Below are 72089 nucleotides of genomic sequence, written 5' to 3'. Positions count from 1 at the left end.
AAAAAAAAAAAAAAAGAAAAAAGAAAGGAAGAAAAAAAAAAAAAAAAGACCAGCGTTGCGAAAATCTGTAGCCTCGGGGGCTAGCCAGCAACCCCTTTCATTTCAAGCACTTATTGATTTGCTGTTGTCATCTTTGGCGACGCAGAAGGACACTTGAAAGAATTTCTGATGGGGCTCTGATCTGAGAAACGAGGTGACCCGACCGGGCTCTCACCAAATTCTTAATTACCACATCAACTGCCTTAAAAATAATAATAAAAAATACATTAAAAAAAAAAAAAAAAGAAAAAGGGAAAAAGAGGAAAAGAAAGGGGGGGAAAGGGAGGCGGGAGGGAGAAGAGTGGCGGGTGGTGGAGGCGGGGTGGGGAGGTGGATTATTTAACGGCACCAGAGTTTGCTTATCCGAACTTTTTTAACCACTCAGAAGCTCTTCATATCTCTTGCTCCCACCGCTGTAGCCGCAGTCCTGCACCCAGATGACCCGATCCCCTCCCGGCCCAGCCCCTGCTCCCCGCAGGCCCCAACTCTCGATCCACCCGGGCGGCGATCCAGCGAGGCCGCGGGCGCGGAGCAGCCGCGGGGCGCTGGGGAGGGGCCAGCTCGGTGAAACCGCGCTTCCTCCCGGCTGCCAAGGCTGCGCGCACCTCACGAAGCCCCCTTTCTTTTGCCCAGACCGAAAGCAGGTCTGGGGAGCAGCCCTCCGTGGGCCAGGGAGGTGAGCCTGGGAAGGAATTGCTAAAGAAAACACTTCAAATGCAGCAGATCTCAGAGAAGAAGGGGAGAGAGGTCAAGTCAAGGGGTGTGTGTGTGTGTGTGTGTGTGTGTGTGTGTGCATATGTGCATGTTACACTTGGCCAGACATGCAAGCCCGAGACTTGTCTGCAGCCAGCTGTTAGAGTGTCATCAAATCTAGATGTATACAAAACCGAAAATTCATATGAGGAAATCAACATGAAAAACATATTATTGAAGGCACTATGAGGCAAATAGTGTTTGGTGTTGCTTGTACACAGGCATACAATGCTGACAGATGACAGCATGCTCTTGGCTGAAAGAAATACACTGCCTTTGTCCCACATGGTGTACACACACATGCACATTCCTTCTTCCTATTCTGACTGCTGTTTCTGCAGGACAAAGCAAAACACTTCTTTTACGTACATAATTTTCTCCCCCCACTACTCCCCCATATGTGGCTGTTCTTTATTTTAGTATCAGAAGTATCAGAAAGCTGAGGGCTGGGATTAGCAGCTTTTTTGTCATCTGATTCTGTCCACCCACAGCAGTGGCCGGACACAGGCTGTGAAAGCCCAGCAGGCTGTTGCTTAGCTTAGCATTTTGTACTCCTGTTAGCTTTGAAGGGGCATTGTCCTTTTCAAGCAAATGCCGGTCCCACCAGATCACATCTGCCCATCAAGTGAGGCTGATGACATTCTTGTTTTCTCTGTCTGCCCCCCTTATCCATTTCCAGTGGGTCACCTGCTTGGGTATGCCAACCAGGACTATATAATTATACTTGAGTCTCATACTCTCTGTTGAGCCTCAGCTCCTAAAATTCTGGCTCATAGGATGGCACCACCCATCAGTAGAAATTAGACAGCCTAGCATTCATTTTCAAGCCTCATTTTATGGCTTCTGTCGTTTGTGACAGGAATTTTCGGCTCGTAGCTTTCTCACATCCTGCATCCAGTACAGTGTACTTAACACGTCTGTCTTCTTCCTACATGCCTGACACTTTTCAATGCTGCCATTGAACTTCCTTCTCAGCAGCATCATATTATAGCAAAGGGAATGAATGAAACCACCCTTTGTTATCTTACAGGAGCTGGATTCAAATTTGAAAGATTTGGGACTTTAGTAGACAAACCCTAGAAGAGGTGCCACTTGGATTTTTTTTTTACATGACTCTCTATGTTTCTTTGAAAATCTTTTCCAAAGCTTATGGAAACCCAGGATTTCTGTGTAGTTGCTTAATTTATTTTCATCCATATTTGGTAAAATTAGACCTTCTGGTAAGTGCTGCAGGTGTAGGCTGAAGACGATGTCACATTTTTCAAAAAACAGGTACTACACTACAACAGTGCTGCTAGTGTTGGAGTGTCACGATCTCCCCTCCACTTTCATCTGGAAAGCAGGCCAGGTGTCACACCTCCTGTCTGTCACAGCACGGAGGGACCCATCCCTCATGCCAGGAGTGCTGGCAGTGTTTGTGCTCACCCTCTTCAGGGAGCTTCTGTCAATGTTCATCAAGTGACTGCTTCTCCTGTGTCTCACTTGCCTCTGCTGCTGCCAGTCCATCTCTCAAACTGCAAAATGCTCCACTTGAAATGTGTGATCTCGGGCTGTAGCCTTTGAATATTTCTGAAGGAGACGGGGGAGGAATTATGCCAGAATCACCCTAAATTATCTGTATATTGTGGTTTTGTTACAAAACAGTACTCTTTCCTCCTTTGGGCACAACACAGTTGTGATGAAGCTTATTGAAGCAGATAAAGTAAATACACATTACTTGGACTTTTCTCTCCTCTCACACATGATTTCATGATCATTCAGTGTGATGATGTGCAATCGATCCATTCCTGGGTCTTGCTATCTTTGCTGAGCTACACGTGGCTGAAAAGGTAGATGCACACTGAAAATACTATCTGTGTCTGAGCTCACATCATTCCTTGCAGCAAACCTTTTTGTCTCCTTTCTACCTTCTCCCGGCTGTCCCTGCCCTGGTGTGAGTCTCCCACACCCTCAGTCCCTCACTGCAATTGCCGCCCCCAAGCATGGAAGGCCCTGGAGTGTGTCTTCTATCCTGGCTGATAGGATTTTTTGGGTAAGAATATTTAGGAAGGAGTGTTGTGTGTGCTTTGAAGTTCTGATATGAGTTTTTGGGATGCACAGTCAGGTTTTGGTAGGTGGCAGGACTGTAGCCCTGCCTGTCTTTGGAGATGGCTGGAGCTGGCTGGGACAGGCCCTGGCTGGCTCATGGCTGCCGGAGGGGCCGCTGCACAGCAGCCCCCCTGCAGCCACTGCTGTGCCTCCTCACCCATGGCTGGCACAGGTGCACACCCACCCAGGAGTCTGACCTCCTCCACCACAAAAAATGTTGAATACTTTCAGAAAAATGTTTGTTCTGATGGAATTTATGATGTGATCTGTTATTCAAATTTATGGTGAGCTTGATGTGGCAGGTTAGGTAAAAAGGCTCTTGATGACATTGTGGCAATCATGAAAAGCCATATTTTTAGGCATATTTGGACAGTGTACCAAAAGTGTTTGGAAACAGAATGTGAGGATAATAAAATAAAGAACAGAGTTGGAAATATTGCCAGGTTAAAAAACCCCACAAAGTCCAACACCTAAGCTATAAATAATTTTATAGGTACACTGTGGGAGTATTTTAGTATTCCCCAGGTAGAAGAAACTTTCACTTTGAGGTCAAACTTCAGACAATAAAAGGGAAAATTTTCTTAGTATTAATTTTGGGAAAAATCTTGACTTTGGAAATGAGTGTATTCAAATCACTCTAGCAGACAAGAAAACAGAAGAGAAGAGCTTGGTGACAGGTTTCTCCCCCACATTTTTCTGCTTTCAGGAATCTTATTTACCAGGAGAGCAGCATGTCTGCTGGTTCTGCCAGTATTGAACCATCCCACTGAACGCAGAGGCAGCTTGGTGCAGCAACAGGCAATCTTCTTCCCAGCTGCTTGGTTGTGTTGACAATGTCCTGAGGAGAGCATGCCACACAAACCAGTTCTCCATTCAGCTGGGTCATCCCTTCACCTTTGACTTTAACTAGGGATACTCCATTAACCCTCATGGAGCACATGTTTGTGGAGTGGCTCATGGTATCTATAGCCATTGATCTCAGGACTGAACTCTTTACACACCTGCTTATTTCAGTTTTTTCCCTGTCTACTCTCTACAGGCCTTATTTTGCAAGCTTTTACCATTCTGGGGAGGGTTTACTAATGCCACTGTTTCTGAGGATAAGAGTCATGCTGCCTTTCTCTGTTTAGCATCATACTATCTAAAAAAATGTATTCCCTGTGTAAACTTTAGGGAGAAAAGAAAGAGACCTTTTAAATTGGTAGCAGACTGGTGGAGGCTGAAGGAGATCTTTCTGCTGCTGATTTATCTGTCTCTGCCTGCTACTGCATAGCTATGGCACATTTTGGTTATTGTTTTCCCTCCTGAAAAGATTTTTCTTTCTGCCTTAGAGTGCTGAGAACACAAGGGGCCATGAAAACTTCGTGGCAATTACCTTCCCATGAAAGGAAAGCCCAAATTAAAGCAGGGAGGCTCAGAATACACTGCATTATAAGAACAGCCTAGAAGTTATTTCTGTCTTCTCAGATTTTAAAAGCTACTGAATATACCTGTGATTATAAGTGAGCTGTAGGTCAACAAAAATTGCTGTTAGTGCTTTCATTATAATCTCAATTGTTGGGAGTTTACTTAGCACAAACATTTGCTTTGTGGTGAAAGTATGGCATGTAAGCCTTTTGATCGCAAGCAGTAAAAAAACAAACCCACCAAATTTTTGCTTTGTTTTCATTCCCTCCAAATACACTTTATAAACTGCATTACAGCATTAGTGATCTGATGTTTGAGCTATAAAATATGGCAAGAACATAGACGACATTGACCACTCCCCCTTTGCTTGGTTTGGGCGAAAAATCTTTTTAAAAGGCACGATAAGATCTCTTTCAAGTGTGCTCAGTAGCAGACTGCACTCCTGCAAAAAGATGAGAAGCTCAAAATATGGGCTTTGCCTCATATGTAGCCCTGTGAGTGATAGGCAGAGACACTTCCTCTGTAGCTCTGAGAGCTGCAAGATGGCAGAGAAAGGCTCAAAATATGGTGAACACGAAGATTTTAAGATTCTTGGGGTAAGAGACCCACGGGCAAGGGACCCGTGAAAAGTCTTCAGCTAATTTTCTTTTTCTTTTTTCTTTTTTTCTTTTTTTCCCCCCAGTTAAAAAGGCTCTTCTCAGCAGAAAAGGAAAGCAGCCCACTTGTTGCTTCTCTAAGCAAAGAAAGATTTCCAAAGAAATCAGCAATGCAGTGCTGAACAGCTGGGCTCCTTCTTGGCACTTCACAGACAGGGGGGTGAGAGAAAAAGATTTCCAGATACTTAAGCAGGAGTTGCAGCTGCTGCTATGGCAGAAGTTTTCCTGTGAACAAGCAGGTAAGGATTCTTGTAGTGCCTTGGCAGGCTGAAGTCTCACAGTGGGCACAGAAATGGGCATGATGGGCAGCAGCATCACTGCCTGCCAAACTCTGTCCCTTACTGGTACCTGGAAAGGCCAGTCAGTGTCACTTCACATGCAGTGGAGGCTGCAGCTACTCAGACGGTGTCAAATGACAGCCTGTTTCTTTAGAAAATCTGTCTGTGGGCTTTCCTAACCTGCAGAAGCACTGTGAAACACACCACGTTTCACTTTTGGGCTGTTTACCACCCCTGCTGAGCTGTGGTATGAGCAATAAGTAATCCTGTATTTGCAGGCGATATGATAAAAAAGGAATATGATCAAAAGGAAGGCATCTTCGCAACATTTAGGCATTCCTGAAGGCTGCCTTTTTTTGTCCTTGGAAGGATGAGCTACAGAGTTGATTGTGATCTTCCAATTCCATCATTCTGCCAGAGGACCCACTTTTTTGAGAATTTTTGCTTGTTTCTCTGGTCTCTCTCTCCCCTACATCAGCTTTCAAGATTTTTGGTTGTCACATTTACTCATGTTTTCATTCTGGAAATGTTTACATACAATTTATACAAGGATTAGAATTCAGCCTTATGCATTTTCCCAGTGATACAGAAAAGTTGCTCTGATGCAGAACCTTACCTTGCCCTATATGTTACATATTACTGAAAAAGAGACTTTGTTTTAACATCTAAATTTTTAGGAGAGAAAAATATTTTGTCTTTCTCTTCCTCTAATAGGTCACAGGCTTATTAAAGGCTGACTCTTTTCCTAGAATGATGCTTCCACACAGAAAGTTGCTGCCTTCCCAGTTAAAATTTAGCATTATTACATGCAACCAAAAATATTGGCCTTAGGACAGGCAGTGCGAGTAAAACATAGAGTAGCAATCAACAGCACCATTTCCATAACTGCTAACAGGTGCTACCACTTTAAATACCAGCTCTGAGAGCACTATTTTTGCTGGCGTTGAAGGACCTTTGTCTTGGGAGGCTGAAGATTTAGAAAATCTTTGCTCAATCCCAATAATTAATTGTGGAGGGAGAGTTGGTTTCAGCAACCCCATCCACTTTCCTTCCACACTACCTGCCTCTCCCCTTCCTATCCTGAAGTTTAGAGTAAGTGTATTTATCAGAAAAATCTGATACTCCTGAATCTTTTGGTGGATTTGATGTCTGCTAGAATTTTTTTCTCTTACACTGAGGTAATGTTTAGTTACTCAGACTTCTAAACAATTCCTGATAATGAGCAGAGCTGAGGTTTAGGTTCATATCCAGAAAAAGTCTTTAAAGCTAAGTAGCTCAAGTTAAGAAGATATGCTGTGAATACCTTAAATCCAGAGAGCTGATGTTTTAGTCTAAATTCTCTGTTTCTCTGTAGCTCATTGTGTGGGTGGTCAAGTTAGTTTATGTCTTCTAGAAACTACATTGTACAAACTGGAAGGAACCAGCTTATCCTTGCTAACTCTTTTCTGTCTGGCTAACATAACAGAATGGCAGTTGGGAAGTGTGCACATGCTTAAGGAGTGGACTAGGTTGACCTGTGGTGCAGAGGATTTTAACTGTGGTTGATGTGGTTGATAAAAGCCTGTGGACTTCCTAGCAAATACTCTGACTAAGCATAAAAATTCTGTTTTTATATAGCCCCACACTTTTCTTTGGTCCTAGATTTGGCAATTTCTCTGTATATCTGAGTTATTGTTATCCTGGTTTGAGCTATCCTTTCCTTAGCTCTTTATCCGGCACAAGATTTTCAAGGGAAGGTGTGGACTGAGAGTGTTTGGATGTCTGTTTCTGCTCATTGGTACAACTTGTTGGTCTTGTTGGGTTTTTTACTCCTATGAAAGGAAGGCATATTAAGTCTCCTTTTCTTTCCTCCTCCTTCCTGGCTTTGTTATCCGTTTCTTTGATACTGTACTAAGTGTGTTCAGCTTGCTACATTTCTGACTTAATAATGTTAATATAATGAATATGTGTAAATGTGTACACAAGAGAGTTTTATAAGAAGTAACAGAAAAAGTTAGTTAGGTTTATCTTTCTTATTTTATTACTATCTTAAATATGTCAAACTCTTCATTGTTCTATTATTAAAGGTTAGACTGTCCTTTTTTTAGCAGTAACATAAGATATGCTATTTTTTAAAAAAGTGAAGCTGAATTTTAATGTATTAGGGAGCTTCATATTAGCAGTTTAGTATTTAAAAGATTATTAGCAAGCCTTGGATTTCTACATCATTGAATTGTCATATTATACAAAAGCTTTGTTTCAATTATGTAAAAATGGTTTTTTGAGATTAAAGTATGTCTGTATGTTTTTGCTGAATGGAAGAAACTGGTTGTACTGATTCAAAATAATGGGGTTTTTGTGTCTAGGCTGGAATACCAGTTGAGTATCAGGAGGCTGCTGCATCTTTGAGGGTTTGTAAAATGTACTTGCAATGTAGATGTTAGAATGTACCCTTCAGTTTTAAAATGTATGACCTGAGGTGAGGGAGAGAAATGTATTAAGAGTAGATTTTGAAGTGTCAAAATTAGTGCTCAGGTGCTTAACTTCTGATGGATCTGATAGAATCTGTAGATGTGCTAAATGCTTGGCATTCTTATCAGTGTCAATGAAATAAAGATACTGTGGAGTGAAAGGGTTATGAAACTTACTCTTCCTGATCATCTCATGATAACAATACTACTTTCTGTTTGGCCTAGCTGATTGTTACATGGGAAAGTGTTGAAATAAGAGTCTAATGTTTTCTCCTATCTGCAAAATAGAGATACCACATTTTTGGTAGTCTTCAGCTGTGAACCCTGTAACAAGTGAAGAGCACAAATGATTTAACTATAGTTAGAATGTGTTTGTTTTTTTTCCTGCCTTCCTTTTCACTCCTCCTCCCCAGCATGCACTTACCTTTTGTCCTCGTCCATAGGATTGCTATTAGGAGGAATAAATGGAATTTTGGTCTTCTGTTAATGTTTATGACCTGGCAGCATACTGACTTCTCTATCATTGTTTGAAATCTTAGATGGTTTCTGATGTACCAAGGCTATTTTAAGACTGAGATGCTTTGGTTCACGTGCAAATAGAAGCTGTCAACTGTTCAGCTGAACCAGGATACTTTCAGCTCCCCAGCTGAAGGCTGCCATATACTTTCAGCATGTCCTTGTCTGTCTGAAAAAGTCCACAGCTGGTTAGCTGAATGACATGGAAGGCCTTTTTTCTTTCATTATGCAGCTGGTGCTAACTAGTGACTCAGTAGTGGAAGAGTTTAAGAATTATGAGATTTGAGAAGGAACAAAATGTTAATTTAAGCCCCCTAGAAAGGCCAGATTTGAATGTTTCTTTAAATTGCAATTCAAAACCAGAGGAAGAACTCTTGTTTCCTTTTCTGAATTGAAAATTCTCTTTGAATTAAAAGTATGACAGTGAAGTGGCCCCTTTCTCCATCTCCTTAGTGTTTAAATACTTGATTTGACACTGTTTTAGGGATAGTTTTCTTTTAGAAATAGCTTAGAAATTGTTCTACTCCTCGTGAAAGGCAAGCTTTTTGTATAGGCTCAAAGAGGATTCCTAAAATTGCTAGTTGCCTGTGAAATGTTGTCTTTTAAAAATTATTTTTCTTTTTGAATGGGGTGTCCCAAGTAACATACTGATGGATGTTGTATTCCTGCTGAGTATTTTCTGTCATTTTACAAGCTTTTCTTAAAATTAAGCATCTGCTGGAAAGTAATGGTAGTTAAGGACTTAGTTTCTTGGCTAGGACAAAGTTTAGTTTCCTTCTGTGATGACACAGAACTAATAGCAAAAAGTAGACTAACGCTATTTTGAGTTTGTCTTACGTTTTTTCTAGACATATTGGACCAAATAGCTCAACTTAACAAATTATTCTATGTGCCTTAGTTTCAAATTTTTCAAGTAGAATCCAAGTTTTAGCATCAGGATTCAATTAAATGATAGTTTGATTTGACTGAAAAATTAATGGCCCGGAACTGAAACCTCGTAGTATTTTTTAAAGTTATTATTTTCAGTATTCCTGTTTTGAATAAAAGTCTGGACTCAGCCCAGTAACATAAAACTACATGTTCTCTCATCAGCTAAACATACATAATGATTAAATTTAACAGTGCTTGTTTTCTCATTGCTTCTTTTGGCTGCATAGGTATCTTTCTGCATTCATAAAATTAATTCCCTGGCCATAAGTGGCACTATACTGACTTGCTGTGAAAAGTTCCTTGCTACTGTCTGTTGTCTTTTTCAGGAAATGATAATTTGCCAAGTACAAATCATATTCAATAATTATATGTAATCTTCAATGACAGCTTGAACATTCAACTCCTGTTTACGCTTAAATCGGACATATTGATTTTTCATTTTAATGATAAACAGATTGGCATGTAATACATTTGACAATACATCTGCTTAAAATGTGTTAAGATTGCTGAATGAAAAAAAAGGGTTTGCAGTGCAGGCAAATGGAGGTACTCAAGCCAAAAACCAAATGAGAATGCATGCAGCTAGAGGTAATTCCCAACAAAAGAATGCAGTCCCTTTAATCTGGTATCATAGCAGGCATATTTATAATTGGCTTTTCTGGTTTGCTTTTAGTCTGTCTTCTGGCCAGAAGAGATTCTGCAGCCAAGAACACTGGGAGTATTTAAAAAAAAAATGTTGTGGCCTTACTTGAAAAATGTTTCTGGGTTTGAATTTTGATTTTTTTCTCATAGAATATACTACAAATAAAATGGATTTTGGCCTAACTACAGAGTTTAAGCCCTTGTTACCTCTGCATTTAGCCCTAAATAGTTTCATCTTTGGTGTTCTATACATCTGTGTATATGTACCTTAGTATGTTAGGAGAATATGTACTGACTATATTAAAAACACCTTCTACTAAACTGTTGCTTTTTGGATAAAGATTGAAGTTTCAGGAATACTCCAGTTTTGCTGACTGTTATGGCTTACTTATCCTGTTCAAGTTTCTTTAGAACTTAAGATATCTTAAATTTGAGTTGTTAAATTTTTTCTGTGGACTTGAGTATAAAACTGAGTACTTGACTTTATTATAAGCTATCTAAATGCTACCTAGAAGCCAGTTATCAAGTCTTAGTTTTAGTAGGCACTGTGGTGTAAATACTTGTTTCCAAGTATAGTATTCCTATCAGACACTGAGCACAACATAAAAACATAGAAATATATATTTACACATGTGTGCATGCTATGTGTACACTCAAAAGCAAATGACTGGTGAGTACTTGAAATGCTGTGGATAGAGCAGATTTAACTGTGATATTTGACCTACATGAATTGTAATGGTGGAATTGGTTGTGCATGCAGCAGTCTCAAGTGAAAATATACCAAAAGAATATCTAAGTATTTGTAGTAGAAACCTTATTGTTTGTAGTTTGCAAAGCATGGAATTGAGAGCTTTGGATAATCTTGATATTTGGACTTCCATGCTTCCTGTCACAGAACATCTTGAGGCTCTTCTTGATCAGTGAAGCCAGCACATGTTCTGTCCTGAGCATCTTTGTCCATAGTTTTTAAGGCTATTTCTTTCTTCAGACTTTCATAATTTGAAACTTGAAGACAAATGGTTCATAACCCTGTACCACAGAAGAAAATATTTTTTATTTTAAAATACAGCATGAAGTTTCAGAATAACAGTGGTTATTTTGCTGCTCAAAGTGGAATGACCTTGAATAGTTTGTCTTCATGGAGCTCTTCCTAGGCTATCTTTGGTGGGAGCACGTATATTTGTGTTCAGGCTTGGTTTTTAACATGAAGGTGATGCAATGATTCCTCTAAGGGTGCCATATTTCTGTGGTTAGTTTGTTGCTGGTGCTTATTCTATTTGAACCCCATGCTCTTTGTGACTTACTAATACTTTTCTGTACTTCCATGCTTTCTTTGATCTCACTTCCTTTGTTGCTTTTGTAAGTTCTGCTGTATTTAATCACACAAAGGATAAATCCATATTCAGGTAGTGTGGTCTTTGAGCATGGCCTGTCATGACTTTACTTCCATTTCTGAAGATTCGTAAGACTCTATAGATGCAGTATGTTCCTGCGTTTTACTCAGCTGCTACAGTGAAGTGCAGAAGTGAAGTATCCATGCTTGTCTGAAAAAAAAAAAAAAAGTAAGTTGTAAATTGAGTATTGATTAATTGTGGTTAGTTAATGGGGAAGGTGCAGAGGATACTTCAAGAAATGTAGAGATCTACAGACTGTTGCTTTTGCAACAGAGAGGCATTTTTCAATTAAAGAAAGAAATTCACACCTTAAAAAATGCAGGTGTTAAAAGAAAAGTAGGAGAAGCAGAGCTGCTCATTAGACTTGATTACATGCAGTATTTTGCTTCTCCCAAATAAATGTGCCTTTCCTGCCGGTCAGATGTCTGAGTTGGGATGGGGAGGATAAAACAGACAAACTTTCAGGCACATAAGCCTTTCTACATGCTGGATTAGATGCAGTACACAGTAACTACAGGTCCTGTAGACACATGGGTCTGGTGCAGTACACTTGTACAGCATTGGGATAGGCTTTTTCATGTAAAACATGCATTTAAGTGTATAAAACAACTGAGATGGTATCTTAAATTTGTTCTTAGTAAAATATGTCAGTTTATCTTAATTTTCTCATTAGTGAGATGTATGATAAATTACTGGAGACTTAGCTGCCGTGGCATTATTTATGTTAACTGATACAGCATAATAATGTGATGATGAAAAGGACCTGGGAGAGTAAGAGAGAAAGCAGAACTTGGATAGCTATCTATTGAAATGAAAGGAATCTTGACTGCCAACTAGGTTTTAAATGGTTCTCAATTGTAAAAGAAGCATTTTGATTATATTACTAAAAATTAACACACCCCACCTCCCAGAAGAACCCCAAACAAAGCCCTCAAAACCCTGCCAAACAACCTACTATAGCAAAACCTGGGGCTGTCATTACTTGACTTGACTGTAGACAGTTCAGTCACTGTTTTGGTTTAGATTTGCATCTAGTTCTGAATAGTAAAATTTAGAGTTGCTATTTCAGTTAGACATTCTTATTTTTTTATCCTTCTGTGACAACATGCTGATTTCTGAAAAAGGCTAGCAGCTCTTTGATGAGTTGATGCCTGGCTGTTGATACACAGCTCATGAAGGCAGGGATCTAAATGCCAACTGTGAATAGTAAAGAGTCTGTACATTCTATTAAAATACCTTTGCTAGCTGCAAATAAAAGGGTAGGAGATGATCCACCTGGCAATGTCCCAAGTACATCTCAGGTCATGGAAGCCTCCTGGCAGAGACAGAAGGACAGACAACTCATGTTATATGTGATTGTTGTTGAGGTGAGGGTTGAGGTATGTGTACATTATAATTGGGGGGACTGTTGCTGTTTAGACTACAGATCCAGAAACAGTGGAAAAAGATAATTTGGTTTATGACTTGTGTTTGACACACAGCAATGAGCAGGAATCTTCTTGGCAGACCCCCTGCTCCTCTTCAGAACCACAAAAATAATAGAAATGGGCTGTTGTAAAGGAAAGATGGATGTCTGTAAAGGGCACTTGAAACTGGCAAAAGTTAAACAAGACCAAATAGCTGAGCTGAGCCCTCCCTTCTCCTCCTGGTCTCCTGCTGATTTTAATATGATTTGCAACTTGAGTTGTTCCTATAGTCAGATTACATGTGGGCTTTTATAATTATCCCTGCTATTTCTTTTCTTTGTGGATTCTTTTGGTCACACTTGCATGCATTTTATCTCTTCAGTTATGTTGTAAACCCTGAATGGTGGGGTGTGGGAAAGATTAGCCTTCTCTCTGCTATGCCATGGGTCTAATCTCTGGAAGGTGGCTTTTCATTGTGCTTAAAACATACAATGGAGCAGGAATGAGCATGACTGTTTTTGGGTACCCATGCTCCTCTCAACCACGGCTGATTCTCTTCCTCCTAGACTTCCAGAGCCAGTGAAACCCTAATCCCAATCTAGCTGGCAGTCTCTTAGGGTGCCATATTGTGGAGTGGGCAAATGCTTCTCTGTTGTTTAATTTGTGGCTGGGCACAATGAAAGTAAAGTAGTGCCTGTTGCTGTGATGCTGGATTGGAGAGCTGCTGGACACTGGTGCATTTGAAATATGAGTCCAAACGTTGCTGCATGTATCTTTTTCTGCTCAAAGATGCCTGCCCCTGTGTCTTTTTGCTCCCACTGCCTAATTCAGCAGCTGTGAACTGCAGGCAGTAGCACATGTGCATTGGCTAAAATAACCAGTCAGCCTCTCCCTTTGCTCTTGCCAGAGTCTCATGTTGTTGAAAAGAGTTTTTAGGATCAGATCCGGCTTCTCAATTTACGTTATTCCTTTGCCCAAGCCCAGCAGGAAAGCCTCATCAGGGTGGCCTGTCCTCTTATTCTTTTCTAGATCAAGTTTAAAAAATAGTAATTTGGGGAATTTAGTACAGTAGCTGATTGGTTCTTATTTTAACTTTAAAGTAGTATTACATATCAGGAAAATGTCTCTTAGAAACAGACTTTGGGGTTTTTTTTTGGGGGGTAGGTTTTTTAAAGAGCTCATTTTAATTTTTACCCCTTTAAACATATTAAAATATTCTTTGAGTTTGTACATGCCTTTCACTTTATTGCAAGAAGCAAAGGCTTTTGTTCATGAGTTGCTCAGTGCAGACTTTCAGGGGAGGTAGGTAAAATGCAGGTTGTTTGCTATTCTCTTGAAACTGATCTCACGTATATGAATGATACAAATATGAACTTTGTAAACGCAAATATAATCTTTGTAGGGAGAGAGCCTGGACCCTATGCCCAGAGGAAAATGCACTCTCCTGTATATGTGGGCACTTGCTTGTATATTCTGGTCGAAACATCCTTCCAAGCTGCATCCTGAACCAAATTTTTGTGATTGAATTATAAGACCCTGAAAACTGTTTTTATAATGGATCTACTGAAAATTTAGGACCAGGCACAGCTATAATTTTATAGGCATTAGGCATCTGAAATAACTTTGTCCAAAGATTACACCTGGATTTGTCATCCGTTTTCTAAGAAATACTTGAACTGTGTTTTATGCACAAAAAAGACTTACTTCATAAGATAAGGAGCTCTGAGATTTACATTCCAATATTCAACAACACTTTAAAGTGCTTTTTTCATTCTCATAACAGAGCTGTCATAAACTATGTATTTGAAACATATCAAACTAAATTTATGAGAAAATTCTACATGGAATCTTGATTCTGCATATTTGAAGTGGAAAGTGTCCTATAAGGTTAGGTCAGCTTTTTACAAACCACATTCTATTAACAGAGAGTCTTGTAGCTTTGCTTGTTATTTAAGTAGTTGCCTTAAATTACATTTTCATATATGAATGCTTGATGTGCAAAGAAGATTCCCTGGGGCTGCATTTTGCACTCTGGGAGGAAACAAATGAAGAGTTGCTGTTTCATCAAACAGGCAAAACACTTGCAATATGTTTGGGTGCAGTGGAAGAAATTCTCCTGACAGGATGGAATGAAGGCAAGGCCTGTAGGGAGGTTGTATTCCAGCAAAAGGATGTGTGTCCAATTCCTGCATCAGCCAGCTGCTGATGTGCACTCCCTTGACATAAGGAACAGCAATGCATCACTGTCAGAATGTCATGCTGGCTTTTAGGGGTCAATCCTATGTTGCTTGGATGTCTTGTAGGGACCAGAATTCTGTCATATAGAGCAGTAAAAGGTTTTTTTCTTTTCAAATTTGACTTCAAGCAGTACTAGATGTACTATTTCTGAGGGTTAATCTGTTTTCTCTATAATGTGGGCAATATTTTTTTTCAGAAAAGATGTTAAAATGCTTCCCTTTGCTTGCTAAAAATGATATAGAATGAAGGGCATATTACCTGCCCCAGTTCTCTGAGCATGAACTTGGTAATGTGACTGAACCAGCTAAATAATCTCATTGGTCTGCACCCTCAAGGAGTGTCAGAAATCAGTGTCTTAAGTAGCTCAGAGAATCACAGTGTGGCCAAGGCAGGGTGGCTGGGGTTGTACCACCACAGAGTGTGACACAGACTGTGCACTAAATGTAGACACAAATGTTTCTGGCTGTGGTGGGATGTTCAGTATCTATTTTCAGACAGATGCTCTCACTACAGACTTAATTAAAAAGTGTCATTGTATGAACCTTACTTTTCAGTGCAAAGTTCAGTTCAATGTGTATGTGCTGTGGGGGACTTGGTTGGGGGGAAAATATGGGGTATCAATTCATGTCCAAATTTCATTTTATTTTCATTTCTCTTTAGTTGGGAAGTTGGGATAATATCGGTAGTTAAAACCCTCAATCATTAAGGCTACTGTTGAGTTAAATAGTGGTTGCAGAGATTTCCTGTGATCTGGAAAGGCTGCTGTTACAGGGGAAAACTCTCATTAGTTGAATATTTAAGTGAAGTGTGAGTTGAACCACACATAAATTTAGCAGTGTAAATTATTGTAGTGATAACATAATCCACTGAAGAGATCGACATTGCCATCATTCTTGTTGGTGCATAATCACTCACCAAATTAGGTAGAAATTGTAAGGACAGTTAGTTATATTGTTACTTCTCCCAGCAAACCAAATTTCAAAAAATGCAAACTGGCTGAAGGTGTTACCAACCTGTCTGTGGGGGGGTTAGCAAGTGAGTAGAAAGGAGGGGGAAAATTGGTAACTCTCAATGGGTGTGTATATTCATGTATATACTGAATATAAAAACCCTGAATTTAAAAACTCCCTTGTTAATTTTTTCTCCCTTTTTAACAATAAAAATGTTATTGACCTTGTAATACTTACCATATCAAGTTTATACAAAAAAATCCATTTATTTAAAGGCCAAAATTTGTATATTTAATTATCTTTTATATGCACATTTTAGGAGTTCCTGATCCTTTTTGACTTTACCAGTTTAATAGGTTTCAGATGTAAATAATCTTGTTGACTACTGGGCCGATGAATTGTTTCACACCTGCTTTCCTCTGCTTTTTTGTTTCTTTTTTCTTCTTTTCTTTTTTTTTCTTCTTTCTTTTGGTGGGTAGAATTGTCTGGGGAAAACTGCAGATCAGGTGATGCTGAAACCTGAACAGCAAGTGTCAGATAAAAATGATGGGAAAGGCTTGCAAAAGTGGCAGAAGCCCAATGGATATTGCAGTTAGATATGTGAGAGCTTTTGGAAGAAGCTATGTGTGGTTGATCACTTCAGAAAAATATCTATCCAGAGAGGTACATAGATTCAAGTATAGAAAGCATGGAGTATATCTCAAATAATGGATGGGCTTCATTTATTAATTTAAATGACTTCATAAATGAAGTCATATTAATTAGCAAAAATGGCAGCAGGGTGGTGCTGGTGGTGGTAATGTTATGTCTAATTGCTCCGCCAAAAACCCAGAATGTGAATCATATTTATAAGGGGATCCCAAGAAAGGTACTTGTTGGATTGTTTAGATGTTTGAATTCATAGTCTGTTATTTATCTGCTGTAGGCTCAAATGGTGAATAATGGGGATACTATATATGGGGATACCTGGAGGTGCTGGCAAGACTTCTTTATTCTGTTTGTGAATTGTTTCATTTCCTGAAGGATACAAACTGATAATTTCTTATCACTTATTTAGGCATCTCTAAATAACTGCAGGAAATCATTCTGCAAGTCATAACATTATGATATATTTTTTAAAAACATCTGAAAATATTTCTGAATAGGCCTAAGCCACTGAAGTCTTTGAAGTTTTATAGAAGGCCAGAATTAACACTAATCAAATTTACTACTGCAGTTTTTGAGATATAGTATGTGGCTGAGCAAAATAACTTGAATTGGAGTCAAAGATTTGCTAAAAAGAAGCTGAAGCAAGACTGTGCATGTTTTTTCTAGAAGAAACAGGAATTTTGCAGTGAGCATTTGTAAAATGCATATTAAAAAGCCACCACTACTTGGCTCTGTTTTATAGTGCCATATGAGTAGCTAAGTATGTCAGTTCAACTGAAATATAAATTTTTACCTCCAAAATTAACATAAAATCTGAAATTAATATCTGAAGAAAATAATCAATGTCTATTTGTTGAAGAATAGGTTGAAATTTCTTGGATGTAGAGGGATTTTATTAAAAATTACAACAGCTGGCTAGAAACAGTGTGTTTACTTGGATATCATCTGCAAGTTTAGTAGCAGATTGATAGATATGAGTCTGGCAGGTATACATAGATCAGAATATTCTACCTTTTTTTTGTTATCTAATGTACTGAGACTCTATTGCATACTTTGTCACAAGTCAATTTTTTAGTAAAATAGCTGTTGACATGGGAGCTATAACAATCACTTTTGGTGGGAATGGGGGCAGTTCTCTGCAGTGCTGATTTAAAAAAAAAAAAAAATCCTAAACCTTGAGTTGAATTAAAGGGTAGTATTAAATATAATACCTTTTTTTAGCCTCTATAATACTTAAATGTCTTTTACTGACTTGGAGAATTTTATCCACCATTTCAAGTGTCCTGTGAGTGTGTTACTCTATGTTTTGTTTTGAAGCCATAAAAACCAATGTTTTTTTTTTTTTTATAAAAGTGCTTTAAATTTTGTTCCTTAATCCAGAGATGGGAAAAGAACAGAATTTAAAAAAAGAATGGAGTGGTGATGTTCTCTTAGTATCAATTCTAATGAGCATCTTCTTGTATGGGGTCTGGCAGCTATCAATTCCAAGCCTAGAAGGGCTCACTGAGTCTGCTGAACGCCTGAAAAAAAAGCCAGCAAACCACTGTGAGCAGCAGGGATGTGGGAACAATCTTAAAACATCCTGCACCTGCCACATGTGTCCAGTCACTGCAGATCTGAGTATGAAAAGCTTGCTGGATACCTGTGGGAGGGCTAGACACACTTGTGCTCCTGCTGCACATTATTACATCTGTCAACATATCACATCTATTGCTAGATTTACATGGCGTTACTGACAAAACATGCTCTGATTGTGCTGCCTGTCAAAAGCCTCCTATTTATTGTTATTATTCCTTTCCCCCCTTTTTTTCCCTTACTTTCCTTTTTTTCTTTTTTTCCCTCTAGACTGCACACAAGATGGGCAGACAGGTCTTCAGCTCAGTTACCTGGTAGTGTAAAGTAGCTGTAATGTTGGCTTAACTCATGGCTGAAAGACTCCTCTGTTGACAGAAGGTCACCAGGATGGCACTTCTGCTGCCTGAAAAGGCTTCTGCTTTCCTGTTCAGTGTAAGCACCCTTTCTTGAGCAAAAGTGAGTAGGCTGTAACATTTCAACGTGCTGGGAACTCCTGGCTGCCAGGAAGAGAACTCTGAGTCCATATGAGGCTAGGTGTGAACAATTGTGCATGAGACTAGCCCAGGGATAAAGGAGAGAAAATGTGAAAATGATATAGAACTGCTGCTGCTTCAATATTTTTCCTCTGAGGAGGCACAATAAAAAGACAGCTTAGAGCTGGGGCCAAACTCTCTCCAGTGGGGATTTTGCCATCTAATTTCACGTGCTGAAGAGTGGGAAATAATACAAAAGAGAGTTAGAGTGGGGGGGCCTTTATATCAACTCCTTGGTATACCTAGTTCAGAAGCATAAGGTGTTAATTTGTTTCTATTGTTTTGTCTTTTATTATCTGCCTTCTGATTTTTAGATACCTATTTGATTCAAAGGAATATGGGATTTAAGAAGGTGTTAATACAAGACAGAGGAGCCTTCAGATCCCCTGTGTAGAGAGGTAATGCTAGAATGAACAGTAAAGGCACAACTTCTCTGAAAAGATCCATCTGAGATTTGAGCATTGGCTGGGTTGAGCGGTGATACGGTGTTGTGGTGCTGAGATTAGCACTGCCTATCAGTACCTGTAAAACTGCAGTGCTGCTTTGAAGGATATTAGTCCCTCATGGAAAGGTTAGCAGCTTCGGACATGAGGCTGCTTTGGGGCTTTGTGTACCAGCAGTCTCCTTTCTGACAAGCTGCATCTCAACATTTTCCAAGACAAGCATGAATTTTGACAACTCATGGTATAACACTGCTCTGTAAGGTTTTAAAACATCAAGTTTACTAAATCCAGCTTTTATCGTCCCAGTGTTGGCAAAAAGTAGCCATTGGGGCTTCATGGAAGATAAAACTTTCTAATATTGATGTTCACATGCCTTGCAAGATGTAAATTTTTTTCTAGACATTTTAGGCATTTTTGACCTGTCTTTTGATAATAATACAAATATTCAGCATCAGTATTGCAAATCTTGAGTTAAAATTCCTGCTGCCAGTTTTACGGTAGCCACTCTTTTAGTATTGCTGGATGAGAGGTTGTGGGGATGGAATTGACCAGAAGAGCCAGTGGTTGATTGGTGTCAGTGGGGAAAGGTTTTATACAAGGGAGAAAAATAATCCTAAAAGGTGTTAGTTCATTTGTCCCTGTTAGGAAATGAAAGATGTAGTTCAGCTTCCTCTGTCATCAAAGGAAGTAATTCCAATAACTTCAAAAATTTCATATATAGATTTTGTGTCTGGTTTAATTTTAAATATAAAAAATTGTGCCAGGTGTTCTGTGGGTTTTTGCCAAAAGTCTCAAACAAATAAAAGCCAAATGAACTTGGGAGATTAGTGATGTGTGCCTGAGAGGGAATTTTGAGTGGCAAAAATCGGCAAGTTCAGCTCTTGCAGGAGCTGTGGGCAGTGCTGTAAGCACTGAAAAACTGGTATTATAAACCTGAGAAAGTCAGAGCTTTGTAAATGCATGCAGACTGTCTGAGGATCTTGGACAGATGTTTCAGATGTTAAAACAGGACAGGCTTTGCCCATCCAAACAATCTGTCACTGTGCGTGTGTTCAATAGGCAAATAAGAGGGAACGCCAGCTTTTTTCATGTAAATCTCCAGGGATTTTCCTCTAGGGTTCAGAGCTCTGGCAAAAAGCTGTCTGCAAGAATAATTAAACGTGTGTGGGGGGGGAAAAAATAATACAAAATTTAAACAAAATATCCAGTGCACAAGTGCAGCATATGTTAATCTTTGAATTGAACATGTCAATGCTTACAAGTAGAACAAAAATCTATCCTATAAAAAATCACTTGTAAAATTAAGTATTTTGAAATTGTCTAAAGGAGCACAGAGTTTTGTACTGGGAATTGGTCTCTATCCAGTATGCTTTACATGTATTAGTTGATAGATACAATGCACTTGTATTATTGCACCGATTTCATTCTTGGATGATTTCCCCTTTGGCATGGTAGTGGCAGTTTTTCATTGGTTATTCATTTATATTATTGATTAACACCTACTGGACCAATTTATTAGTCCCACTGAATCCATTTTAAGTATCAGGGTTTTCTAATGGAGAAATATCCTTTGCAGAATACTAACATCACGCTTGTAAAACATTCATTGGCTTCGTTTATTTTTACTGTGTAAAGCATTAACCATACATCAACAAGTACATATTCATTTGTTGCGGGGCTCCAATTTTGCAACCTTCTGGCTTTTTTGATATGGAAATGTTACCTAGAGATCTATGAAGTCTATTCTGTGAGACTCATGGAGCTTTTCTGGTTATCATGGAACTGTTAGCAGTCCTTCAATGAAAAAAAAAATTCCCTGTTCTGGTCTACTAGCACATGTGGTCTTTCTTGTGTTTGGGGAAAATGTGGAAATTGCTCTGTTGTTTGTATCTCAGAGGTATGGACTGAACTGGTTAAAATAAGACAGTTCTCTCTTTCTTCCGGAGTAACTTAAATTCAAGCACAGTGAGATAATTCTTCAGGAAAGCTCTTGGGTCAAGGCATTGTAACTCTGTGACATAAAAATACTGACTGTATCTTCAGAAACCCCTTATGTGCTGATAATATTAAGTACTCTGGTCTGGGACCATGTGTTCCCTATTGTTCTTCTTGGGGAAATATCTTTACATATCACTAGGTACATATGTATATGTACTTTTTTAGTGTTTTAGTTGTCAAAAACCTCATTACATGTGCCAAAAGTAATGATTAAAGACCTAAAAACTGAATGACAGTGAAATTCTTCCATCCTCCAAAACTTAGATGTTGTTCAGTACATCTGTTGGCAGCATTGTCCTGTTCCACAAAGAGCCATCTAGCTTTTTTTTCCTTATTAGAAGATAAAAATTGTTTTACTTGTTAATTTCTACCTTTGCTGCAGCTTGTGATTGACATGCTCCTGATGACTGACAGGTGTGTGCTTACAGGATTTTTGCATGATGCCTGGGGCAGGCCTAAGCATATGGGGAAGAAAGCCAGGGTTCAAAAAAAAGATATGAATAAGGCTAGTGTTCTGAACTTCAGTTGTTCCCCTCCAGAATGGAGTAATACTTTAAACTGTCTCTCTGCATTAAAAAATGCACTGCTCTTGCACCTTTCTGATCAGAAGTGCCTTAAACAAATAAACAAAGTATTAAACGTAACAGATTAAAAGAAATAACCAGAGTTAAGGAAATAGCAATTAAGACAGAAAATACAATTGTGGAATTTTTATACTCTAATGCTTCAGTAGTTCCTAGATCTTCTTTCAGTAAACTGTTTTGGAATGGTACTTGTACTTTACCAACGGCACATAACTGGTGGGAGTTTGCAGTAGGGCTTTGATTTAAGATACAAACAGATGTAGAGCAGTAACATGGCTGCAACAGATGAAAAGGTGATGAATCAGGAGAGCTTTGCATAGTACAAAGAATAAATGTTGTCAGTGCAAGTTGTCTTGTTTCTTTAAAGACACCTCATTTGGAATGTACTCTTCTCACCGAATGAAATGTAATGACTGTCTTCTTACTTGGTAACTACTTTGAAACTGGGTAAAGCGTAGGCTGTAATTATGATTTAGTATTTACTGAAGCTGAGCATGCAATTCATGGTGTTATTACATTGCTTTGAAGCCCAACAGTTCATACTTGACACATTTTATGGGGTCAAAAATAAATATTTCAATACTGAAAGTGTGCCAGAAAAGTCACATGGATTTGAATTTAAATTTTATTTCTCAATGTGCTATTTAGACAACACATGTAGCTCAATGAGATTTGCAAAGCTAGAAACCTTTATGCTAGGATATTCCCTAACCCTCATATTCAGTCTCTTCAGAAACATAATTTTTTGCTGTCTGTGGGGTCCAAACAGAGCTTAGGGAAATCTGAGGCCTTGGACTAGGGAGGAAAAGGGCTGAATTACTACATGTCCATAGCCTGTGGAAAGAATTTGATGCTGACTAGCATTTTCCTCATGGGCCTCCTTCTGCAGTGAGAAACTGCATTTCACGGGGTATTTGCAGGAAGCTCCACCAGAACAGCTCCACAGAGTTACATGGTCTGGAGAGCTATGCGAGGAACAAATGTTAAGCCTAGTATGGAGTGGAGGAGCTCCATGGAGATAGTGTCTGTTGCACTTTCTAGTAGTCATTGGATTATTTCTTTATAAAAAAAGAGATTGACATCCTAGTCATCTCTCCTGAACATACACTTTGGCTGTTTTCTTCCTTTTGTGCCTTTAACATTTCCCGCTCTGTTCCTGACATGGGAGTTGTGTGTGTGCAGATTGTATGGTGGACACAATATTCTGTTTTCTTCATGGGTTTTAGTGGAAAGCCCTAAGAAACTAAGGGAACAGGTTCTCATGACTGCTGTGATTCATGGTCTCTGTAAGGGAGTATAAGCCCAGGCTTTTAATGAGCAAATTAGTTTTCATATGCTAGTGACTATATAATTATTTGGACTTACTAATGTTTTGGAGCTTACACAAGATAACCTTCTAGTTTCTTTTTGCTCGCTTGATTTCCCCCGCTTGTGGGAAAGAGTGCTCAGAATGAATATACAATGTGTGGAATAAATCTCATTTGATTTTAATTATTTGTTCTGTATATTCCAGTGCATTTTGTGGGACCCCAAAAAGACAGGATGACAGTCAATTACAGGATGTCTATCTGCAAGTGCTGTTGAAACTGGCTTAAAGCATGACTTTGTTGGGAACAACTTGCACTTGTGCTGTTAGCCATTTGTAGGTTCCTGTCTAGGTTTCTGAAGTGCCCAGAACTGTAAAACACACACAATATGTATGTAATATTTTGACTTTTGACAAAGATAACTTCCAGAGACTAGTTAGCTCTGACTGGGCTGGGCTAAAGTTGGAAGACAGAGCTCTTGAATGCCTGTTTACCTGTAAAAGAGCAACTTGAAGCTGCAGATTTAGTTTGTGATTTAACAATCCTTCCTGCCAGATCTCTGCTAATACTAATTAGGGCTGGATCAGTGTGTGTGCTCAGTTGTGCAGTGTTGAGCGCCAGGCGCAGCACAAGCTGTGCTGTTGCTACCAGCCCAAGCCTCGTTGTTGCCAGCTGCAGTAGCACAGACGATACCTGATCCAGCATAAAGTGAAGAGTGGTGTAGACAGATGACACCTGATCTTGCCCAGTCTGCTGGGGCAGCTACTCCTTGGACATTTTTAACAAATCAGAAATGACCAAGCAATTTTTCATTGGCTCTGTAGTGTCTGTCATGGCTTCAGTGTTCCTGATAAAGCTGCAAGCATCTTAAAGCAATATTCTTCATCGTGCAAAACCATACATATGTTACTTCAGTAAACATCTGTCTGTGCCCTAAGGAGTTTGGTGAATATACCTTTTAGACAGGAGATTAAACCCTACAAATTCTAGTTCTGTTTGGACTTTATTATTGATTAGTAGTCAGACAGTTTTGAGCCAAATGCCTGTTCCTGTGAATGCTTAAGAGTTTGGTACAATTTTGTTGCCTTCAGTGAGCACTTTACTTATCAGCCTGATGCATGTTAGCTGTTGACATCTGGATCCTAAGCCAAAAGAAATTTTCCATAGTAAGAAAGTAAAGACCACAGACATCAGCTATTTTAATTTAACTGGGATTCAGTTGTAGTCTAATTTTAAGCAATATTCTCTTAAGGGTTATGTGCAAATTCCATTGAAAGTTGGACTGAGATCTAAAGCAGAAGGAGGACATTTTTGGTATATATTACTATTAATATCTTGGTTTTACAACTGTTATCCAAAAGAGTTTGTGATGTTTAATAAATGACAATTTCTCTGTGTGTGTCTGTAAGCCAGTTTGGGGACTCTGGTGTTTCTTTTTGAGGTGCAGTTCTGTGTTAATAATATAGGAGAAGTGTGGCTTGTCTTCTCATAGCACTAAAAGTGAGATAATCCCTGTGTAAGGAATCAGTAAGTATGGTCCGCTTAATCTAGTCCCAGTGTGAAACTGTTGACATTTGTTCTTTTTTTTCTATCATTATGTGACTGGGCCTGTTTTGTGCTGGATTAGGCACAAATCTCCTATGCAGCACATTTGGCATGTTACTAGTAGTTTAACTTCATTAATAATGTATGAAGGAAATGTAATCCATGACAAGGAAGGAAAGAAAAGTATTTTTACAGCTACCAAATCCTCTGGAATGGGTAATTATTCAAGATTTGATGTTATAGTTTACAACTGAGCTCCTTCCACAGAATAAAAAAATATACATACTTACAAATATAGTAGTACTATAGGAAATGTGCTCCTTCCTATTTGAGGTTATATACACTGGCTTAGAATGCATCAAATGCAGAGAGAAATGTAGATTGTAAAAAGAATGTGCTTTATCTTACATGTAAGCAGTGCTGTGTTTTGATCTCAGTGAAAACAAGCTTAGACAATATAGCAAGCTTTTTAAAAGGGGAGGGGGAAGGAATGAACGGCTACTCACTGAGTTATGTTGACCTTGCATAAGAAAGAAGATTAATTCCTTGTGTCTGTCAGCTACAGAGCATAGAGCCCATATTGGTCTAAGGGCTGCTTCAAACAAATTTTCTTATTTAAAAATTCAATAGCATATTTGGTATACCCTCTCACCTGCAAGGCAGTTCTAAACAGGCTCAATATTTGAGGTGGCTGGAAAGTACAGTGTGCTTCATGGAGCCTAAACCAGCCCCAAAGCAGCAGTCACTTGCAACTACTTTTGTGTTCTGCACTCCTGTCACATTTGTGCTATCAGAGCAACAGCTGGGGAGACTTTTTCAACAAAGATGAGTGTCAGATAATCCTGATGAGATTCCACATCCAACATCTTTGTAATTATGTCACATTCAGCTGTAATGGAATAATTCAAGCTGAAAGGACAAGCTTTGATCCTTTCTTAAACCTTTCCCTGTGGACTGGCTATCTAAAAGATTTAAAGATATTTCTGTTACAAGATCTAATGTTTCCTCCGAGAAGTCATGTTTCTGGAGCAGTGAGATCTGCAAGAGCAATATTATTTGCCAAATACATCTCTTGAAACATTTTTGCAAAATAAAGATGTCAATAAGAATATGCCCTTCCATAACCAACAAGGAAGGTAGAATTTCTTTTGATATTCTTTAAGTCATTTGTGTGCACAGAAAATGGGCTTTATTTGTTAACAAATCACAGTAGTGCAATTTATAAATATCAGTGTAAAAATATGTTTGTGCTGAAGGAAATACAAATTTGTTTAGGCAAGGATTATAGATATTTGGAATATCTATTTAGAGAAGTAAATGTTTCTGAAGAGGCACTCTTTACAAATAATTAGTTGACACGAGGATTTTTGAAATAAGATTTAGTGGCCACTTTGCTATTGAATTTCAATACAATTTCAGTATTTTATGCCCCTAGGCCCTTTCTGTAAACTTAATTAACTTGGAAAGGCCTTTGGGTCTACATGAAAAAAAGAAGAAATTGTTCAAAGAAATCTTTCTTATTTCAGGACAATATTTTGTATTCTTTAGTGTTACAGAATATGGCACTAGCTATTTTATATTTCTGAGCAGAATAGAGTGCCTATGGATATGGAAACTGTTGTAGATGATCTTTCCCTGGGATCCTTTTGGCCTCAGTTTGTAGGATAGAGTTTGGATCCCTAATTTTTCTGTGTGTCAGATTTATGCCAATGTAAATCCCTTGACTTCAGTGAACGTTTTTCATTTGCTTCCTGGCCTCCATTGGAAAAAGAACAGTTTTTTAAGGTTTTCACACATGGACTACATTAAGGGGTCACATTCAGATGATACTCTTCTGGCATTTCATTCAGCCAGGGGTCAATGAAGTGCTATCTGGGCTAAGGATATAGGTTTGGGCATGTGTTTAGTCAGCTCCAAATTTCCCATCTGTCAGACATGAGAAATTCAATGTCTTTCTGTGCATGCCTCTTTTTTAGGGTCTAAGAATCAGTGTGGCAGGGGTCACTTCTGAGGGCTGTGCTGGTGGAGTCCTTTGGTATGCCTTCAAACAACCTGGTTCGTGCCTCACTTCTGTCTGCTGGTGTTTAATGCTCACTCATCTTTATGGTCCTGAGTTTGTGAGGCCTAGGATAGAAGCTGACCTCTTCAGAGGTGTACAAATGGGAGAGGCCTGCTTTCACACAGTTTCCTCCAAGTTTCTGCTGCACATGTAGAATGTTATTAATTTGCCATAGCTTAAGTTTAGTTAATAAATAAAATCAATAACCGAGGTCCTGGGAGAATATTTTTCTCTCTTTCCCAGGAATTATTTCGGTTTATCTGCAAGCTAATAAATGGTAGTGACTAATGATTGGTATGAGCAAACCTCAAAAGCATCAATTCAGAAAGCAGCCTCGAGTTTGGACATTTACTCGAGTTCGTTGTGTCTCTTGAGTGATCAATCTGGTCTGAAAGCTTGAAGGATTTCTTCCTCCATTTTGCTGGTTGAAAGAAATTGTTCTGCCTTCAGTTCAAGAGAGCAGAATTCTCGGATATAATACACAAAGTTCGTCTTGTGCCTCTAAGGATGGATGCTGAGAGGGTTGAATTTTTAACTCTTTCATATCCATTGTTACTCAATGGGACAATTGCATGCTGCTGGCTAGTGAAGTTAATACCCTTGAAAAAGGGGTGATATTTCCATATGGTAGAAAAGTAAGCCTTGGATTTTTCCCATGTCTTTTGAGTCTGTCCTTGACCATAGTGATTTCTACAGTTGTTCAAGAAGTACCTCTAGAATCTGTGGAGAGTGGCACTAAAAAACCAGAGTGCTTGCTTATCTTTCATAGTAGTGAGGGGTTGATGAGAGGAAAGAAGAAGGGCACCTTTTAGACTAGTCAGAGAAGTTTTAATCTTTGGCAAAATTCTGTAACAAATGAATGTACAGTTTGGAAATATCTAGGAAATAGAGGATGAAGAGCAGCCAGAAATACTTCAAGATCAAATTATATCTAACTGATATAGCACCCTTCTATGACAGTGCAAAATACATGTGGATAGAAGCAGAGCAATAAATTCCTCTGTATCCTGGATTCAGAAAAGTTTTTAAAACTGTCTTATGAAGCACTTTTGCAAAGAATTTAAGACTTGCTCTCTAGGTGAGAATATGGCAAGGTAGGCTTCCAACCAGTTGGCCAATTGTACCACAGAGGAGTTATTTGTACAAAAAACAAAAGGGTCTACCAAACAGGTCTATTTGGAGCTTGATTCTGTTTGAGAATTTAATTGGTAACTTGGCTGTTTTATTAAAGGCATTAATGAAGCAAACTGGGGTGAGCTGTACTGTTTGAAGGTGGGATCAGAATTCAAAATGAATTCAATATAATTTTAGTAAATTAGAAGTTAAGTGATCTGAAAGGTATAGGATGAAATTTAGGCAGGTTGAATGATTATTTGGGGGTAGTAATTGCTTGCATAAGTATGGATGAAAAGCAATGGAGTAAGCAGATGCTCTGTGGAGAAAGATCCAATGCTAAGTCACAAGAGAAACATGACTTAGTGTGTTACCTTATTGATAAAGATTTGAACAGAATTGTAACAGGAAGGACAACATTTATTTTCCTCCCCTCTTGCCATTGTAAGCTTTCAACTGAAATGCTATATCCCATTTTAAATATTATAATTTGAGAAAGACTTCACAGAACAGGAAGGTTAGAAAGAGCCACTGGAGATCATTTAGTTCAACCTCTCTACTCAAGCAGGGCTCCCTAGTATTGCATTGAGACAGGTTTTCAATATCTCCAGGGAAGGAGACTCCACAACCTCCCCGGGCCATTTTTTCATTGTTCAGTCACCCTCACAGTAAAGTTCTTCCTCATATTCAGGTAGAACTTCCTGTGCATCAGTTTCTGCCCATTGCCTCTTGTCCTATTGCTTGGCACTACCAAGGTAAAGAACCACCTGGCTTCCTGATATTGGCACCTTCTTTCCAAATACTCACAGAAATTAATGAGGCTCCCCCTCAATTGTATTTTTGTGAGGCTGAACAGGCCAAGCTCCCTCAGTCTTTCCCCATAAGTGAGGTACTACACTTCCTTTTCTCTGTAGCTCTCTGTGGATCTTGCCCCAGGAGCTCCAGATATCTCTGTACTGAGGAGGCCAGATCTGAACACAGCACACCAGATGTGGCTTCACCAGGACTAAAGAGAGGGACAGGATCACCTCTCTTTATCTGCTGGCAGTGCTCTTCCTAATGCACATCAAGATCCCATCAGCCTTTGTGGCCACAAGGACAATGCTGGCTCATGGACAGCTTGTCATCCTCCTGGTCATTCTCAGCAGAGCTGTTTTCCAGCAGGTTGGCTCCCACCCTGTACTGGTACACCAGGTTCTTCCTTCCCAGGTATAGGATCCTGAACCTGACTTTGCTAACTTTCAAAGGGTCCTGCTCAGCCCATCCCTCCAGTGCATGAGATCCTTCTGAAAGTCTGTGCAGCTCTCTGGGGTATCGGCCACTCCTCTCAGCTTTGTATCCCCAGCAGATTTGCAGTGGAGGCACTCTTATCCTTCATTCAAGTTGATGGATGGGCTAAGCATTGTTGGGAGGCTCTGGTCTGTTCTTGAAGAACACTGAAAATAAGGTAAGCAAGTACCTATCAAGAATGATCAAAGCATGGTTTATACTATGCCTGAAGCAAGGTCCAGAAATGACCTCTTAATGTTCCTTATGACAGTATTCAAAAACTGTGGTCCATTCTCTATGATAAAACACTGTATATGTGTATTATGAGAAGGATGGTTGGTACTTGGATATTGGTATATCAGTGCCAATGAAACCAATTTGCAAACTTTTCTGGATCGTGTGTACGATCACTGAATAGTCAGTACTTCAGCCACTGGAATTAATGATAGGTTGCTGGTGTTAATTTACAGGGATTTGGTCTTGTAACTTTTAAGTGTATTGCCCAACAGAAAATTAGTTTAGGCTTAGTAAAAGTGTTCATTAAAGCCTAAATGTCGATCCAATCATAAGGGGAAATTCAGATTTGTATGCAGTGGATAAAGTTTCACTGAGTTGAAGGTGTGATTGCAGTTTGGCAAAATCAAAGCGAATGTAACCAGCTCAATGCTCTGAAGTGTCATTTCCACAACAAACTGACAGTTGTGCATGTGGATAGTGCAGGGGAGCTGCCTCTGCATGCTGGTATTTCCTGTGTTAAATCATTTTATATTTTTGGAGATAATATATTGCCTAGCAGGAAACGAGCTTGACTCATTTTAAATACTGGAAGGTACAGTATTAGAAAAAATCCAGACATTCCAAAAGGATAGGGGCTGATTGCAGTCTGTCAGCTAACTGCAAATTACTTCAGGTTAGGGGGCAGAGCTCATAGGAAATGTGTGATGCTGCAAAGTGCTGGAGAAGGGCAGGAGACTCTTCAGAGGAAAGCAAGCAAGAAAGTAACTGTACTCATTGACAGGCTACTGTAGTAGCTATAAGGCTTTAAGACTTCTGATCTGATTCCTGTTTTTGCATCCTGTCTACCTGCTGGGACTTTGATAAGAGCAATAAATCTGTTATTCTAGTGTTTAAACTTCCTCTAGTTGGGAAGCTTTTGGAAATGTTTAACTGGCAAAGGATTTACTCAAATGAGTGCAGTTACAGGCTGAGAAATACTCTTGTTAATTTATTTTATTGAGGTAGTTCGTTGTACGTATTAATGAAACATAATAGTAGGTATCTCAAATACTTAATCTACTTCATGAATTAGGGCAAGAATAAAATTATAAAAAAGCTCCATCAGATTTAACTATCATTGGGTAAAAGTGTTACTAGTACACATATTATGCTGCAGATTGACTTGTAAGTCATGACAACCAGTGGTGCAAATCAACTTATCTTTTGTCTTCTCATCTTCCTAGTGTCCCAATACTGCATGTCTGGTTGCTATTGCTGTGGCAAAAAGATCATGACTTTGAGGAAAAAAGCCCCAACCATCTTTTGTGAAAGTCTAGAAAGACACTGTATGATACGATTTGGAAAATGCATCCACAATGTGTTTACTAAAAATATTTTTAAATGTGATGGTTAGATTAAGAGCATAAGCATAAATTTTTTTCTCTTTGGGTGTGTTACCAGAGCAATCAGAGATGAATTTACCTTTTTTTTTAGTGAAACTACAGCTTGGATCTTTCTAACCATTAGATTTGCCAGTTTTTTATATATTGTGCATTTGGCTCAAACACACTTGTGCTTAATCACTTGGATGAATAAATCCCACAATATGCATCAGTATTGTGCTGTACAGTGCACTCTTAAGGGCAACATCTCTCTATTAGAGATCATGTTATTTTTGCTCTTCAGCATGAAGTCTGGGATTTCTTGCAAATGTAATGCATTTTTAGTAGCAATTTAAATACAGTGAAATTCTGTGATTTCAAGGCACTTGTAAAGGTCAATATGCTACCAACACTAGACTGCGCTTGACAGTAATGAGAACTAGTGATTTCAGAACACTTAATAAGGTACTGTGTTTGCATCTTTAGACAGACACAAAATCTACAATTATAAGAATACAATCTGTGTATGCTTAAAAAAAAAAAAAGTGTTGATTCTAGACCTCTATCCTGTTGGGAGTAAAGCCTCTGAACCAAGAGTGTGATATACTGCAGTGCAAAAGAAGTTTTTTTGCAAAATGGGAACTAGCCTCAGTGATCAAAAATGCGTATGGGTAGATGTAAAATTTGCATGTCATAATATGAAATTTCTTGAGGAACTGAGGAATTCCCCTGGAAATTAATACCCACTATACCCACTGATACATAATTATGGACATGACCAATGAACAATTATGTACTTTATGTTCTTAATAAATGTTAATAAAATGCAAAGCTATGCTCCAGGAATCTATAAGTATGTGAAGAATATAATTTTTTTTTCATGAACTTTGAATCTTTGACCTACATTTTTTTTTATTTTTTATTTTTTGGTTGTTCTAGTTTCCCATATTTTGTAACTAGAATTAGTGGAATTTCACTGTCCTCTAGCTCATCTTGTGAGCAAATGCTTAATAAAAAAACGTTTCAATATGTATGGGTCTGAAGCTGCGTGTGTTGCTCATCAGAAAAATGTGATTAAAAAGAAAAAAAAATAGACATTAATTAAAGCTCTGGGTATAACTGACTAAATATGGAGAAAGATAGACATCTTATTTAAATGTGTGCTATATTTATGTCAGAGTTCGACCTGAAAAAGAAATAATCTTTTTAGAGCAAGCATGGTTTGTCCAGGTTGTGCTGCTATTTTCTGTCTGAGTCTAGGAAACAAAGCAGCTTATTTCTGTTTAAATCAGCTTACCCATAGTTCTACAAGTCAAAAATTTATACCACTACTGTAGCTGTTGATAACTTGTGTCAAGTTTTTATTATATCTATGCATGGTCTTTAAGTAAGCTGTTTGCTGTGAAGCTTAGCTAACCACTGAGTGACCTTTTGTTCATAATTGTGTGTGCATAATAGAAGAAAGTTCCTCTGATGCTCTTAAAATCCACATTTACATAATTTCACATTTCTCAGTGAGAGCTTCACGAGTTTAGTGGGTACAAAATCTCCCTTTTTGCTTCTTTCAGTTTAAGTATTTCATGGATATCAAAAATAATGGTGTTAGCCATCAATTTCATTCCTGTGAATCATCCTAGATAAAAAACATAAATTACATTTTAGGTTTGTAAAGTCTACGTTACATTGAAATTTTAGGTGATTACCACAGAATATGCACATAAAAGGTAGCCTTAGAACAAGAACCAGACTATTGACTGAAGCTCTGATTTCTGTTCTTTTTCCTCCCCTGCCACAAGCCATTTCTCCCCATATGTTAGAAAGTTGAATCCTTCAAGAAATTGAACTAATCATATTTCTTCCAGCTCCACTGTGTTTTCCTAAAGGCTATACATTTTTAGTTTCTTCTAGCTCCTCTTCTCAGAGCTGAATGCTTTCTGGAGTGTAGGAATGTCTTTTTAACTTGTCCAGACACATTTTTTCATTTTGTTACTTCCTCCAAGAGTACTTCAGACAGATGTAGAAATAAATCTGTTGTAGGGAAGACTAAGAAAATATTCAGCATGTTTTTAGCTTTATATTATCCTAAATATACTTCAGCCCTTCCTCAGTTTTTCATAGCCCTAGATTGTCTTCAACCTTGCCTGCCTATTTTGCTTAGAGTATAACCGTTAATGCGAATGAAACTGTTTTCTAAAGTACCTTCATTACTACCAGAGTTATCACCTTCTAAAATGCAGGATATTAACAGCACAGAACATGCTTTTTGAGTGTGTTCAGGCAAGTTTCTGCTTTTGTTTATGCTGACTTCATCTTACTGCTGAGGTCTCCTTCTACTAAGCACTGAACTCTGCATATCTGGTAAATATCAGAGGTAAGAGCCAGGAGAACACATTTTTTTTTTCTTATCAAGTAACATAAGACACACAAGCAAAATTATGGGAAATATTATTGGTCACTGAACAGGCAGAAAGAAATAAGGGAAGAATAGCCATTAACCAAGTGAGAGGAAAATAACATATTTTATTAATTCTGTTAGTTTTATACCTAATAAGGCAGCTCTTGTAGAACAGCATTTCAAAGTCACCTCTTAAATGTAGATTTAAAATAATTTCCTAAGGATGGACAAAGTATCATTTTTGTGGCTAGATTAAGAGTGAAGGCATAAAACTGATCATCTTAGAGCTCTGATTGTAGAGTCCCATTCTCTAGGGTCTGGTTAGAGAAGATGCTGTGAAAGACTGTATGTCACTTTTTTGTTTTCTTTTTGCTTCTTACTGATTCGAGATATTTCAGCATCTTTGCAAATGTGTTTTCTTGCATGACTGTCCCTATTTCACATGTATCAAAAGCTAGAGAGACTTTTTCACATTTATAGGTACTGGCTTGTACTGTTTAAGCAAGTAATGTTATTTGATCTGCTTGACAAATTGTGTCTTCACATTGTTCTTCCTGCCATTACATTTTTTATGGCTTAACATGTTCTTAGGGGAAAAAGAAGTTGAAAAGTCTCTTGAGTTTTCTTGTCAACTGATAGAATTTTACCTCTTTCTTTCTTTTTTCAGTGTGATTTCACTTCAATCTCTAAGTGCAGACAGGAATGACATACAATGAGTATGTGTAGAGGCTTTCTCTTTAATTTTCTTTTGTAAAATTGGTTTATTGTTATTACCATTTCAATAGTGTATTATCACATGTTAACATTGGTTAATGTGAGATATTCTTTTTACCTGATAAATCTCTTGAGATAAGATCCATCACTGGCATCATGTGTCTGCTGCAATTGGTAGAGTTCAGTATCTGCATTTAAGAGAAATTGCTGAGAGTTGATACAGGATGCTGGGTTGTATTTCTAAGGGTCTGAGCATGGATTTAAGATTCAATTCTAAAAACAACGTATTTGACCTCTCTTTTATTTTTGCTAAATTATATAAAAATGACAGAAGAAGCAATGAAATATCCCTACACAGTTGTGCTGGCCTGAAAAGAAATTAGAGATAATGTGAGTTCTATTTTTTGCTTTATTAGCATATCACTAAAAGTGATTATTTTGGATAAAGCAGTGAGAAATAGCAGTTTTTTCCCTCTTTTTTTTCTCTATTTGGTTAAAGGAGCATCTAAGTGTAACATATTCCTAGTAAATTAAAGGTATAGATATTCTTCATCCTCTCTTTCGATTCCAAGAGATGATTGCAGTACATTTGCCCCAAAAGGAACAGAAATGATATTTAGAAGAAAATAATCTGTTCTTTTGCCCTTTCTCACTGACACACAAAATCCTACTGAAATGCCCACATTGATCTCAAAAAATAAAACAGGGAACTCTGGCTTTTCCTAACTCAACAATATAGCCCAGTGATGATACCCATTTTCCCTGCAATCTAAAAAAATATTTCACATAGTAGCTTTTTGAAAGAACACTGAGAGGGTTTGGTGGGATAGACTGTGGTCTAGGCAGGTAATTTTGCATCTCTGGAATTGAATTTAAATTGCTTGTGAGTGTATTTGAATCTCTTTTTTTGTTCATGAAGAAATGTTTATTTGGCACTTCATTTCAAGTTTGCATTTTGACAGCAGCATCAGATGGACTGTTTAACTTTTTATCAAGCAGAAGAAAGCATGTAGTAATTGCCATATTGGATTGTTCTTGTGGTCTGTCTAATGTACCACCATTTCTCTGATGACCATACCACATGCTTGAGATGAGGATGGTAGACCCCATAGGAATTAGAGGCTTCTATGAAAATTTCATTCTAATCCCTTATAATGAGAAATTGAGCTAAAACTAAAGCAGGAGCTTTTATCCTTTCCAGCAGTTTTCTTAGGTTGGTGACTCTAACTCCTCTAAATATTCTTATCTGTGTCCAGATTTGATTTGCCTTTGGAGAGTAGTGTTTGGGTTTATATTTTTTAACTTGTGGCAATGAACTGCATGAACAGTGTTAAAATCAGATAAATTCTCCTAATGTAATTGAATGTCCCCTTTCCTCTTGAATCAGTCTTCTCAAATGTATGTCACACCATATTGTGGTTTGCAAAATAAATAGCAATGTAGAAGGCAGCTACTATCTCCGTGTTTTCTCACTGAGGGTAGTCAAACTATGGTGATAGCCTAGCTACTGTCTGTATGTACAGTCTGGGAAGATCAGTACCTCTTCTGCACCCATATTCTCAAAAAACCTGTCTCTTGAATATTTCAAATTGGGCACCACAAATCACTGATTTGCAAACTTCCATTGGTTCTGTGACTTCTCTGCTAAGCATTGGTTAATCAGAATATAACTTTATTTTAGACTTGGATGCTGTATTACAGCTAAAACAGGGATTTTTAATACTTGTTTGCAACAAGCATGGATTGATAAGTGGACTATATTTTTAGATCACTTCAAAGTCTATAGCGCATGATAAGATGCTCTTATTCCCAGGTGTAATCTTAGCTTTAGTTGTCAGTAAGTAAGATATTTTATAAAGCCAGTTTGTGCACTGTGTCTAACCCATCTTTCCTAGGAGTGGATAACCTGCTTTTTGCACATCTGTGATATATCCAGCTTTGTTATATAAAACACAGACTCCAACTGGAGTGATGGAATCTCCTTGGTGAGAAGTCTGATTTCCCTTACATCTGTGTAAGCCTGAATTCTTCTCCTCTGTTCTCAAAGATATTACTTAGTATGATTCTGGATGTAGTTGGAACTGTAACTGGAGCAGCTGGCTGTGTAATATTAGAGCACCTAGTGGGTTGGATCTTACTGGAGTCTGCCTCCTCCACTGGACTGGAAATACCCTCATATACCTCAAAAGGTCAGATGCCAGAAAATATCTCTGTTTGCAAGAACTATTTGACTGGGATAGGACTTTGACTGAAACCACTATCAGCTGCAAGTACATGCTAGTTGGGAACCTAGTGAATGCAAGATAATGACTTCAGAGGATTGGAGGGAGTTCATCCAAGGGACTGCAAATCTCTGCCAAATAGATTGTCTCTTAACAAAGAGATTTGTAAATTCCTTAATTACAGTAATAATCTCTTGAGTTTATCCTAGAGTTCTACATGAAGAAAACTTGACCATGATTATTGAAAATATAAATGCTATTGGTCACCTACCATTTCCAGTTTCTGGATTGCACTTTATTTTTTGTTAAACCCAGGCTGTTCCTGTACATAATTAAAAAGCACATTCTTTATCCAGCAATTAAATTGAATATGTTGCATAAAGTATTAAAATTGACTGAAGTTATTAATTTCAGGACCAGGATATAGCTTAGTACCATTAGAAACCAAGCTTATTAGGATAAACCCTTTTGATGACTTCAGCACTGAAATGGTAGTTACAGTGCAGTCCTGGTGCATGAAATCCTGCAACCCTCTTGTGCAGGTGTCTTGCTGATTTCCACCCCTAGTCCTCCTTATTTTCCCCATTTCTGAATTCTTTCCTATTGGTTACAGTGTCATTGGTTAAATATATTTTTCATCACAGTCATGGCACTTTATGAAGCCTGAGATTCTATTACACAAGATGCTTCACGGATATGGCTTAAAAAAGTCTTAGTGGTTGTGAGGAAAACACAGTGAAAGACTACATTGAACACCAATGTAAAATTTGTACTTATAGGGGCCTCAAAGATGGGGAGAGGGGTGGGATTTTCTGTTTGTTCTTTTTGTTTGTTTGTTGGATTTTTTTGGTTTTCTTGGGTTTTTTAGGCTTTGGTACAGGGTAGCTTTAGAAAGGGATTTGGAGGGGAAAACTGTGGAGCTTTGAGAATGGTTGAACGTAAGTTTCACAAAACAGAACACTGCTGTGTCCCCACTAGTGTCTCAGGAGAGTAATGTAGGTAAACAATGTGGAGGAATAAGTCTGGAAAAGGATTTTTATCCCCCTATTTGCTTGCTTCAAAAGTGCACTTTTATGTAGTCATTTTTTCTACCCTGGAAATTAATTTGTGGCCGAGTATTAACAACAATACTGTAGAAAACTGACTGAGAGTAGTAGTGTAAGGCTATGTAAATATGTATTTAAAATGGTGGAAAAAAATTAAGCAAATTTCCCAATGTTTTTCTGCCTTTTATATTATGAGTAAGGAAGAGCAATGATACTGTGAACACTTTACAGGAATTTAACAGCTCCAGTGTATTTTACAATTTTTTCTACTATAGCATTTGAAAACATAAAGGTTAAACAATGGAGAATGCTTAAGCTATCCCAGAAATGTGTGTATGTCTTGTTTAATCAAAGGTGTATCCTGGTTAAATTTGACATTGTTTGAGAAGAAGATTAGTCAAGGTAAACTCTGCTTGGACATCCCATTCATAATTTTCTAGTTGTTAAAAGTAATTCAGTTGATTTAACCTCTACTAAAATGAGCTTGTTAAAGCCAGAAGAGTCTTGACCTTAATTTTGGGAGCAACCAAAATTGTTACAATGCCTGAGTAACCAGTGCTGCATTCTTGGTAGATCCTGTTGAAGAGATGAATATCTGTGTTGGTCACAGAGGTGGGACACTGAAGTTTCCTAGGTTTTGGTGGCTACCCTAAAGAAAGTTTGTTATCTTAGATGGAAATTTTCATGCTAATATGAAGCTTTAGTATTTGTAACTTTTACATTTATAGACTATAAAAAAGAGGTATTTAATCTGTTTTCCATCCTGTATTTTTCCAATCACTGTATCATATCAAATATTAGATCTGTGTTCAAATGCTTGAGAAATTACCACATCTACCAGAAGACTTATTCTACTGAAATAATGCTTTACTCTTAGACAAAATATTTTGCTGGGTTTGAATCTAGACTTCTAGGAAAGCCTTAGGAATGAATGTATTTTTTCTCATCTTCTAAAATAACCACATACTCCAAAACTGGGAGAAACACTTTTTCTGGATTTTTCTACTTTGGGCTCATGCTCACTTTCTAGTTGTTGCCAGAATAACGTCATCGTTACACTAGTTATTTTTCAGCCTCACTGCAAAAGAAATTAGAAAAGTACCTTAGAAATAATGACTGCAATGCAGGTCTTCACTGAAGCTTGCGTTACTTTGTGACTCCTTAGTCTCTCCACAGAAGTAGAGCAAGCTTTCTATAAGCTTCAGTTGTTGGTATCCCTTCCATTTGGGCAGGTCATGTGGTGCACATCTCTACACAGCTTAGATGCAGAAAAAGGTGGGACAAAAAAGGGGGAAGGACAGAAGACAGACTATGGAAAAGTAGACCAAGGGTGAGGAGCCCAAAAGCACACTAAATTTGTTATTGAGGAAGTCTTGAATCACAAAGTGATTATAGTGGTGTCAGAATGCAAACAGGCTAATATAATCATTGGGCAACATGAAAGAGGGGTGAGGCGGTCCCTACCTCCCACCTCAGTAGTGAAGGTCAAGGGCCTTCTGCAGGTACAAAAAATCTTTACTGTTTTGCTACCAAATCATTTCTGCATGGAATTCTTTCAAGCTCCTCTGTTTTCAGAAACTTCTCTATAGGCTTGCCAGCATCACTTACAGCCAGGAGTATATTAGGGGACATATACTGAAACAGTGGGAGTGCTTCCCAGTCAGGTTAACGATTTCCTAGATTATTGGTTTGAATTTTGTTCTAACACAGACTTGCTTTTCCAGGTAAGCATACTATTCCTCTCCTTCTATAAGCTGCTAATGCTATTGGACTTTTGTTTCAGACAAGTAGACTTCAGAGTAGAGATGGACTTCAGTAGACCAGGGAACATTTGGAGAATGTTTTGCATCACACTCTCTCTGATAAGTTGTTTAGGGTGTAAAATTTGTACCTGATCTAAACTCACTGCGACTGTGTAGCTCTGCATGCTTGACTATGCAGCCACGGGTATATGGATTTTCTATTTTCAGTAAGGCATGGAGCATATACATATTATTGAGATTTTTTTAAAAAGTAAATCAGCTGTGGTATCTGTCAAACTCCAAGAGCCATAGCATATAATTCTAGAAATCTGCAGAAGTCTCCAGACATTTTAAAATGCCAACAGTCTCCAGCATTTGCAGCCCTGCTTGAGTCAGAAACAATAGAAGAGCTGTGCTTGCAACTTTGCCCATTTCTCTTTTTTTTTTTCTTGCTGGTGGGATACTGTAGATTTTAGTAGTAATGATTTTCATATGAAATAACATTTAAGTAATTATCAGAAATTATTTGCAGAAACTGTCTAAAGCTGTAAAGTTAAACCAACAAATGCATTTAGATAAAAACCACTTGTGTTCTATCAAAGGAATTGTCTTTTTCACAGTATACTTGCAATGACAATTCCTGAATATACAAAAAACCCCAGCCATTGAAAAAGTTGAGGGCAATCCCTTCTGTGGAGACAGTTATAACATAAGATGTGAGGAATGGATATTTTCAATATGGGACTTCAGAGAGAATACTTTGTCGTGACTTTATGGGACACCTGGCACATTTTTTTGCTTGTGAGCAAGAGGCATCGACAAAGAATGCTTATAAAGGTCAGAAAAGCCCAAACCCACCTTTTATTCACTCAAAATCATTCACATCAAAGGAAGCCATCATTTCTTTCATGCAAATTCTGTGGGGATTGCTTCACCCAGGACTGGAAAGCAGCCAGGCTGCATAGCATGACAGCTAGTCAGCAGTCCACAGCAAAGCTGTACACCACGAAGGAGCAGGAACGGATTGCTGGTTTTAAATCTGATACATATTTGCAGCAAATGTTCAGAGAGCACTTTATTTCTGTGCTTTGACCTTATCTTTTCTAATGTGCCATTTCATGGTTTTATTTCATGCCATTTTTTTATGGTATAGCCTCAAATTTTCACTCTTTTTCCTGTAAAAAATAGAAAGTCTATACATAATTAAATGGTTTTATAGAACTGTGTGCCTACTCCATCTCTTAATGGCTGCAAAATGGCAGCCACTACAATGGCTACCTTTGCAACCACTATTGATGATTTCTCTATGCTTGTTTACTAGATATTAAGTTGCATTCAAAAGAAGATAAGTTTTTTCTTGGTTTTGGTGTTTTCTCACAGCATCTCTAGCACCTCTTAAATTTTTTTTCTGTCTTGTGTGACTTCTCAGACATGCACATTGAGGAAAATTACGGAATACTTTCAACCTGAAGTATTTTTCTTAATGCAGCCTGCTGAATTTTCAAACACTTAATATTGAACACTGTAACTGATTAATTTCAAAATAACTTTTCTTAGAATTAAAAATTCTACTGCTTAAAGTATTCTCCATTTTTCCTCAAACATTTTCCAGCTGACCTGAGGCAATGGACATTCTGGCTTTCCAAATAGAATAATCTCAATTCCTATGGTGTTCAGGGCCCACCACACACCACATGCAGATATAGAAGCATTAAGTGTTCTCCACAGAAGATCTTTCCACTGAGTGTTAGTGAACAAAACTGAAATAATAACTTATATAAGAAAAAGTGAGCAGGATCTAAGGAATTAAATGAAATGAGAATGCATGAAGTCTCATTCTTTCTTATCAGGAAGAAAAATCTCTCAGATGAGAAGTTATTTAATCATGTACTTGCCTCCAGAACCCGAAGTTATATCATCTCTGTTTATTTTTAGGCTTCCATTTTTAAATATCAAACATGATCCCTGCTACAGAGTTGCATTGATGTGTATTTGACTACTTGTGTTCAACAAATAAAAAACCCAAACAACTTCCTGCAGGACAAAGCAGATGTAAAGACTTCTTTCCAAACAAATGTCAAAATGCAGGTGATGACCCCTTCATTGTGAGGTGTCTGCTTGCTTCTTGTCTTTTGAATATCAGATTATTTACAAAAGACACAGGGAGTAATGTACCTTGTTCTTCAGAGCTTTTAGACCATAAATGTACAAGTTTTCTTTTTTTTTTTTTAAAATATTTTTTTCTTTTTTTTTTTTTTGTTTGTTTGTTTGTTTGGTTTGGTTTGGTTTATTTTAATTTCTGTTTTTTGAGAGGAGGTTGGGACAATTCTCTCTTTAGAAATGCTACTTTTGGATTACAGTAAAATCAGGTGGTCAAGATTTCCTTTTTGAGTTGTATGCAAGGAAACATGCATGGCAGCATAATCTGAATGTGTTGAATATGTACTTGTCATACCAAATAATTTTACCAATTGGATGTACAGGACTATTTCAGTTATGGCATCTACTGTTTATCACTTCATGATGCATTTGGATTTTCCAAATAAATCTTAGATGTATTAGCTCTTAGTTATGCTCTGTACATATAAAAATAACTTTTTTAAAATGTCTTGATGATTTTGGAATACAGCTGTATTAGGAAAAGCATATACCTTGTGTTTCAATCACTTTTTTCCAAAAACGTACTTTAACATTAAAGCCCATGAAATTTTCACAGTGGATAGATGTAGAATTATTGGGAAACAGTCTGAAAAAGTAACAGGAAGGATCAGTCCTGCAAGGCAGCACATAACTTAGCTCTGTCAGGGATGCTTTGAGAGAGATTTGATACACCGATAAACGTTAGAAACTTGGGTAACTATTGGATGCAGTGGCTAGAATGAAGAGTGTTTTGTACTTCTGAAAACACTGAAGGCACTGGGATATGTGGGATAAAGGTTGCTCTCTTCAACATTTTTTTTTATTGCCTCTTTTTTACTTGGTCATGCACTTCACTATTGCCCTTGCTAGGCCTTTATTTGATTTGGTCTAGCTACTCTTAGTTTCTCAAGTTTGTATCAGTATGCTTATAAATGACTTGGATAAAAGACTAGTGATGGCTCCACAGGTGGCTGAAGCCATAAAGGTCAGGTTTTTGCTTCTCTTTTGTTGTCTTTATAACAAGAGATTGTAAGATGTGGTATATTTGCAGGTTCCAGGTAAACCTAAATGTTGACCAATGATATGTTAGAGAAACACTGAAAATTATGAATAAAGCTCACAGAAAAGCAGAAGAGGAGCAAAATACTCAATAGATGTCCAACATATGTGTTTAGAACTGTAACTCACCCTAAATCTTTACAGTTTTATGCACAGCTATGTTCTAGATTTGCTTACAAAAGAGAATTACAATTCTGCTTTTTCAGTGATGGGTGCTGTATGATCTGACCCCAAAGTGGTAAAACTGTGTGACCAGCTAGAGATGGTGATAAATTTTTTAGCTGAAACTCTTGATAAGTTTTCTTTGAAACACATGTTTTTTTGCGGAGCAATTTCTTCGGAGCTGTATTTGCTTATGAGGCTAGAAAAGAAGAAAAAACCACATATGTTTGGATGTTTAGACTTTCACTTATTTCTTGAGAGCACAGTTGTTAGAGGCTTCTATTCTGCAAACAAGGATGGCAGAACAAAATTCTTGCAGCCTGTAAGAGAAAGAATAGATATGCTAGAGGTACACTTGGCATCTCAGCTCAAACCTTGCAAGGGTGAGAAAGGATCTGCAGCATACTGATTTGCAGCCACTTATGGTCTGTTGTCAAGGTTGCTGCAGCATTGTGGTTCATGGAAACCAGAAGGAAATTCCTCCCATGCCAGAAATGGAAACACAGCAGGTATTCTTACCCAGCCATGGCTCACGGCTTATGTCTCTTTTGTGTTGTTCTCACTAGAATTGGTCACTTTATTGGATTTTGAAAGGAAGAACAATACTGGTAATGGTTACGAGGGAGTTTTTTTAACAGTGGGCTTACATATTTACTTTTGGCTGTCTGTGGTACTCTAATTACTAACAAACTGAGTCAGACTTCTATAAACACAAATTGTGTGTTGCATTCATTTACTCTCCTCCCCCGCCCACTACTGTGTGTATAATGACTGAAAACAAAATGCTTTAGAAAGCATTGAACTACTATGTGGGATGTTTTTTTTTCCAAGTTGTTTTGCTTGATTTTCCTGTCCCTTAATTTCCTTTGGCTGTCTGTCTCCTACATCTTTGATAGGGAGCTCATCAGGTTGCATCTCTTATAGACAATTCTGGTCATGTGCAGTTCAAGGTTGTTGAACTTACCCTGCTTGTGCAGTGCAGGATGTGTTTCCTTTAGGAAACATTCTGTTGCAAATGACTTCTCATGAGAGGCTTGTTATTCTAGTTTCCCAGAAACTTCTTCTTGTAAAAAAGAGGGTTGATAAGTTTAAATTTTTTTACAATTTTGAATTCTAAGTTAAATCATTGTCTTTGAAAAGCTAGTAATACTTCTTATATGCAGCTATTGAGTAGATCAAAGTGCCTTACAGAGATACAGATAATGAAAAAATATTATGTTCCAGGCAGATTGTGCTAACTGAGCACTGCTCTCTACAAACACTACTGGACTTTACAGATCATCTCTATCAGCCTGTGTCCATAGCTGTAGGTTCAGAGAGCTGGACTGTGTTCAGAGGACCAAAGGCTGTTACAGTTTTGTATATTTTTAGCACTCTGCGTCATCCTAATTGATGGACATAGATTGGCATTATATATATTAGGCTTGATTCCTGGGATATATTTGGCTTATTTAACAATGCTATCTTTAGAATATCATCAGCATGCTGATCCTCATTAGTTGTATGAATGGCATATCTTGGTGTCATTTAACTAGATGAATTGGTTCTGCCAGTCTATGCTACTCTACTGTATTTTTGGGGTTTTTTTTAAGCTTGTGTAGTAGACATTTAAAGTATAATAAAGCAAAGAATTTTTCTTTGTATTTTCTTATTTTCGTCTTGGTTTTTTTTAAACCTGTATTGTTATGAATAGGGTGAAATTTTGATGGTTTTTTTGGTCTTAACTTTCAATCTGTTCATTTACTACCTCTGCATTTATATCTCAAAACACCTCTGTGACTTCTGTTGTGGCTGAATATTATGTAACTATGGGATTAGTTTGATGTGTTGGTCTATAAGGAAAAGAAGGAAACCATTTCTGCTGCTCATCAAGGTCATCATTACAATTGCAATATGGCTTGCCTAAAATAAGTCGGAGAAGTATCTTATTCTCCTGGTGGTTGAACTCTTCAGGGACTTAAGAATGAGCATTATGGCCTAGATAAAAGCCACATTTGGAACTTTGTGATGTCTCCCAGCCTATTGAGCTGCAGAGAGGCAGAATCATAAGTAACAGCATAAATATTAAATATACCCACCTTCTTTCACAGCAACTCTACCTTGACCTCATACCACAGTCTTCTGTTTGTTTACTAGTATTTTTCTAATAATTTGTCAAGTTCAGCTCATGCCCTCACTGTTCAGCTGATGTTTGGGTGAATATTCTACAATATTCTACAAGTGTCCCATACCTTTCTGAAACAATATAATAAATGTAAAGCTTGTTTTGAAGTAGATACATTGTTTTGCCACTTCACTACATTGTGTTTTTTGGGATATTTACTAATATAATATGTGTAACATTTTATATTAAATCTGGTAGGATTCCACAGTGAAAGCTGATTAGTAAAGTAGTCTACCTTGATTTTCTTATTAAAGAAGAAAATCCAGTTTGTTAGGTGTGGTGGCTTCCTCAGAGCATCATGTAAGCGGTGCTACAATCAGGGACATGAGTGGAATATATTTATATGAGCAATTTACCTGCAGATGTGTGAGTAGGTTAATCTGTCACTGATAAGGTTTTTTGTTTGTTTGTTTCAATTTGCCTGTGCTCTTTTAGCTACATGCTTTAGTCTAAATCACTTCAGTGTGGCACTGCTGTTCTCATTGAGGTAAATTAGGAATACAGGTGAATCTAGGATTTAATAGTAAGATTGTGGAATAAGAGGATATTGAGGACAGGACTCTACTGATTGTGTTTTCACAAGGGAGAGGAGTGTAGATTAGCAATGTGATGAGTTCATGGTGGTATTGACCTTAAGAATTTCTTTCCTTCCTAGGTCTGCAAAAAAGGCAAATGTGAAATTAGTAAATCTAAAAATAGGAAAGTGGATGAGGGTGTGTGTGTGATGATACTTACGTTGTATTGCTACCCCAGAACACTCAGACATCATATGCCTTTTTAAAAGAAATAACATTTGGATTGCTTTCTTCAGTAACCAAATGTAAAGGTAAGATGGGGCAATGAGATACCATGGTGATGCTAAATACTGAATGAGCAACTTGTGTGGCCAGTGTGATATCATCTAATCTACTTCTTAGTGCAACCAGTAAAATGCTTGAGAAATTAATTTGAAAAATAAGTGGAAAAAGACTTTTAAGGATGTTGTAGAGCAATCTAGCTTGAAAAGAATCTCTGAAAGTCACCTGGTCCAATCCTATTCTGAAGCAGAGCCAGCTGTGGTTCTTGAAGTTGTGCTTATAGCAAGATGCTATAATGCCACATAAGAGAGAAACAATGGTTTTAATTTTAGCCATTCCAGAATAGTGGGTAGAAATGGACCTGGTTAATGTAAAGGCTATTCATTTGGACAATGCCTAAATTTAATTTGATAGCTAACACTAGGTACCCCAAAGACTGCAAAAGTAGAATAAATAAAGTTCCACAGTTCCACATAATTTCTCCATTCCAATGTAACCTTTTAACATTGTATTTTTAATTTTTAAAATGAAATAGCATTTAAACCACCTAATGAGGCCAGAGCCAATGGAATGTTTTGAAAGGGAAGAATATGTTTTGGCAATTCTGCTTGATACATGTCAGAATATTTAGAGTCTGATCCAGATTCGAATTGAAACCATATCCCCCTACTACCATGAAGTTATACATTGTTAAGGCTGCTTCCAAAAGCAAAATGTCTCTATCTGGTTTTGCTCTCTGTACTGAGTGCTTTAACAAGCTGAGTGGGTCTTATGTGTGAAAAATAAGTTAGATTCCTTCCAAGTACAAGTTAATCACAGTGATAACTTTGGTTGAAGTAATTTTTGAGGGGCATTCTAGGAGAAAAGGGGTGGGGAAGAGAGGAGTAACCGTGCTGTTAAAATGCTTGACTTCAGCAACAGCAGCTCAAAATGCTAATGAAAGGACATTAGTTTTAATGTCACTTGAGGAAATGAAAGTATATTTGACCTTTTGATCATCAAATAAATGATGCATCCTACCTCTGGGGAGGTTTGCATAATGAAAGGTTTCTAGGGCTGAACATAAAACAGTCTTGCTCAATGTCTATCTGGAGCAAATCACCTTGTCTGCGGTGATGATTTTATGGTTTTTTCTCCATTACAGAGGTTATGTACTAGCTTTTGAAATAAAATGTGGGAAACTGCCATGCCTGTTGTTGTTGCCAAGTATTTACGCTGACCTGTTTCCATCACTTACTCAGAACACATTTTCAATCTGGCTGAGTACAGTGCAGATGTGAAACAGTTGGACATTCTTAAATATGGTGTGGGATTTTTGGTTGTTTTTTTCGTAGACACTGCTGTGAGGTTCATGCAGCCCTGACATAGAAGATGAGGGATGAGATATGCTTGCAGTTGAAAGAGAAAGCCAACTGTGTTGTGAGAAGGCAAAATCTTGAGTTTGAATTCCAAGGTACTGCAGTAGCCCTAAAGAGTCCTAAAGATAATCAGTGAGAAAAGGACTGGGTAAAGGCCAAAGCAAGATATTTAATTGAAAAAATTATTTCCCACCATTTAATGGTTTTATTATCAAAAGGAGTTTTGGTTTGTCTTCTTATTCTCACACATCCCTTGCATATAGTGAAACAAAAATAGTTTTGGGGAGACAAGTAGGAAAATCTTGTGTGGTGAAAGGGTTTAGGTATTATGAGGCAAAGTCTCTTCCCTTGTTCTGCAGTCCTGCCCTTTTAAAGCACACACAACCTATGGAAGCACATTGCCCTGCAAACTATTGAGTCACTGTAGGACAGACATGTAATGAAATTTCAAAAAACTAGAAACTTCTAAAACAATGGATGTTGAAACAAGTTTTACTATTTGGAGCGTGAAACAACCAAGTATGAGATGCTGTGTCAGTGACTGGCACAGCTACAGTATATTTACTATTGGTATAGATTTAGCAGAGTGGGGAAGATTTCCCATGTTTTTCTATGAGCAAAGATGCCCAAAAAAATGTGGTGTGTGCAGGGTGTCAGGAAGTCTGCTATAAACAAAAGTTGAATATAGGTTTCCCAAATCCTGATCCAGTGCTTAAGTGATCAAAGATTGGATATTCATACAAATCACATTGACTGAATTTTCCTAATATGATAATGATTCTTTCAGAGGTGCTGTGTAGAAGGAGATTTCTTTCCTTTTGATGTTGCTTTGCAAAAATGTCTAAGATATTGCAAGTTTACTTTTTATGATATTGTGTAAGCTAAGGGTACTACCCCAGTGATTATGCAGAGAAAGTAGTGCTTCTTAGCTTTAAAATACCAGCTCTTCTTCATTATGGAGACCTTTAGAGTCCAACCCCAAAGAAAGTCCTCTTGGGACAATAGTTTACAGCTGCTGATATCTAAATAAAAAAATCAGATGCCACAATAGACCAGGACTGAGAGAATATAACATATTTCTCTTTAGTCTTTTAATATTTTCAGGAGCCTTTGTTAGCAAGCCTATTGTGAGTATTCCGCTGGTAATACGCATCATCTGAGCTACCCTCTTCCTGATTCCATGGCTTACTCCAAAACAGTCTCTTGAGTACGAAGCTCTCTTCTTAATAAGTACCATCTTTCAAGCTGATGTTGATTGGCATTAGGCCATGTTTGCCTCTCCTGGGCATGTTTCAGTCTCCAATATTTTGTTTTCATTGGGTTTTACTGCTTTAGCTTTTTCTCACTTTTAAGTTCTCCAATAATTTAAGCTCTCCTGTGATTCTGCCAGCCTTTTTGTACTTAAAACCAAGCTCAGTCACTTGGCAGATTTTCCCAAATGCTCAGGTTCTGAAAATATCCCCCTGACTCTGAAGCAAAATATGTCTAGAGGGGACTTTTTCAAGTTTTACGTTTCATCCTTTAGAGCCACTTTCAGTTGCAAGTCACAATTGCTTCAGGTTGGCTGTTTAAAGAGCTCTGCCTAAGCATTGACTTTCCTTAGAGTAGAGTGAGAGTAGGGGTGAATGAAATGTTAGGGAAATTTACTTCACTTCTTTATTCAGCTGTTGATATTCTGCAGGAGATCATAGAATCGCAGAATGGTTTGGGTTGGAAGGTACCTTAAAATCAGCTAGTTCCAACCCCTCTACTATGGAGAGGGACATCTCTACTAGACCATGCTGTTCACAGTTCCATCAAACATGACATTGAACACTTCCAGGGATGGCATTCATAACTTCTCTGGGTTCCTCACCACCCTCAGAGTTAAGATTTTCTTCCTCATACCAAATCTAAACTAACTCTGTTTGGATCCATTCCTCCTTATCCTGTCATTACACACCCTTGTAAAACCTTTCTGGTACACTCCCTGCAGGTACTGGAAGGCCACAAGCAGGTCACTACAAAGCCTTTCTTTTCCAGGTGGAACAAACTCAATGCCCTCCGTCTTCCCTTGCAAGAGAGGTTTTCCATTCCTCTGATCAACTTGGTGGCCTCCTCTGGACTTGCTCCAACAGGTCCATGTCATTCCTGCATGGGGAACTGCAGAGCTGGATGCAGCACTGCAGGTGGGGTCTCATCAGAGTGGAGCAGAGGGACAGGATTACCTCCCTTGTCCTGTTGGACAGGTTTGGTTTTCTGAGTTGCAAGTTCACATTGCTGGGCTATGTTCAGCCTCTCCTCCACCAGAACCCCCAAGTCATCAGGACTGCTCTTGATCCATTCATCCCCCCAGCCTGTGGTGAAATCAATTTAGTCTGTAGGTGCACAAAGCCAGTAGTGATCTCGTTTATGTACATGTGTAGTGAGGATGGTTATAGTGATGAGAAAAAAATTCTTATTTGCATCTGTTTCAGTATAGGAAAGTAGATTGCAATTAATTAGGAAGTTTCTGGTGTGGTAAAAATCATCATATAGGAGGAATGCAAACACATGATTTTTCAAAGAGGAATTGAATTCCATATGTGTTATGCCCTCTCCCAGCTAGGAATTACTTCCAACTTTAAAGGAGATTTGATTATGTCTGTTTAAAAATTAAAAAAAAAAAATCAGCGACAAACCCCAACTCCCTCCTTTCTCTGCCATGCCTAGCCACATTTTCAATACTGAGGATATTTAAATGATTCTAATTTAAACTTTTCTTTCATTACTTTGCTCAAGTTGAGAGAGTGCTTTGATCAACCTTTGAGTTATATAATTTATTAGAGTTAAGGGAAGAGGATAACCCTCAGATGTGTTCTGTGGTAAAGAACTGATGCTTTACCACAGAAAATGTTAAATGTTTGCAGACTGAGAGCATGCTTGGCTGGAAAGGCCAAAAAAGAATAAATAAAATGTGACATGCTTTATTTTGTTATTTATTCCCTAGTAAGAATACAAAACAAAAGTAAAAATAAATAATTTCTTATTCAAAACATGGGCATGAATTGTCTGCAATGCACCTCTGTGGTGGTATCCTCCCACACCATATACGATGTCGAGACATATGCAGTTAGCTTAAAGGCTGTCAGTACAACAGTTTCGTTAAATCCTTCCAGCTTCTTAATATATACATTGTAAATCCTGTGAAGGACACTTGTATATCTTTATTGACACATGTTGGAGACTGCTGTTCTGCTGCATTCTGTAGAATTTTAGCTCTGCTTTTACTTTCTGCAGGTTAGTACTTGCTGCTTTCCTAAGGTGTTTCACTCAGTTCACTCAATTTTGCTGTGTCCAAGCATAAATCTGAACACCTAAATCCATAATTCTTTGGTTGATGGTGCTGACAGGATAATTAGAAACAAGAGCATACAGATTTGCATTTCTAATTCATTGTAGGGTCAAAAATTAAGCCAGTTGAAAACATCGTGTGCAGACGATGTATTGGCTGAGTTAGAGTGAAGAGGGACTATGCAACAAGATGTAGGGATCTGGGTGAAACCCTCTCTCTGAGCTGCAAGAGTAACTCTTACAGTATAGCTGTCCTTTGAATAGCATGATTTTCCCTCTAAAATGAGAAGTAAATGGGTGAGAATAGCTGGCTTTCTCTCAGGTTCTGCAGAACATCAGTCAAGCTTACTGAAATGACACACCCTGTATTAGAACCTGTCTGTTTTACAGAGAAAATTAATGTGCAAAACTGAAAATGGAAATGCTGAGGTCACTCTGTGAATAGCATAACTTAGTGCACAGTGCTTGAAATTAGTGCTAGCCTGAGCAAAAATATCAGCCCTGAAAGATGCTGATGGACTTGCAGGTGACATATTTATTGCTGGTCCTGCTCATCATCCTCATTTGCTTGACAGGGAAACACATCACAACAGAGTCACTACCAAGAGTTACTGCAATAGCTAATGCTGCTATATTCTTTTGGGACTGAAGCTATTGGGATGGTAGGCTTCTTAATAATTCCTGTATCAGATCTTTTCATGTAGTTAGGTGATTTCTTTGGCCCATTGATTCAGTGTTCATTTGCAGTTAGCAATCAACAGTAATTTAATTCTGTTTTTTACTATGTTACCTGTCAGGCTCTGCGGTCCTTTGTCTTTGTAAATCTTAACAGTGATTTAAACAGAATAATTTATGTATGCTTAGTTTTGCTTCAATGTTGAGTGTTTGCTAAGATTATTTGAGCCACTCCTGATTTTATGCTTCTGTGTAGAGTAATTTCAAAAGCTGGATCTAGGTTAGGTTCCTAATAGTGTTACAAATTTCTGTTTGAACCACATACAAGCTGAGGGTAGGTGCAGGATGGTGTAACTGTGCTAACATCGTTTTCGCTTCCAGAGGGAGAAGACGTAAAACATGTGGTAGTGCTATTTACACAATAAAGAGCTGCATACAAAGGGTAAAGTGATTGAGTGGAAAGCAGGAAATGGTAATAAGTCATCTGCCAGCTGCAAAGGAGGAGAAAGTATAGCAAAATACAGGTGAGTCTTAGGTGTAAGTATGACTAAATGGAATATGTTTTGGAGACTTACAGGACATGCAACCATAACTGCAAGCACAAGATGCAGAGGACTAAGGGCCAGGAGAAATTATGATCTGATCTAATCTACCTGCCTGTGTTCAAGACAGAAAACCTGACAGAAACAACACATAGGCATTGATCCCACTGCTTGTTTTTATTTGAAACACATCTTCCCAAAACAGTCTTGATTTGAAACAAAACTTTTCCATTACTATTTAGTTGCTACCAAAGTTAGTCAACTTCACGGTTCAAAAAACAAAACAATACTATTTTTTAAAATCTGCATTTGCTAGCTTTACTTGCAAGTTATTTATAACTTATAACATTGGTCCAAAGAAATCCTTTAGGATTTAGTACTTTTTATGAGAAGATACCAGCATAGTCTGATTATAGTCTCATTTAATAAATTAAACAGATCCTTTAAAGTATGAGAATTTTCTCCAGTCTTTACAATTTTTTTTATTCTTTCCCACACCCACTTAAACTTCCAACAAATTTTTAAAATAATCTACCTCCCAGATATTTATGCAGAATTTTTAATCCTTTGGTTTCAACCAGAATAACTTAGCTTTCCCCCTTCTAACTCTCTGAGCCCACCAACCCTTTTTGAATTTCCAAAGTAGTTGTCTTCATAAACAATTGAACTAATTTGTAAATTATGTTTCTGGGACTTCCAGTTTTCAGTTGTAATTTCTGCCTAGATCTTTCTGTTAGATTATCTTAGAGTTTCCTCAGTTTAAGGGAACTGGCCATTCTGAAGCTCAGTGACAGGACTGTGTTTGCTTAATTCTTCCTCCATATTTTACTTTCTCATCTGATCCCTACTGCTTTTTCTTTTCATGTGTGCCTTGTAACTTTAACATTCTTCGGCCAGTTTCCAACAGATGATCCATGAGAATTGGGATTTTCCATTTATATAATCACTTCAACAGGACTGTGATGTGAAGATCCATGCTACCAAAATCTTCAGCTTCACCAGCCATACTGTACACTTCATCACAGGTGAGGGGGATGTATTTCTTAGACAGGAATTTGGCTTGGTTTTTCCTCTTCAACTCTTTCACAGTCCGTGAAGTTCTTTAATGTGTCATTCATTCATGGAGTCTTTTCCATTTGATGACATGCAATGGAAAAAATGTCGACATTAGTAGAGATATACAAGATAAATGGAGGCTCAACAGGATTATGATTTGAAGCAAAACTTTTTCCTGTCCTGCCTTGGGTTTTTTCGTCCGTTATCAAAATAATTTAGTTTTGTTCCAGTTTAGGATAGTCGATTACTGCTTTTGGTGAGAACTTTGAGAAAGATTGTGGAAAACATAGTTTCATCACACTTTTTTTCTGGAATCTGTCTTAAACCTTATGGGATGTGATTTAATAAGTTTCTGAAATTAGTTGTCAATACTAACTTTATGTCCACCTGTGTATATCCAGCTACCTAATTTTGTTTGAATAATTCCTGCAGCCTATAATTCCTTGGTCTAGTGCTATACTACATGATGGTGTTTCAGTTGAGTGACTTTTTGAATCTTCCAGGAGCTCACAAATTTGAGAAGAAGGAAAAATAACTTTTGCATACCTCACTCCATTATTTTTCCTGTGTACTGCCTTTATTTTCTTCTTGTCTGAAATACTGCTTCCAACTGCTTCAGCTTCCAACCTTGTGGAAAGTCCTTCCCCCTGTATTCCTTCATTCTCATCAGCTGTGTCTTTGTACCCTCCGATTTTGTGGTATTTTTTAAAAATAGAGAGATTGTGTGTAAGTAGTAAATCCACTGTGAGTTCTGAATATTGGATGTCTAAGTGAGGAAGAATCAGGCCAAATGGAACTTAGGTTAAAACAAATAGTACACTTGGAAATTATATTTTCATTCCAATCTTTAAATAAATGGGGGGAGGGGAAGTTAAGTTGAAAGAAAGTAGTTCATAATTTGGGAGAATACAACACAAGACTGGCTCAATGACAAAGGAGAGAAGCTACTTCTTGATTTTTCAAGGGAACAGAAAACTAGGTGCCCATCAATGTGGAATTCTGCTTAGGCCTTGCCTCTTTACTAGGTGACCTGATATATGGGCACTCCGGGGTCTTTTGGGAAGTTCCTCTTGATTTGTGTGTTTGCAGTGGGGAACAAACCAGTAGGCTGAACAATGGCCATAGGCTGGAAATATGTAAGATTTGGGGCCAGTGAAGTCCAAAGAAGGCATTGGATCAGAGAATCATCTGTTGAATGTGTGTGACTTGACAAGTTGGAAGAGGTGGCTTGTTTCGGTTTTTATCCCTTTGCTTTCAAGACATTTTGGGTGTGCACACAATTGTTGACAGAAGTGCATTCCTCCTGTGTAGAAGAAGCCTGTGCAGCAGCTAGCTTTTGCCTCTGTGCATTGTCAGCATGCAGTGCTTAGCAGACTTTGTGCAAAAATTTATATATCACATTGCTATATAATTTTCAGAGGAAGAGGGATTTGAGACAAGTTGCACAGGGGTATTGATTGTCCTTAACCTGCCCTGCCTGGTTGGGTCCCTTTGTTGGGTGACCCTCCTTTCCTCAGACATGCACACACAGTGGCAATATGACAGTGACTTTCTTCATATGGGACCAGGATTTTGAGTTTGGTGAGCATCAATCCCTCATTTCAGGCAGTTGGTTGAAGGGGCAGCACATGGAGGAAAAGATGATGTTGACTTTGAGCTTCATGGCTTCTTAGCATCTTCTTAGCTTCTTTATTGCATGTTTTGCTCTGCTGCATTGCCTTGCTTGCAATTACAGTCTGCTGCATTGAATGCTTTGCTTAAGTTCTTGCATGGTCAGAGAAGGGGGTCTTTTGTTTTTTTCCTCTAAACCTATGTACCTTTAAAGCACTGAAAATTGAAGTTAATTGAAGCAAGTGTTCAGGCAAACTTATGGGGAGAGCTGTCTGGAAAGGTACACCAAGGTACACTTGCAAGGTGGATTTCAAGACTCACTTCTGTCATTCCTCTGGTCACAAGTGCAGCTCCCAGCTTGGAGTCCTGTGGCTTGTGAATTTCTGCTGGGGAGTGAAAGAGAGGCCCATAATATACAGCAGTGTAGGCCCAGTTAGAAAATAAAAGTGCTTTCTTCCATACACGCCTTGGCTAACACGATAGGAACACTTGAGCTGCACAGTCACACACAAACAGTATGCATTAGGGAAAGACCACAAATATGCTAAAAATCATAATCTGATAAACTCAGATGCTTTCAAAATACAAATGCCCTGTCATTTCTTTTCATAACAAAAACGATCCTTTAAGACTTTACTGCAGTTGAATATTCACAATGCAAGCATCAACAAAACTGATGGTTATTTCAGCACCTAATGTGGTGGAAATTAATATTTTGGGACCCAATCTTTCCACATGATATTTCTAATAGGAGCCCACAGTGCAGGATCACCATCTGATTAGATAGCTGAAGTAAAGCAGATTAAATATGCAGATATGGAGATTTATTTTCCAGACCATTTTCCATTCTGAAACTTATTTTTTTTAATCACTATTTTAATCTCTTCAATGCAATCAGAAATTTCTTTCCAAAATCCTGAGTCCATCCTGTCTTGAAGAACGGAATAGTTTATGACTTCTCAATTTTTTTTCCCACCCAAGACTCAAACCAGCTGCAGGCTTCACTTTGTTTCTTCTTCTCTCGCTCCCAGATTAAAATCCCAGAGTCTTGGGTCTTGGCAAGAAAGTGCAGCAGCTTTTTTGCTGTGGGTTATTGGGGGTTGGGTGTAGAGGAGTGAAATGGAATTGGATTTCCATGCCTGCCTGTACTGCATGTGCAACCAAAAGCAGCTGTTATGAAGTACCCAGCTGGATTAGGGGGACTAATTTGGTACATGACTGGTGAAGCACCCCTTACTGCTGCTTTTTCCTGCTGCTGGCAAGATTCTTAGCCAATTCTGGTTGGTATAGGACCCCTCTCCTAAAGACTGTTTCTGAATATGTTTTGTTATTTAAGATGCACTGATCTTAGTAATTTATGCTATTGTTCCATCAATGTATCATTTTTCTGTGGCTTCACTTTTCTAGTGCCATTCATATAATATTAAACATAGCTTTTCCTTTTAAAATACTAACATCTAGGATTAATTTAATCCCGTATTTTTTCCTGGATAACTTAAAGTTTTGGAGGAATGACTCCCAAAAAAATATTAACATGTCCAAACCTCAGTCTAAACATGAAATTAAACCAGGATTCAATAGGTTTGGATGAAAGCCTGCTCTTGGGCCGTCCTTAGAGTACATACTGAATCAATGTTGAATCTGTCCTAACAAGTCTGACAGCCTTGCTGCATTGCCTAGTACCTTTGGATCTTCTGTGTTAGGGAGTTTCTTCTGCATTATCCATATCTGAAACATCTCAAACTCAGACAAGCAAAACTTCTGAGACTTAGATGGAATTAGTTAGAGAATGGAAAGGGATTATTACTGAAACCTGATGTTGCCAATTTGTAGCTTGTTTTTCTTGCAGGTAAGACTTTTTAGTACCTTTCTCAACAAAGGGAAATGTTTCCAAAGAATTTTGCACCTTAGGCTGTAACTATTTTAACAGAAAGATTTGAAAGCAGTCAGAGCTTCATAGCATGAGAAATTCTGGTAGGGAAAACCTGTAAACCAGGTAAAATGAGCAACTGAGTGTGACATGCATTCAATTCAAGGCACACCTACAAAAGGAAGGAACTTGTAATTTCTTTCTAAGGCTGAGTTAGGGCATCACATTACCAATGTTCTGCTTTCTAGTTTTTTGGAAATTCCTTGAATTTTCTCTTAGCTCTAAACATGACTGCTTGTGTGGTGTTCTTTTATCAATTAGCATTACCCTTATGTTTAATATGGAAAATGTACTCCACTTTTTTGAAGAGACATCTGAGGAACCATGAGAAGTTCTATGTCACATATAAAACTGTAGTATTATAAGCAATGTAAGTATTACTCAGCTATAAATCAGTGGAAAAGCTTACACTTTCATTACACTAAAGCAGAACCATCTGTAATGCCACCTAATATGGATGAAAGGAGCACACTGGAACTGGCAGCTGTTAATGAGGAAAAAATGGGGAAAAAAGTAAGGGTTGTAAAGGCCTTTCCTATTTTACTCAAAGGGAGATAATTATTTTTCTACAAGCTAATCTTTAATTTTATAAAAAAAAGAACATATAATTGATCTGAGAATAGGAAGAGAAAGATAATAAGAAAATAAATATTAGAAGGAAGAAGAGTAGAAACTTCAAATTGCTCAGGAATTGTTTGAGTTGAACATTTTGTAATCCACCACCAAGAGTGATAATTTGCTTACTTTGTAAACATCTGAATTTTTTTGAGTTCTCCAGTAACAACACAAATTGCTATACTTCCTTTTTTTTTGAGGTTAGAATGGGTTCATCATGTGACTGCTGTCTTTCTTCTGTTCTGTTTCTGTTCTCACAGAAGGGTCTCCTTTTCTCTGCTTCCAAGATATATGTATCTCTTTCACCTTGTTTCTTGATGGAAATTCTTTATCTCTGCCTTTCAACTCTCTTGCTTTCCAGAATGGAAGGTGTATGTTATTCCTTCTCTACTTTCTGCCCTTATGATGGGCTGTTATCTATCACTTATCCTATTCTGACAGACAAGTTGCAACCCTTACAAAGGTCAGACTTGGGGGTGAGGTTTGTGTCCATCTATGTCTTCAGATAAATGAGAAGATTGTGGCTGTACTGCTTTCTGAATTGCATAGTAAAACTGCAGGAAAAGAAGGGAGGTGTAACAGGTAAGTAATCTGTTGTCCTGACACAAGATTCCAACAGGGTAAAGTTAAGGAAGGCTGAGCTGTGATCCTTGTTTGCAAATGTTCCGTAGCTCATTGTATCTCCTTTAGTTTGGTTCATAAGAATTTTTATCTAAATAGACTAAATTAATATTTATATCCTGGTGCATACGTTGTCATAAAATACACTGTTTTAATTGTAAGTGTCAGTTTGGGTTGTCAAATGCAGTGTCTTTGCCCTTAACCAAATAAAAACCAGACTCAGTGCACCCACACAGTGCAGGGAGGAACATGGGTATAACATTATGGTAATATTTCATCTAATATAGTTGAAGCCACTGGTATTCACCAGCATTGGGCTGTGGGCCAAAATTCAGCCTCAGAGCACTTCTAGGGGCTGCTAGAGTTGTTCTGTTGGCTAAACTCCCCCATTTTTCTCCTCCCTCCCCTTCCTCTTCCCTCTGCTTCAGTGTCTAAATTAAGTAGTTTGGGAGGCAGGAGAATTAACTCTTTTAAGGCTAGGGAAGAATGTGGAGGTAACCCACTAAAGCAAGTTTAGGATCTTCCAGGCTGCATATAATTGTTGCTGCTGAAAATAATTGTTTTAAGTTTAACATTTGGGAAAGCCTGGGGACAATTGTATGTTAATATTGTACAGCCTTTTGGAAATAAGGGAGGAATGTGGCAATGATAGCTCTTCAGTAAAGCAAAGGTGAAGGGACACCAGTGCCTGTTTACATCATTGCTGCCTCCTTTACCACACTCAAGGCACCACCAATTTCACTGGCACAGAGGCATCATCTTTGTTCTGTCCAAGAACCTGATCTTCCTACAGTGCTCATACTTTTCTAAAGCCTGGTGTTGCAGCTCTCAAATACCTGTTCCCTGACACAGAGAGAGCTCTCAATGATAAGTTTTGGGAAGTCCCAAGAAGGCAAATGGCATGCTGGCTTGTAACAGGACTAGCATGGCCAGCAGAACAAGGAAGGTGGATGGTCCTCTCTATGTGGCACTGGTGAGGCTACATCTCGAGTACTGTATCCAGTTCTGGCCCCCTCACTACAGGAAAGACAGATGCTGAGTCCAGAGGAGGGCAGTGGAACTGGTGAAGGATCTGGAGCATAAGTCCTGTGAGCAGTGGCTGAGAGCTGGGCGTGTTTAGCCTGGAGAAAAGGAGACTTGGGAGACCTGACTCTGTGTAACTACCCAAAGGGAGATTGTAGTCAGATAGAGAGTTGGTCTCTTCTACTAAATAACAAGGCATAGGATGAGAGGAAATGGTCCAAAATTGTGCCTGGTGAGGTTTAGACTGGATATTAGGAAAGATTTCTTCACAGGAAAGGTTATCAAGCATTGGAACAGACTGCACAGGGAAGTGGTGGAGTCACCATCCCTTGAGGTGTTTGAAAGATGTGTAGAGGTGGCACTTAGGGACATGGTTTAGCTGTAGACTTGGCAGTAATGGGTTAACGGTTGAACTCAATAACCTTAAAGTCCTGTGCAAATCTAAATTATTCTATGATCCCATAAGTACCTCTGAGCATGTCCAATTATTCCAGAATTTTTAAGCTTCCTTCTCTGCTTGTTTATATTCAGATCTTTGAATGTAATGTTGGGCCAGAGTCCTCAGAGTCTTCAGTGTAAATACAACGTATTTCTCTTTATTCTTAATCTGTTCTTCTCTCTTTTTGATATCCTGGTTTGTTTTTTTTTTTCTTTCACATTGATCAATTTTACTTTCTTTCTTTGTATTATTCTATTGTCTTTTTTCTTCTTCAAATCTTTAGTTGCATCACCAAGTTCAAGCTCTCCCCATTTGTTACTTGACTTTCACCCTATTTCTCTTCACCATGTGTTTTCATTGCTCTCAGCTCAGACTGCTGTCTTTGTTTTCAGCCAGAAATCTTTTCACTCAGCTGGAAGGATGCAGCAGCCTTGCTTTATTGGACAAACTGGGAAGTGGTTTGTGTAGTAATTTCTAGGTGGTGGGTCAGCCTCTGCTTCTGTGAGCTCTTGGGTCTCTGAGACATGCTATTCCATGGTGTGTCTCCTCTGCTCCTTGCCAGATCATAGAGACTGTGTCTTGAAACTGCTGGAGAGAGAGTGGAAGATGCCAGCTATAGTCCCCAGGAGCTGCAGCCTGTGGTTTGTGTGTGGGGCTTGTTTTTCAATCATCCACTATTTTCAGAATTTCTGTAAACCCCACTGGAAAGAAATTATTCCCTTCTGCTGACCTGTCAGGATGGGGCCAAAACATCAACCGAGGTTTGGACCTGCTGCGGAACAGCATCTTTAGTAAGAAAGACTCAAACTTTTGGGTTCCTGAAAATTTTTAAAAGCCCTGATTTTTCAGAGGTGGTGCCTGTCATCTCTGTGCAGAGTACTTCAACAAATGAGGAGGACAATGCTGCTGCCATTAAGAGACTTAAGAGACCCAATTTTTGTGTTTGAGACTGTGTGGGCAAAACAAGACCTGGAAACAGGCATAAAAACACTGGGCAGGAGAGGCGTCTCTGACACACTTGTGCTGACAATGGGATGTTTTGCAGTGCAGCTTTAGGTTGTGCAGGGGCTTTGGCTCAACAAGTGCTGGTTGCCTGAAACACAGCTGATTGGTTTGGAGGTTTTGCATTAATAAAAGTTAGTCCTACAGCCACATCTCCATCCTCTCACTCTAGAACAGCCTGCTGTTGTACCAGTGGAATTACTGTGCACTCTAGACTTTAAATCCATAAATTGCTAATGCCAGACTGTTTCGATGAGCAGCTTTTTGATATCCTTTACATGTTAAAAAGTACTCAGGCCTGTTGACAAAGCAAAGAAATGGTGTCAAAAATAATTTTAAAACCTTTTGACCTGCAAGCTTTAAGAGAATTAGGCACAGATTCTTTGCTTTAAGCCTCTTGGTGACAAGAAATATGGTCCTATGCTAGCCAGTTTGATTGACAGCAGCGTTTGTAGTTTCAGCTGCTAATACACTATGCTCCTTGTATATTCCTAGTGTGTAAATATAGAAGACTATTTGTCACCTGGGTTGATGGATTATGCATAAGTGAGACAATGTGGTTAAAATTCTAAAGCATAAATGGAAAAGCATAAACTTTACATAACTCATAACACAATGCTTAAAGCTCATAATGAAGTATCCTTATTTTAATCAAGGGAAACTGTCAGACTTTCAAACAAGCAAAGATTATGCAGCTGGCAGGATGTGTGGGGCTTTTTATAGCTCCATGCTACTAACCTGCATCATTGGATTTTTGACAACCATAATAAAATGTATTGGAAAATTGATTAGTTTTAAGAGACTCCTCATAGCCAGCTGCTTTTATTTGTAAATGTCATGTATTCAGCCGTTGTAGGCTTCATCTCTTCAAGTAGAATTCTTGGCTGAATGTGAACCTTTGCATAGGTATAAAAGAGCTCTTGTTTCACACTCTTCAATTAGTTTTCAGCATTTTCATGTGTATTTGCAGAAGGAAAATTTTCCTAAAGGCTTTCCCACCATAAATGGTTGTGTATTTATTTATTTCCTGCCATGACATAATTACAAATTATTTGTGCTCTTGAGATGTCGTAAATTTGTAATAATACCAAGATGACTTTGTAATTGATATTTTCAGAAAATTCCAGCATTTTTTTCAAGGAAAAGAGCATGGTTAAGTTATTAATTTTTGGGTAGAAAAAAGAGAATTTGCCATGAAAAGCGTGTTATCACCTCTTGAAATATGCAGTAAAATTGGCATTTTCAGCATGCTGCTCTTATCTTTATTTGCTGATAGAGAGAATATCCAGATTTTTTAACTTTAAGGGAAAGGCTATGGTTAGGTTCATATTACTCAGCATTTAATAAGTATGAAGTACAAGAAAAAGAGACATAGCCTTGTATAAACCTTTCACAGATTTTGTTTAAGGAAAGCACTTTTCATAGCATAAATTAATCTAAATAAATGTAAGTTCAAAACAACTTCTCCTTTAATCTGTCTTTTAATTACATAGAAATCTGTCTTCTGAAACACTTTTATAGACTAAGCTATCCTGCTGACTTGTGGGCATTCTATATGAGGTGCAGTACTTGAGTGTAAACTGGTATGTCTTTTGTAAACCACTCTGAAGCAGATTTTGTGAGGCCACATCCTGCCCTTCTACTGTACACTGAGTCCTAATGTCAATGGCAATTTAATTGCATGTTTTGAGAGGGCTGTGCCCTTCAGTATTTTTTTGTTCTACAGAGGTATTATAACAGAGTGTTTGGTTTCTGATTAGATTCTAATTTTTATTATTTTTTTTTTAATGATGCGATGAGCTTTCTGTGGCTGACTGCTGGCATTTAACATAAAAAGCCTAGACTCAGATGATACAAAGATGAATATGAACATAGGCATCAGGATGATTATTTTATTTGATTCCAACAATGAGGGATTCAATTAGATGTGTTTTATCATTTGTTCTGTTAACTCACATATTTACTTTGTTACTTTAGAAACCAGCTTCTGAACCCAAGCATGCCCACAGCTGAAATAAGTTGTATTCTCAGATGAAATGTTTTAAAGTGTTAGTTATTTTCAGTGGATTATTTTAACTAGCTGCAGTAGCTTTTCATATGTTTGAGTCTCTGCTGTACTCTAGACTGGAGGATCCAATTGTCACTTTACTTTGTGGTAGTTTGTGCATTTCTCAGTGAAGCCCTAGAAAATCACTTGGTAAAATGGGTTAAAAGAGAAAGGTAACATTCACTTCAGTTTATTCACACTATACACCTATAGTATGACAACATGTAACATTTATTAAACATTCTGACTCAGAAAAAATGTGCAAAGGGCATTGCTATAATAAGATTATATAATAAAAAATAACAATAAAAAAGCAATTCTAGAAGAGAAGATGGCTAGCCTGTGTTTCATTTGGTGTGGATGTTACTTCTCAGTTTTTAGTAGACTTTTTCACCTCTGTACCTGGAGGAATTCTATTTATGGCTAGATGTTAAGGGCAAGACCTTATTTACATTGTGTGGATAAAACTCATTTAAGCAAAAAGAGAAATAAAATAATTCTTATGGTTTTGTAGAGGAGAAATTGCCCTTCACTTTTTCTTATTTCATTCTTTGAGCTTGATGGTGTTATTCAAAGACTGGGAAGTCGAAAAGAAACTGTTTAAATAAGGTTACTTGAGTTCCTAGCTGTTATAGGTAGCTATGTTTTAATCCTTCATTCTGTGTATATTGAGCTCCACACTTTATCATGTTGCCTAATTAAGTGTAATAAAAGTTATCTAGTCTGTTTGGGTAAATACCAAGGGATAACTTTACTATTGGTTGACTACCAGTTCTCTTCAAAAAAAGTCTTTGCCCTCACTGTGATTTGTTTTCCTTCAGCATTCAGATGCAGATTTCTATTACAGCTTTCAATTACTTGGTTAATTTTGGACTCTCAATACATTCTCAGAATGGAAAAAGAAAGCTTGTGGTCACTCACCTTGTTGTGCATTCTGTGGATTCTGCTCTGCTAAGAGATCTTCCCTAGGATGCACAGCATTTTAAGATCAGTTTTGAAAAATTTGAAAAACCAGGTTCACCTCCCCTCACATATAAAAAGAACTCACAGATTTATTTTCCTGCTGATTGTCATTTAAGAGCTGTCAAGCTGTCCATTATAGCTCCTTCTAGCAACCTCAAAGATTATGAAAGCAGCATCCATACTTCAATATTTCTCTATAATTTACCTGTTTCTCCTTTTTTAGTTATGATTTTTAAATTTATTTTTCTAAGTGTTACTCTGATATAGAAAAATGTCCTAAACATTTATTCTTTCTAAAAAAAAATAATTCACAATTCTTCTGGTTTTTTGCATCTGATATAATGCAAAGATTCATGAAAACATATTCTCTCAAGTGGTATGAAAATGTTATATCTAGTTCAGCTGCAAAGTGTAAATATAATCTGTGATGTAACTTTTTTCAAGTACAAAACTGACAGATGATGATACAAAGCTGCTTATGAGCAAGAAATACTTAAAATTAAGTTGTAAATGGGAATCTTTGTTTTGCATGACAAATGAACAGAAATACTAATGCTGGATGGCCATGGCTGTCATCCAGTTTATAGCTTTTCATTTTTTCAATTAGAATAAAAAAATGCTAACCAAAGCAGATGTGTTATTAACCCTTCAAGGCCTTCCAAGTCTTGCCAAATTCTGGGCTGATTGTGTGAGGAAGAGTGCACCTTTAACTTTTGTATGTTGGGGTTTGTGATTTATTCTTATAGAAAACCTGGGGAAGTAGCTTGGCTAATAAGGGTGGACTGATGTGCCAGGGCTTGGTTTTACCATGCTGTAGAAACTGATGCTACTGATGTAATACTGGAATCATGTCAGTGTTGTAGTAACTTTTACTTTGAGGCATGCTGCTCTGCTTACATTGAAAGACTGAGTATGAATTTTCTTCCCTCAGAGCTCTTGATGCTTGAGTATTTGTTATATGCTTTAGAGGTCAAGCAGATTCTTGAAATTGATTCAATAATACGTAATAGATTGACTTGGTTTGATTTCGTTGTTGTTTTTGAAGTCAACGTGGTTTGGTGAATTAGAGAATCTGTCTGTTTAATGAAACAACTTCTGAAGTAAAGGGGAACATACAGAAATAGGAAGTCATTAACTTCTGATGTTGCTCAGTGCATCAAGACTTCAAATTATGTCAAAACCAACATAGTGCACTAGTGTGTAAGAGAACAAATGTCAGTCTCTCAAATTTGGGTTTTTGCATTTTTGTATCCCTTGGTCTCATAATAAAGTGGTTTTCTAGCCCTCAAAGGTTCAGTACCCTTAATCCCAAATGCTGGATTATCCTGGACAGAATTATTGAAATAACATACCTCTAAAAGATAATAATGAAATTCACAGAGAAATGAAATAACTTATGTTGCAGATGGGTTGAATGTTTAACTTGAATGTTTTAGTAAGTGAAAACAAAAACATACCTTGTTTCCCATGTGCAAAATCTGTCCTGAGTCTGTTATACTGTAGGGAATCTGTCCACATACTCGTTATCAATCCCTGCTGACAACTATGATGCTGCAGTATCATCAGTATAATCCCTAGATATTTGACAGAATAGGGTTAAATATCTCCTGTAAATTGTCATTTACCCTTTCTGTCTTGGAATTGAACTCTGAGGAAATCAGCTGCATCTGAAAGAAGAATACACAGAAATAGGTGTGAATTTGCTGTGTGTTTCCCAGCAAGCTAAGCAAGAAAGTGAAGAGATCAGGACTTGAAGAGGTTGAGGGAACTGGCTGCACAAAAGGAGAAGACATAATTTAAAGGGTTGGTTTCAGGAACAGAAACCTGTCTGCCTATCCATGTTCTGGCTTTGTGCTGGGCAAAATAACAAGAAATTGTTATTGTAAATTTTGTGTCCTTGATAATTGTTCATTTAGGAAACAAGTTGTTGAAGGTCTGAGAATTTATGCTCATATCAACCAATAATCAAATATACAAGAATATAAGGTCATTAGTGCTATTCTACTGAGAGCCCCATTTTCATATTTTGCTTTCTATCAGGTGGCCAGTGGGAGAAAAGCTGCTGGGGCCTAAACCAGCTCACAGACTTGTGAGCACATGTGCCTAGAAAGTGACTTTCCACTGCAACAATCTGTGTGGTGTCCTTGTGGGTTGTTACTTTCTGGAAACCCTGATTTTAAGGTAGCTGCAGATGGCAAAGTAAGTGACATCATCATACCACAAAAAAAATAAATGCTTGTCACTTATTTCTGTTACATGGTAACTGCATTTCTATCCCCTAGTTTAGCATACACTTTATTATATAATTGCTTTCTTTGAGGAAGTTGACAAATAAATGTTGGGAAAAAATAGAAGTGTGGAGTATATAAATTTTTGTTCCTTAATATTTTCTGTTCAAGAGCTCTTTGCCCAGTCAGCTTTTATCTGCACAGTAGTTACAGAACTCAATGCAGCAGCTTGTAAAAGACATTAAGTGATACCAAAAAGAAATCCAAACCCAAAGCCTTTCTCCTGCTGTGTTTAAAACCTCACTCTGTCTAAGGCAACTGAGAGCTCTGTGCCATATGGAGGTCACAGCACTTTTGAAAGGAAGATATTTCCCTATTATAATAATAATTTTTCCATTTAGAATACCCAGCTACTCTCAAGCTTCTAATAGCAAAGTAAAAGAATACTTTGCACCCATCGACTAATTTTAGCAAACACAAACCAAAGATTTCCTTCTTCAACGAAATGACCTTGTGGTGGCCTAGAAGTGCTTATATGAAACAGCACAGAGGCTGTTTTGAGGTGTTGATCCTGGCAGGGGGATGATTTCATGGGTCTCTGCTGATGTCCTGAGTCAGGTGATGTGGCTCACAGACCCGGGAGGCAGACAGACAACGAGGTTATCTAGGCCATGAACTTGAACCGTCCTGATGGAAATGGCAGGAGCACCCCATGGCAACAAGTGCTTTGAAATGAACTTTAGTCTGTAGAACTGTTTCCAGACTGGATCAGCCTGTCCACTTTAATCATGATGTTGAAGTGGGGCATGATTGTAAATTAAACAGATTTTACAGAAGGATGGTGGTGGTCTGCTTGATAGCCTGGGAAACACCAGCAGTGAAGACTGGTGAGCTTTAAGTTAAAAATCACTCACTCCTGCTCACTGTTAAATTTACTTGGCTCCTTTCTAATATGAGGAAGCACAAGAACAGTGCCAGAGGAGCATCTCCACAGTGCTCTGTTACCTGCTGAGCTATGTGTAGGTGTCACCCATGAGGAGTTCTAATGGTTGTGGCTGGCCTTTCCTCCATGCACAGCAACTTTTGGGTTGCCCCATCTGCAGGGAGTAAATACCTGACAGCTGATTTCAGCTGGTTTGAACCTATTCCACAGCAGGAGATTGGGAGCAAGGAAGAATATGGCTTTATCCTATGGTGTTGCTTGACATAAATGTTGTGTGTGCATCCTGTTTTGATGATCAGTGAATGCTACCATTGCATTTCTACCATTCACCTACAATCGATGCTTTAAAAAGAGCACTGCTCCCTCTCTTGAAACAAGCAAAAAAACCCCAAACCAAAAACCAAGTGCAAATCCAAACCACCTATTAGTATTGATATTCTTGTATGTCTTAACTGAGTAACACTAACCTCAGAACTAGTTTCTGGATAATTTTTTTCATTACAGAGAATCTGAGGTTGGTAGTTCCGGAGGGCTGAAAGGGCCATTGGTAGCACTGTATAAGGCAGTGAATTTTGCCAGTGGCTCTTGCAGCTGGTTAAGTAAATTGTGACTGAATTAGCTGAGTGAGGTTTTTGAACACATAGAAGGGATCTCCTTTCATTGATCAGAAAAGGGATGACTACTGTACTTGTGTCTTTTAGTGCAAAGCAGTATTTGATGTGTAATAAGAGTCAGCTGAACAGTAAATGGGGGGAGAGGAGAGGGGAGGGGAGGGGAGGGGAGGGGAGGGGAGGGGAGAGGAGAGGAGGGGAGAGGAGAGGAGAGGAGAGGAGAGGAGGGGAGAGGAGAGGAGGAGGAGAGGAGAGGAGAGGAGAGGGAGGAAGGAAGGAGGAGAGGAGAGGAGAGGAGAGAGAGGAAGAGGAGAGAGAGGAGAGGAGGAGGAGAGGAGAGGAAGAGGAGAGGAGGGAGAGGAGAGGAGAGGAGAGGGAGAGGGAGGAGGGGAGAGAGGGAGAGGAGAGGAGGAGAGAGAGAGGAGAGGAGAGGAGAGGAGAGGAGAGGAGGGAGGAGAGGAGAGAGGAGAGGAAGTAATAGAGAGGAAGGATCTTGGGGATGTACTGCTTCAACAGTCCTCCAGTGTGAATGTAAACCCCATGTGTGGGCAGAAGAAAAACTCTGCTATAAATTTTTCCTCAGCATCTATTGAGAAAAAGGAATATTTTCTCTTCCTGGAGCTGGGGGTAGTATAATTGAGAGACCGAAGATGTGACAAAAGGTTTGGAAGGTCATGGCTAAGTTTTTGGCAGAGATGTTGTAGGAAAATGTGCAAATATCTATTGTTAATCCTGTTACTGAAGGATGCCATAGCATTGGCTGAAGAGGTATTAAACATATTCCTCACACAGCTCTGGCAGTCCTTCCCACTCTAAAAACTTCAGAATATTGTGATGTCATTCTTCTGTTTGTGCTTATGTGTGATGGACAGGGCTGCTAACGCTACCTATGCTTAAGGTTGCTTAACGCTTTCAGCCAGAAGGTCGTGCTTTTAACTGTCCGTGCTAATGCTGTCAAAGCTCAAACAATTTAGGCTGAGGTTTTCCAGATGGGTGTCTTCATTCAGGAGAGGTGGGGAGGGGACAGAATTTCAGCCTGGCTTATATCATTGTGCTTCTTAGAATAAGCTCACAAAAAATTACTCTTTTTTTTTAAAATGCCCTACACCTTGCTTCACTTGGATGGGTAGGAGGAGAAACCTTACAGTCTATGGTTTTCACTTGAAATCTGGCAGGCAGCATTTGATCTTACTTGGGGAGAGGAGAGAGAAGTAAATGATAAAGTAATGAAAAATTGCACTTCAGAATAATAAGTTTTACAATGTCTGTTTTATGAGACTAATTTAATTTTCACATAAAATCTGAACTCTGGTGTTTTCCTGCATCTTTGAATGCCTGACTGTGCAACCTTAATCTCATTTTAATGTGCTAAAAATGTATGACTTCTTTTTTTCATAACAAAATGAGCTAAGCAAAGCTCCATCAAGGAATATAATTTTAGCACCTATGCCTTTCTGCTGCTCTGCCAGTGTCTTCAGATCTCTTCCACTGAAGCAAATGGAGCAATATACAATGGCTGTCATTGTGCATGGGCATCTCAGCAGGTACAGCCAAATCAGGTATACCTTACAAACAGTTAATAGAGCTCTTCCTTAAAACCACAGGGCTGTTGAGACACAGATCTCTTAGGCTTTAATACAAGCTCTGGCTGGATTGTTACTTAGATACAAACCTTTTCCCTCCTTTCCTTCCTTTTTTGAAATGCTATGCTTCTAATATTCTTCAATTTATTCTCTTTCCTAAATACCTTCAGGGTAAAAAGAGGCTTCAAGAAAGCCTGGGGTCAGGAAGTAATTTATTCCTTCTATCCTCACAGCATGTTAATAAGCCTTCATGTTTTTGTACTTAATTTTCTTCATGTATATAAGGAGAAAAACTAAGGATGATTGAGGAAAAGGATTGCTTTTGCAGCACTTGAGCTCTGGTAGTGGAGGTGGAACAGAAAATAGGTGCATATCTAAAATGAGAGTCGCAGGAAAAGGTGTCTGTATGGTCCTAGAGAAATGGATTACTTATCCTAGTGAGGGAATTTGTCAGCAGAACTACAGCTCATACCACAGTTCTTTATACTGAACAATAGAGGGAATTTAAAAATATTTACTCTTCAGTAATGAAAGCTTTAGACCTGGTAAGGTGACAAGAAAAGCACAGTGAGAAGACAAGGCAGCAGTTTTCATTTTTGACTAAACTATCTGAACTCTAGTAAAATTGGGTTGTTATCTAGAGTTGTATTTTCTGAATATTATTTTTGGAAGTTCAGTGTAGTTGTTTCACTTCTTAAAGACTGTGATAGAGTATGCACAGTCTGCAGGCTTATCTGTTTGATCTAGAGTTTTTGCCAAAGAGTATGCTTGAAATAGTCTTGATTTCTTTCTTCTCTTTTTAGTTCTTCTTGCCCTTTCCAAGTGTCTGGACAGCAGAGACTGGAAAGTAAATAGAATTACAAGAAGAATGAACTTACCCCATCAACCTTTTAAAATATAGTTATGCAGAACAACTTCTGATCAAATCACTCAACAGTAGGTCACTTTTTACTGGGAGATTCATTGAGGTGAGAAAAAGGGCTTTATTCCATGTGTGTGTGTGTGTGTGTGTGTGTGTGTGTGTACGTGTGTGTACATATTTGAGCTTTGTTCCTGGCTCTCTTAATTGCTCTTTCTTGAAAAGAAATTGCCTGCTTCAGAATTTTTCAAGGGCTTCACCTAAATCTTATCTAAGTCCCAGCTGCATGCAGCTTGGAGCACAGACTACATTTCTGCTGCTTCTCTGTGCAACATCTGCAGAGCATAAATAAAAATTACTCTAATAAAAAGAAATAAGGAGTGTTTATTAATTTTATCTCTGTGAGAAAGAGGTAATTTTCTTATTTAATCCTGGGTATCAAATATTTTGTAGCATCACTGCCTATCTGAATTTCCTTTCACTTTTCATGAATTCTGTCTTGCTAGCCATATCTGGAGTTGGCATCCTCTTCTAGACTGATTACTTCTACAGTTCTTCCACCTACAAATAAAACATGCTCATTAATCAAATCTTCAGCTAAAGAATCACTTGTGCAGTACAATCATATAAACCTCAATATCTCTTCCTTTGGGGTTTACGATTACTGTAATTGATGTGATTCTATCAACCATAGACATAAAAATATACAGGTAACAGAGGAAACAATTTCTTTTGGTTTCCAGAGTTTGATTGTGCCAAGTATTCTCCTTGATGCTACAGAAAAAAAGGTACTGCATTGTTCAAAAGGTCCTGATTATCAATATTGTAAAGAAAAATAATTTGGATCATTCATTTATGTTAATAGTACCTATTAAAAGGATATTTGATATTTTTAATATGTTGAATTAGGTCTGTATTCTGGTGTGACTCAATTAGAATGGTAGAAATATATTTTTCCCAGGTCATAACCGGATCTGCCCTTTTACCTAGAAGATGATAATTGTGAAAAAATATCTGGGGCCGAGCATCCTGTCTTCACCCTTGTCTTTCCTTTTTTCCCACAAAATATTTCTCTTCAACCCCTTAAATAATCGGTTAGATTATTTAATTTTTGCAGAAAAAGAACATCAGAAGTATCTGAGGTGTGGTACTGAGTAGCTCTTACCATTGGATAACTGGGTTTGTTGAGACTTTCTGTGGGATTCTTGGCATATGAGAAGACTATCATGGTTTTCCTGTTTCCACTCAAATATTTTGCAATAAAATATATGGGGTTTGGCTTTCACTTAATAAAGCACTTAAACATTTGCTTTATCTGAGGTAAATTAACATCATATATAAGCAATTGCATTGCTTATATATGTAAAATAAAGCACACCTTCTCGAGTCATGGCAGACTCTGTCCTTACCAGGATATATTGTAGAGCAGAACTGATAGTTGATTTTCTCCTCTCCTCTTGCTAAATGTACTTGCTACAAGAGCTTGTTAGAAGATCATGTCCTTCACCTTGTATTTCCATCTGTCTCATAACCATCATTATTTGGCAACCTGTTTGGGGGGATTATTGGCTTACCTGTACCTGTTTGCTACAGTCTTTCAGTTTTACTCTGGATCTGTCTTTTTATAGAATGACTGTGAGTACAAAAACAATTTTCAGGGTTATGCAGCCCTGACTGGGGCTCATTGATGCAATTTGATTATTCTAATAATAACACAGATCCTGTTCTGCACACAAGGTTGCTTTCAGGCTGCATCTTTGTCTCTAACTTTTGCATGTAGTAGCCTTTTACTGTGTCTCAAAGGGAGCAACTGGCATAGATATGTACTTGGGAAGGATTTTCTTTGGCTGCAAAAGGGTCAGTTCTCATTAGCTCAGTATCCTGAGAGTGGGGCAGAAAGGCACTCTCCTATATAAAGATCCCCCAAACACTTATGCAAGAGCCATACTCTCTTCCTGCTACAGATTGAGGCAGGTGAGGAGTTTCTGAAACCTGCAGGTTGTTCGGGCCAAAGCATGAAATTTTTCTCTGTGTGTTCTGGTGTAAGAGCTAACAATAGACTGAGCCTTTTTTGTAGTTATTCCTGCAATTTGATTGCAAGTACATTTGTGAAGCCAGTTGGTGTATGTCATAAAATCTGATTGATTGAACAGTTAATCCTTGAAAGCTTCCCTCTGAAATATTGCCAAGGTCAACAAGGGATAGTGCCCATGTATACATGTCAGAGAAATTACCTATTTTGCCATTTTTATCTATACCTTTATAGCTAGGAACATGCAGAGCACTCTGGTCTTGTCATGCAAAACGTTCTTTCCCCAAAATACTGGTTTTAGTGATCTGTGTTCTGCTTTGTTATAGAGAAAATTTCTTAACTGTGATGAAGATGATCAGTAAATATGAGTATTCCCTATAAACTATGGTTTTTTTTTTTTTTTTTTTTTTTTTTTTTTTTTTGTTTTTTTTTTCTTCAGTTCAGAAGAGTTTATGGAACAGGTTCCTTATGGAAAAGAAATACTGTGAACATTTTTGAAAAAATCACTTATTTTCACATTTCTTGTGAGGTTTTTCATGCTTTGAACATAAGTTGTCATTTACGTAAATGTCCCACACTACTGAATGCCACACCTGTTATGTGAAATGAGGTGCTGCCCAGGAGAATAAAAACTGCATGTTACTTAGGCACTGTAAGCTAAATGGAAGAGTTTCCACATTTCTGCTGTTCTTAAGCAATAACAGAGCTTATTTTTTTCTATTTGGCCTTAGGCACCACCTTTGTGAACTTATTGCAAATTTCATTTTTGGTCAATAATTCAATTGCTTATCCCTATATACATTAGATTTATGTCAAAGTTTGCAGAAAATCCAGGCAATTCTTGGAAGACCCAAACCTTTTTCTAAGGTTGTTGGAAATTATTTAAAATGCTTTTATAGTGGTTCCCAGGCACTAATGTCCTATTATACTTCTCTGAAACAGAATGAATGACCTCCTGAGACCTTGTCATAATACACAAGTTTTCCTAGGTGACTCTGGCAAATAGATAGCCTGTTGTGTCAGCTCTCACTTAACTGAGCCAAGGTCTGTGTACCCTTCCTGGCTATGTGAAGAGATGATCCTTGTGCTGTGGATGGCATTCTGTGCTGCATTCCAGGAACATGGCCTTTCTTGACACCTGTCACATATCACTAATACCCACTGAACTCTTTGTATGAACCAGTAGGGGAAATTGGAAGCATATAAGAAAACTTTGGTAATTCATTTGCCATAACTCACTCTAAGTGAAATATGCAGTTTCATAAGATAGAAATGGGAAGGGAAGGAAGGAAGTGATCATCACTGAACTTTGTCAGTGAGCAGGGAACTTGATATAAAATAAATTACTGATATTGGCTGGAGTGAAAATCCCTGTCCTTTGTGGAACGTTGTGGCAGAGATTCATCCCCTGTTGTTTTGAGGAGGTTTGCTTAGAGAAATTGCTATGTCTTGGTCTTCTAAAGAAAAAAAACATCAAAATCACTAATTAGTCCACCACAGAAATGGTGCAGTAGGAATCAAAATGTGCCAGAAAATTTGCAATGCAGCACTAATTGTTGCACCCAACTGTATTCTTGTAGAACCACTCTGCAGTGTTTCCTGTACTGATCTTGTTCTGCTGGTTTTAGAAGTAGAGGCATCTTAAGCTTTGGCAAAACATAATTTATGCCCTTTAGGTTTTAACCTAAATCCTTCCTAACCTATAAGAAGTTAGGAAAGAAAATCCAAAATAATTTTAGTTAGATGGGAATTTCTATACCCCTTGCTTTTTTGTTCATTT

At 38.1% G+C, this 72089-nt stretch overlaps 1 long non-coding RNA gene across 1 annotated transcript; it reads left to right on the top strand.

The window, feature by feature from the left end:
- Positions 1-18244: 18244 nt before the first annotated feature.
- Positions 18245-60421, top strand: LOC306802342. The gene is made up of 5 exons (XR_013774341.1): positions 18245-18426; positions 46004-46065; positions 46194-46312; positions 51702-51771; positions 58611-60421. It is a non-coding gene; the product is annotated as an uncharacterized lncRNA (long non-coding RNA).
- The last annotated feature ends 11668 nt before the right edge of the window (positions 60422-72089 follow it).

The sequence above is a fragment of the Erithacus rubecula genome (assembly GCF_903797595.1).
Source record: "Erithacus rubecula genome assembly, chromosome: 5".
Taxonomy (NCBI): domain Eukaryota; kingdom Metazoa; phylum Chordata; class Aves; order Passeriformes; family Muscicapidae; genus Erithacus; species Erithacus rubecula.
This window is presented reverse-complemented; position numbering and strand designations above follow the sequence as displayed.